Source organism: Macaca nemestrina, chromosome 1 (genome assembly GCF_043159975.1).
Source record: "Macaca nemestrina isolate mMacNem1 chromosome 1, mMacNem.hap1, whole genome shotgun sequence".
Lineage (NCBI taxonomy): Eukaryota > Metazoa > Chordata > Mammalia > Primates > Cercopithecidae > Macaca > Macaca nemestrina.
Genome location: NC_092125.1, coordinates 149,768,937 through 149,841,025, shown reverse-complemented (window position 1 = coordinate 149,841,025; position 72,089 = coordinate 149,768,937). Strand labels below are relative to the sequence as shown.

General features: G+C 38.7%; 1 long non-coding RNA gene across 1 annotated transcript; it reads left to right on the top strand.

The window, feature by feature from the left end:
* Positions 1–25,615: 25,615 nt before the first annotated feature.
* Positions 25,616–47,356, top strand: LOC105482737 (uncharacterized). Its single transcript, XR_987831.3, has 4 exons — positions 25,616–25,712; positions 42,684–42,713; positions 46,714–46,806; positions 47,065–47,356. It is a non-coding gene; the product is annotated as an uncharacterized lncRNA (long non-coding RNA).
* The last annotated feature ends 24,733 nt before the right edge of the window (positions 47,357–72,089 follow it).

The window sequence follows — 72,089 nt, the reverse complement described above, 5'->3', positions numbered from 1 at the left end:
GGAAGTACTGAGTGCCATGATGAAGAATTTCTCAGAGGAAGTAGTATCCAAGCTGCAACCTGAAGAATAGGAATGATCCTACGGCTACCAATGCCTGTACATACCTGAGGAAATCAGCTACTTTGTTTTCCGTGTAACTTGACTCAAACTTTCTGCTCTTGTCATAGTCTCTCTCTTCTCTTATTTTTATGCTGAGTATAATCTTAACTTTAGTCCACAACCAGTTTGTTTGCTTTCCCAATGTTTCTCAGATACATATAAAATTAGTTACTAACAGCTATTTAGTTGAATTCCCTAGAAGTCATTGGATCCTGAATCAGTTGCACATTCATGTAAGTGTAGGCTGTAGAAATTGCTCTTATAGTAAAGTAATGTCATGCTAACAAAACATGTACTAGTTTTTTTTTAATACTGTGTTCAAAGTTCATATTTGATAATACCCAGTTCAATGGATTCAGATGAGAGGTTTCAAAATGCAATTTTAAAATGGTTAAAAATATATACACCTTTATCTTGTAAATCTCATATAATTTGTACTTGTGCACATAAACTGGGAACATGTTTGTTTACCTGGAGTCTTTTTTGATGTCACTTACAGAAACCTAACTCAAATTAGCTTAAACTGAATCAAAGAGAATTTATCAAATTATCAGATATTGGTGGGTCCAGGTCTTCAAACACTGCATTGGTGCTCCTCCTCTCTCTCTCCCTTCCTCCCTCCCTTCCTTCATTTATCTCTTGATTCTGCTTTCTCTTTGCACATTATGGCAAAAATAATCCCCAACAACTCAACTCAAAACGTATGTTAGAGTTAGTTATGACAGAGAAGTCAGGGCTTCTTTACTAACAAATTCTGCAAAACTCCTGAAGATGCCTCTAATGGGCTAAATTTGAGTCATGTGACCATCTATGAACTATCACAAGAGCAGAGAGGGGGTGCCCTAGTTGTCCAGATTGAGTCACATGCCCAGCATCATGGCAGGGGCGACATCTGTTTATAGCCAACATCTTCAACGGGTTGGAAAGGACAATTGCTGAAAGAAAAAGATATTGGGAAGACAACATAGCAGCTCTTCATTATAACGTAAAATGATCAACTGTGATACATTTTTTTAGATAGGCCAGAACATTTCAGTGTGTGAGGCCTTATTGCTAGTTCACCTTGCAATAGTGCCACCTCTGCTAAAGAATGAGTGAGAATTATCTGCAGACCCTGCACATATTTACAATCATATTCCAGCTCAAAGGGAATAAGCCTCTCAAAAGTTAAACTTCAGCCCCAGGCTCAGACTGAAATAGGAGTTTTTAACAGGAAAATCAGAGAAATTTCACCTGAGACAAAATATCTATGAAACACATATGAACATCCAAAGGAGGTAAGAGGCAAGTTACATCTTCATACTTCACACTGAATATGTCAAATATGGGAACTTCTTAACTGGTCATAAAAACATCTAGATAACAAGGACTAGAAGGGGACATTTCATTTTAAGGGAATTGTAGGTCAATTAAAAAGTTCCAAACTGTGCGATAGAGATTTATGAAATATAAATACAGTGAAAAGTTAGGAAACTATGGATTATTTAGTGGACAGAAAAAGAAAAAGTGATTTCTTAATGTTCTCTTTGATTCCCCCAGAACCATGTAACAGTTTAATTGCAAAGAGATGCTTTAAGCAACCATCAAAAAACATTAAACTTCTCTGTGATAGGAATTGTGCTAGGGGCTGAAGACAGGACAATAAATGAGGCATGGTCTTGGCCTCAAGAAAGTCACAGTTTTATGGGGAAAAAAGGCCCTTCAGCAGACAATTAAAATATAATATTCCACAATAAATGTGTATAGAAGATTCTATTGGAACATATAATAACACCTGCAACTCTGCCAATAGATATATTCCTCTATATTGCCTGAAATTCCACCATTAGAAGTTGATCTATCTGAGTTGGAAGATATCTTTTTAAAATGTCAAATAGCTCTGATGTGAATATCATCTTAATCAGAATTGTTAGTTTTTCTTACTTGGTGTGAATTGATCAATCTGATCATTTCCCCTCTGAAGCACCTCCAATCAGTAAACTCAGGAAATGGTAGTGTCTTGGGGATTGAGGAGCAAGGGTAATAGAAGAGGACTTTGGATCTGTGGGATTGGGGAACCCCCCAAAGCCAGACTTCCTCTAAGAGACCAATTAAGACTCAGGCCAGCCCAGCATAGCTGCTTCTTCCTTCAATGCACTGATGCACTGTGTATCAGGACATTAAAGAACACTCGATCTTATAGAATGGACAAATGAGTCACTGATTTGAATACTTGGCTGGTGATGCACTCGTCAGGAAGAACTGAATAAACTCTCCACCTGCACATCTTCTGTCTCCCCTGCCAAGGTGACCAGGCATTTGGGTTTTCAAGATCTGGAGGGAAGTTGCCAGGTAGAAACAAACCCAAGCAGACAATCACTAATCAGGCCTATGCACACCCACTGAGACAATGAAGCTGAATTTATCTGGATTTGTATAGAAAGGTCAGGATCTATACTGGGAAGAACTTGAATCCCCAGGGCCTGTGAATGGGATGAGATGTGCAGATTCTGAGAGGGTCGTGGGAATCTTAAATCACATCTGAGAAGACTTTATAGGGCTGGGCAAGGACAACAGGTCAGGATCTATACTGGGAAGAACTTGAATCCCCAGGGCCTGTGAATGGGATGAGATGTACAGATTCTGAGAGGGTTGTGGGATCTTAAATCACATCTGAGAAGACTTTATAGGCCTGGGCAAGGACAACAAGAGTGAGGTGCAGTGGACTGGGATCAGGTCCTATTCATATCTTCTGATCTGTATAAACACCAGGATTTCCATCCAACAGCAGGAAGAAACAGAAGGGAGTCATGAACAGTGAGTGTACAAGACATCCCCCCAATCTTCATGGATACGCCTACATTGATAGGGAAGTGTAGCAGTACTTGTACACTGGATAGTATGGAAGAGTCCATTGCCTATTACAGAACTAGCTAGAAGTTATCTTTTCAGTGGGAGCAAATGCAAGATCAAAAGAGAAGATATTTAGAGGAAGGCAGAACACACATGGTAGTTAACCTCCCAAAGTTTGTTGTAAAATAATATCAAGTGTTTAGAAATGGTCATTTGGCCTAATATGGCCAATGATAGGAGGCATGCTGAAAATTTCTGGGAAAGGATCCCTCACTCCTAAGAAAGAGATAAAAAAAAAAAAGAAAAGAAAAGAAAAGAAAAAGATGGTCCTTCTTCCTCTGGACATTGTATGTCTAGATGGGACTGCCAGAACTGCTACAGCCATATCGCTATCAGTCAGAGGAGGCAGCCAACACATGAAGAGGCATAGCTAAGAGATTGGCTGACAAGTGGAGCTGGAACCTTGGCATAGCCCACACAAAGCCATCACTTCTTGTTACATAAGTTTCAATATTGCTTAAGCCAGTGTTCTGTGACTTGCTGCCAAGAGCATTTGCTATACAATGTATGACTGTCTTGGTGTGTTCTCTCCACACTAACCACATTTGGTGCATTAAGCTTCAACTGGAACAGTGGATCAATTTGTGTAATGGCCCCTCTTTTCCGCAGTCCTACCTATTTTCTATTGTATACCAAAGTGCTGTCACCCCCAAACAACCCTGCCAGACTGTATCTTTTCTTAAACACCTCTACAGGCTTCCCATTTCCCATAGGGGCAACTCTCTTCCACGGCAGACAAGGCCCTTATGCACTGGGCTTCACCTGCAATCCTGTCATCTCCCACCACTCCATGCCCTATACCCGGAACATGAGTCATTCTGGCCTTCCCTCTGTTTCCCAACACAGTAGCTCTTTGTGTCTCTTGGACAATTTGTGGAAGGATTGTGCTGTCTAAAATGCCCTTTCTCATCTATTCTATCTGCATAGAAAAGCAGACTTTTCCATCTATACTTGTCTCTGGGAAGCTGTTTCGTGACATCTCTTCTCTGTGTGTTTCTTAGCACTTGCGTCATATCATCTGGGACCTTTTTAAAATATCTGTTTATATGCACCAGTCCTCCCCATTAGCCTGTGTACCTATGATGGTTAATTTTATGTGTCAACTTGACTGGGCTAAGGAATGCCCAGGGGGCTGGTAAAAACATCATTTCTGGGTATCTCTGTGAGGGTGTTTCTGGGATAGATGAGCATTTGAATCAGTAGATTGAATAAAGAAGATCTGCCCTCACCAATGTGGTCAGGCATCATCTAGACCACTGAGGGCCCTGACAGAACGAAAAGGCAGAGGAAGGACAAATTTGTTTCCCATATGGGCTCAGACATCCCTCTTCTACCTCAGCATCTATGCCCCTGGTTCTTGGGCCTCTGGACTTGGACCAGGACTTACACCATCTGTTTACCTGGTTCTCCAGCTTGCAGATGGCAGATAGTGGGAATTCTTGGCCTCCATGATTAAGTGAGCCAATTCCATAAGTCAAACAAATGGATCACTTTTGATGGATGATAGATGATAGATAGATAGATAGATAGACAGACAGATGATAGATAGACAGACAGACAGAGAGTGATAGCTATATCCCATTGGTTCTGTTTCTCTGGAGGACATTTACTAATACAGTGTCTCTTGAGACCACCTCTGTAACCTCAGTTCTGAACTCATCCATAATAGGAACTTAGTGTTCCTGGAACAAATAAACAAATGAATGAATAAATGAGTGCAATCCAGAATTTCAGAAAGTCAGAAACAAATTCTATAACATCTGGAGTCCTTCTGCGAAGTGAGCAACTACTTCCCACACCTCTTGAGGGTATCACAGCTAACCAGTCCACTAACACTTTCAACCCACACAGTGATTTATTCTGCCACCTTAACCTGTATTCCTGATAGCTGCTAATCTAAAGAGCAGGATCACTCTGGTGGGCATGACATTTTTCTACTATGTTTTAAGTGTGAATGCTGACTTCCGGCCACAACAGGGTTATTTGCAATGTTTGCTTAACACATGTGTGACATTGTGTTAAGAAGTCTAAATTAGAAGCATGTTATGTAGTGATGCAGAAACCAAAACAATTGTATATTTTTAATTAACTGGCTCCTACATATATTTATTTATTTATCAGACACAAAGCACATATATGTATTTTTAATACAAAGCATTTCCAAAGAAGAAAAAAGTTGGTAGGAATTAAAATTTGATCCTATTTTTACATAAAATGGTATAAATAGGAACAGCATCAATGTATGTTAAAAGAGAGAAAATAAATCTGTATGAAAATATATAATAGGGAATAACATAGATTAATGTATCCAGGCATTATATTGATGAGATTTTTATCAAGGGGTTCGCATCAACTGCTTGCCAATAGGACACAAACTGTGGTATCCTGGGTCTGCAAAGCCACACTGGTTGCCAGCAGTTGGAAAAGTTGGCTGTAAATGAAGATTTTCTATCTTCTTTTGTGGCTGCTTATGATGCCATGTTGGTGGCATTAGTGCCTGGGAAATACGAAGAGCTAAATGTTTCCCCTATTTCATTTTCTAAATTTCATAGCCTGATGGCAGTAGGGCTGCAGGCATTGTACTCTGAAAGGATTATTACACTTCCTGAGAAGTTAAAGTCACTCAGCTTTTGCCCCCATGGCTTGGGACACCAACCGAGACATACTGCAATCACACAGCTGCAATAGACTGTCTCTCGTGGCTTACTGCTTAATGATATTCCAAACATCATATCTCCCTTCTATTATGTAGCTTCTTTGCCACCAACTCCCTTTTGCTTCTTTTAAGCCTTTTTTCATTTTTGTATTTACCTTATTTATCTTACCTTCACACTTCCCTGACCTGATTACCCTTAGACATAATCATCTCCGGTTTTCCTTTATGTATCAGTGGCTGCCGCTTGATATTATGATGTTATTTTAATATCATAATGGAAAATGATAAAGGCCAATCAATTACTTTGTATTATCCATTGTGTTCCATTGGGATTGATTTTCCTCTATGTAATCATGTTTGCAGCCATAAAAACAAAGATTAAAAAGGGTTTTCTCTCTATTTTTCATATTCAAAAGCGTCGTATTAGTAACTCTGCTTCATAATGTTGCTGCTAAGAGAGCTAAAGCTCATCCAGAGAAACGGAGTCCCTGGGAGGTGGCTTGAGTAATGGACAGGACCCAGGGCTAGTTCTAGGACACTGGCCCGTGCCTCAAGTATTTATCTTCCCTGCTGTTCTCTGGAAAACAATCTGGCATCACATTTATGATTTAATAAATGGCAATCCTGTGTCGGCTGCACATTTTTGCACATCAGAAGAGGTTCCCACATTGTCACTTTGCCTTCTCCTCACCACATAAACTGCTGAAACTCTCCCATGTCAAATAACCTAGAAATGTACCAATAATGAATCTTCCCCAGTGTGGCTGTGCCGTTCACCCACTTAATCTTCAGCTGCCTGCTGAGGCTCTCGGTCCTTGAGAATAAATATACATAAGATGCAAGCAGGGTACATACAAATGCCAAGAAATAATACAAAGCAGGGTGAACAGCTTCTAGGGGGAACCTGCGGAACACTCCAGTCTCTCTATAGCAGGGAGATTCTCTGAGTGGAGAATCAGCTTCAAAGAGATGAGCTACGAAGACTACGTCCTCTAATCACTAGCTTTACATGCACTGAGATTGACAAGCTGGTGGGCAGCCCCAAATGGCAGCCCTAGGCATGATAGAGAACTTAGCTTCTCCATAGGCCAGCTTGGCTGCCAGAACTGTGCTCCCTGCAATTCCCGTGGCCAAATGGGTAGACGAACTGTTTGTCTTTTGTTTGGTGTAAAAACCCATAGAGAAATACAGCTTATATGCAAGCTCTACAATGCTATGGTTTTATCTGACCTCACTTTTATGCTCAAATGCTCCGGACTCTCTTTCCCTTCCTCTCACTCCATGATTGACCGTTTTCTTTGAAATAAGCAAATAGCATACATTAAAAATCATTTCAGGCTATGGGGGCCTGGAACCAGGGATGAGGATCAGAGTGTGTGACATCAACATTCTCCTGCAGTATGCAGACACATAAGGATGCCGGTGGAATTTCAGAGATTGTCTCCTGGAGCTGCCGTGCCCCCTGTGCAGCAATCCAGAGGCTCCCTGGTGCCTGAGTTCAGCTGGGGAGCTCTGCTGCCACTGGCCCCTGGTTCTCCCCTCTAGAGGCTCATGAGATTCAGTTCTCAGGGCCCTTGGCTCTGGAAATCGCTCCTTCTGTCAGTTACCACAGCTGAGACTCAGTGTACGTTAGGGTGTCTTAGGACATGGCATGAATCTTATTTGCTCCTGTTCTTATGAAAATGTACATAACTGAAAGGAGTAACCTTTACCTGTGTGTTTGGAAGGTGCTTCACAAAATTGTTCTGCCCAGCTCCCTCCCTATAGATTCAGAGTTACACTTACCCCTTCCCAATTCTAGAGACTTTCTCTTTTGCAGCTGCCTTATCTAGGGGAGTCCCCCAGGGGCCACACTGTTGCCTGACAAGCAAATGAAGCCAGGAGGCAGCAAGAAAGGCCGCCACAAAGCCGTCCCCTCTCACAACAAAGCCCTAAGCTCCTGCTTGCTCATTTGATTAAAACAAAGTCTCCAACTGCCTCCCACAGCACCCTCCCTTGGAGAGTTCATGCTCAGAGCCACCGAGTAATTTTTATTGTATAACAAACAGTTGCTTAAATAGGTTGTCTGCACATGGTCATTTTATCCCCCTCCCCCTCCACCTGCCACAAATCTTCCAGGGTGGGGGGCAGACCCTGGCAGCTACCGCCCTGCCCACCCACCCCTCAACAGCCCTCATAAATAAGCTCCAGTATCAGCAGGACCGAGAGAGACCTGCAGTGGTAGGAGTGGCCGGACGACCTGGAACTTTGAAGGAAGCACTCCAAATGCTTTGTGGCACACTTAGCACTTTGAGAGGAGGGAGGCTGTGGGAATAGGGTCAGATTTCTTCTGCAGGGAAATTACTCAAATAGGTTTTAAAATTTATAGTCTGTGTTGTGATAATAAACAAAAATAAAACATACTCCCCCCAACTCAGAGTTTCTTTGGCTGCAGAAGTCCTCTGGGGTTGGCTCCCTCTACTGCTGTGCTGTTTAGTTTTCCCTGAAGCTGCTCCAAGGCTCCGGCTTCTATTCCCAGTTGAATTCGCATTCCATCGGCTTGCTTCCTCCTAAAAGGCACCCTCCTTTTCTGCTGACTACCGTTGACCACCCTGACCCCTCCACACCTCCTGTTCACTCCCACTTTGGTTCCTTCTTTCCTTTGGCTTCTGTCCTGCTTAGCCAGAGAAGCCTCTCCCAAATCACAAGCAGCTTCACTAAGCCATTGACAGCACACGCTGATGTCTAATAACAAAGCATTGCTCAACGATCCTCACCCTATCTACCCTGTTGGTCCCAACTCCAGTGCCGCTGCCCCCCATTCCGGCTCACATCTGTCTGCAGCGTAACTCAGAAAGGCGACATGCAGAATTAAATTTAAACATTTAAAATCTAGGGTTCCAATTGTGGGTGCCGTTACATAATTACAACACTTACCATATAACAGAATAACATTGTTTAGGGTAAGATTTTGGAGTTGCATTAATGGATGCTTTTTTCTGTTTGCTGTAAACAGTCTTGATATATTGAAGAGGGGACGTTGTCAGTAATCACAGTACTTCTCAATACATCTCGTGAATTGTGTCCAAATGTAAGAAAAGCAGACTCGTTTTGAAATATCAACATCTGCCTTAATTTACTCGCTTCTGCATTATGGTTCTAATTGTACTCAATATAACCTATTGCTGTTGGATCCCCTCGGGGTCTTGGAAAAACTAGCAAAAACAACGTGGAATGGATTCCATGTGTGAAATCTACAGGCATTTTTTTTCCTTCGCCTTTTATTAAGTTAGAATTTATAACACTCCATGGCCCATATGAAAAGCATTTCAACTGATATCAGTGAAATTATCTCCTAAAACTAATCTCTCACATAAAAATTGAACTGGATGAACTTTTCTTGTAAGCTGACAGGTGAAGAATCTTCAGTGAGGTAACTTCAGTTTTGGAATATTCTTACATTAAACATATCCTTTGGGCAAATAATTCAAGTCATTTATAAAAAGCATTTTAAAGGTGCATGTATCTGAAATCTTTTTTGTGCCTATATTAAATTTCATGTAATCTAAATCAGTGACCATTCTCAGGGCCCCTTTTCTAGGGCACAGCATTATACAGCATTATACATTATACATTATATATGTATAATGTATACATTATACATTCTGGGGGTATTTGCCACATCCTTATTATTTTATTCTTATGACAACACTCCAAACATCCTTATTATTTTATTCTTATGACAACACTCCAAACGTATTCTTTTTAGAATATTTTAGAATATTCTTGGAGTGTTGTCATAAGAATAAAATAATAAGGATATCTCTGTAGGAACAATAGCAGGTCTGTTTCTCAAAACATATTTATCATTGGAGGGAAAATGAGATACAATTATCTTCCTTAATAAGAATTAGTATCTGTAGTGCTTGAAATGTGCTAGGTGTATTAAGCACCTTATGCATTGTCCATTTTGACCTGAAAAACAACAGTTTAAGTCTCATGACCCCCATTTTACAGATAAGGAAACTGAAAAGGTTGAGAATCGTACTCAGCTGATACGTGGCAGAGGCAGAATTAAACAGAGGTTATCCACATGTCACAGAAGCGTTATTACAACAGGAAGACCTAAAATTGGCTTTTGTTGTTGAAGATGGTTTTTAATGCAGGCAGAATTTAGTGACTGTAGAAGAGCTGATGTTTGAATATTGTTAGAGAAGATCCCAGAGGAAAAAGTTGGGTCTGCAAGGAAAGCAAACTTTTATGGCCGTGTTGTTTCAGAAGACTTGGCAGCACTAGTTACTCTCACAACTGCATGCATTGCTCTGTTACTTAATCAGTATTATACAGTGCCACTTAATCCTTTTTATGGCTTAGCTTGTCTTGTAATGTTGTTGTACTGCTGATAAACCCATTCACAGGAATAATGTACCTTTAAAAAATCGACATCACGCTCTGTGTTTAAAGTAAGAACATGTCTATGTGGAAGTTTATTATGTCCCAGCATTTATGACAATACTGACATTAAAAACAGGGTTACCCGGTAAAGACTTAGGAAGCGTGAAACCATTTTTAAAACAAGTAGTTATTACACTGTCCTCTGAGATTCTGATTACAGGGCATGAATCCTCTTGAACCATGGATTAAAAGTACTCAGATTGAATTATCATAATATATGTATTAAGTAGGTAACAGCTAAAATCACAGTAAAAATTTAAAAAGTAAAAAAAAAAAAGCACCTCAGTCCTGATTTCTTTTTTTGACTCATAAAGACAATATTTATTATCACCTTTTCTGTAAAAGCTTTTTCAGTCAAATATCCATTCAGCTAGCAGTTTTAATTTTGCTAAAATAAGCATGCTTAAATGGAAGAATTTTCAACATCACATTATAGTGACAGTATCAGTCTGCTTCCTTTGAGAATCAATTAGCAGCCAAACAACTACGCAAACTCTGTAATGATACAAGTCTGTGGTATTTCCCCAAATTACCTGCAGCAAGGTAAATGGCATGAGAGCTTTGGTCACCAGGGAAAGCATGAAAGGATATACCACACAAGTATGAAGTTACTTAGGAAAAATCTGTAGAAAATAAAAAAAGTGAGGCTACACAGCAGCTGTTTCAAATAATAAAATATCATTAGCATCTTTGCTGAGGGTTTTAGTTTTGTCGGCTGGTCGTGTCCCACACATTTTTTCCTGAATTTGCTGCTCATTTTTTTGAGCTTAGCCAGTTACAATTAAACCATCAAGTAGGTACACTTGTTTGTTTCGGGTGTATGAGACAGTAAGGCTTCATTTCAAATAGAGATACCCAAGAGGAAAGGGTTAGAAAGTGCTATGCAAAGCTGTGAAACACTGACTAGCAATTTAAATTGGAATCAGACAATTCAGCGTGAATAGGGAAAAAAACACACAAAAAAACAAAAAAACGAGCTCTCACATATACAGTGTGTGTGGAGGGGGTGAGGATGGCAGAAAAGGTTTTATTTTTAGAAGTCTCTGCTAAATTCTTTATAAGCATCTCAATCTTTGTTGAAAAGAAACAACAGATACATACATTTCCTTAGGGGAGCATTTTTTTTTCCATATAAAATTTTAGTAGTTGGCTGCCTACAGTGAGGCCTTTTGTAACAGAATATACAAATTGTATTTTTTATGGTTCCTTATTTATAGTGAAACAACCATTTTAATAAAATGATTCACTTAGATTATTTTACTGCTTTTCATTACGGATCTTCATATTTCTTCATTTGTTCTCATCTTTCTCCTGGCTAAAATTAAAATGTTTGACTCTGCAATTAATCACAAATGAATTTGATTTTGGAGTATTTTATTCTTTCCAAAAGACTTGCTAAAATATCTTTCTGCAAATGTAGAAATCAAAATCGATACAAACCATTTGGCTGCTCGTAGAAGTCACTCCTGAGCTGAGTTCAACATTACTTAGAGCAAATATCTAGCATTTATTTATGGGGTAGGGGAAAAGGCGAAGTAAACTTAGTATGAAAGAGAACAAACTGTCATCTCTCTTTTCAAACTATATGCACAATATTGATACCTACCGAATGCATTTTTTTTTCCACAATGGTACGGTGTTTTGTTTTGTTTTGTTTTGCTAGAGGGACAGAGGTGGCTGTTGTTTTGTATTTAAAACTCATAATCTAAAGTCTATTCTATAAATGGCTTTTTCATATGGTATGTGCCATAGTTTATCTTAAATCGTAAGAAGAAATATTGTATTCAACAATGTGACTATTGTTAAAGAAAATTCTCAGGATTGTGCATCTGGATTCCAGTAAATCCAGTTTAAAGCAACAGGGCTTGCACTTGTGGAGATGAGCATGGTAAAATGTATCACATTATATGAATGCCTTTTACATGCCTCTTAGAAACCAAAGGGCATTTAGACAGCCAACTGGACATTTATGGTTCCCCACAAAAGATTGTATCAATACAAGGTAATGATTTCTCACCTTATTTCAATACGATCTAAATCAATGTTAAACAGAACTGATAGTATTAATGCAAAATTAATCTAAAATTTTAAATTAGGGATTTTATTTAAGCACTGGAAAATCCAAGAGCACAGTCTCTTTGTTTTGAATTTATCTTATTGCCAAAATGCTCCATACATTGCTTTGACAACATTCAGTGCACCTAGAGATTTATAGATAAAATGAGAGATTTCAATTGGAAAATATGTGTAAAGATAAATGCTGCTTTTATTATTCATTCTTATTCTCACAGAATGTGTTGCAGCTGAAAATATAAAAATATGCACACACACACACACACACACACACACACACACACACAGGTCTCTCCTCTACTTAATTTCCTGAGTTAATGTTCCTTCTCAGAAAATATATACTTTGAATAAGATGGATTAAATATGTTGATTAAATTTTAGAATGCAATAAAATGATTACATTAAAAATGACCATATTTAAGAGGAAAATAGCTAAGTTGGGCTAATTTATTATTATTACTCATTGCATTTAAAGAAACTTGGACTAGACATCAAAGTACATTTTGATTTGTTTGAAAATTGTAAATGACCCATTCCCAGTTTTCCAACCTCATAAAGTTAGAATGCAGTCTGTGAGTGCTCTCTGCTCTAATCAAGAAGGAAGGGGCTTCAGCTTCAAATGTCAATGCTGTAAACATGTTAAATCTGGAAAATATTTTCTAAGCAAGCAACCATGTGTAAAATTTACCGAACTTGTCATGAAAGGGCTGCAGCTGCAAACCTGCAAACTTCTCACTTCCATGAAGACTCCAGATGCTGAGACAGGGAAGAGAGGTTTCAGCTTGGCTCCCCAGCTGTTGCACCTTAGAGCTTTGCATGCCGCCATCTTCTCAGTGTTTCACCAGGTAAAGAAGCAGTGATCATTTAATACCAGGAAAGAAAATCTTGGGCTTACTTCAGAAGGTGCTCCATGTAATTTATTGTAACACCAACCCAAACATTCAATAGTAAATTAAGGTTTGTAATCTGTCCAGCTGCCTTGCTAAAACAAGTTAGTTTAACAAAAGCTTCCAAAATACAGAGTGAAAATATAGGATCATGATAAAAGTAAGCAATCGTCATATGCTACTGCCAAAGAGGATTCCCATTAAATTACACTTATGCATCATTTTATGAAAACGTTTTACAAACCATGTTTGCTGCTTATAGCTAAAAACATCTTGGGATAAATTTGAAACTTTGCTTTACTACAGAAATATAAAATCTACTAGATATCATCATAAAGACAATTTGATGAATTTTTAAAAATTACTAACACTGCTTTTAACACCACTAACATTATACATAATATTTACAATATGCAATCTTCTTTTATAATGTGAAGTGTTTTTAAAATGAAATCTGCACTTAAATGCCAATATCCTCTCCTTCTGCCTTCTCACTTTATGACACTAACATAGGATCTCATTCACCAAGCCAATTGAAATTTTAATAAAAGAAAGCAGGAGTTTCTAATAAACTCCTGCAGTGAGCTGATAATACTAAACATCTTTAGCAGCATGGTGTTTTTTTATTATTATTTTAGCTGTATATTAATATGCTAGTATTTGTAAACTCCCCAGTGCCACTAGATTTATTTCAGAAGCCATCACTACACTCTTCTGTTGTGAAAAGTTTATCTGACAAAGAAAAATTCTTTTTTGGTGGTTTTCCACCCAACAACTACTTGACAGGAAAATACACAACTGACAAATATATTGTGACTACACGTCCAGTCCTGAAAGGGCTCTAGCAACTGATTTCACTCATCATGGTGCCAGTTCTAGGCTAGCCAGGAAAACCAGCATAATCCAAACTGCAGTAGAGGCATGATTTGGGCTTTTGCTGGGGATTTAGCACGATATACTGACCTGTACCTCTCACCACTATACCTCCTTGCTAGCTTTACCTTCTATTCCATCCCCTCAACACCCCTCCCCTGCCCTCTAGATCCCCACCCCAACTTTCCAACTAGAGGACCACCACTCCTCTCTAAGCAATAGGGACTGTGGCTGCATAGCTTTCACTTAAAAATAATACACAAGGATCCATGTTCACAATGTAGTTTGGAGTGTGCCATTCAAATAAACCCATAGGGGATATTCTTCTATGGCCCTGGGTATGATGTGGACCTGCTACTGTCACTCGTCAATGAACTTCAACATACATTGTATATAACAAGCCTTAACATTTAGACAGTGTTTATTATGCAGCAGGTGCTGTTCTAGGCATTTACACATGTGAAACGACTTGATCCTTGCTACAGCTCTGTGTGGCAGATACTATTATTATCCCCACTTCACATGTACTGAAACTATGATGAAGGAAAGTAACTTGCCAATGTCATACAGCTAGGAATGGCTGTACCAGATGCAAACTCAAGTTGTCTAGCCAGAGTTGGGCTATTCATGACTCTGCCTCTGTAAACATTGTTAGATTAAGACTGAAACTGTCTGAGCAACTAGTCTTCACTGGGACTGCTCCTCTGTTGGACACCCATTCCACTGCTTCTTCACCACTTACACTCTGAGTAAGTAGGACACCTCTGGGTTTCTTAATGTTAACTTCAGCAAGCAAGGAAAACAAATTCTGTCATACTTCATCCATACTACACCTTCAATCTAATTCAGCAAAATAGTCAAGAAATATTTTTGTTGGTATTCTTGCCACAAAGTTGAAAGGAAGGCAGGAACAACTCAAGCTGTGCTGGCCCTTCCAAAACTTTGTGAGATGTAGGACAAAGTTCACAAGATGCTTGACTTGACAAGTAGGAGATTCTGACACACAACTTTTTAAAAGCACCCTTTCTGCCAGGCAGGCAGAGCCAGGATACAAGGCTTGGTGAAAACACTGCCATTTGCAGTAAGCATCCTACACGTATATCACTATAACCATGATGAACCCTGTGGTCAGACCTGGAGAGCCCTGATGGCAAGAGTGCACATTTTAGGAAAGGAGAACTTTACTTCTTCCAGAGCCCAGATATTGAATCAGTTCAACAAGCCAATGGCAGCAGCCGGGGTGGAAGTTGGGAGACAGTTTAAGCAGATGTACAAAAATGTATCAACACTGACCCAAAAAATCACAAGTTTACTTTATTCTCCAAATTTCCCATCTTCATCCTAAGTCCACATGTTGGTTTTGAGTAGGTGGCCATACAGGGCAGTACCATGCCGTATCTGGAATTGCAGCTTAGATGTGCTGACATTAGATTATTATCCAATATAGCTCACAATATTCAATCACATATTGTCCACTAGTGTTTGGGAACTGCTTTCGACAGGCAGACCACTAGAAGCTATAGGCACATTTGAAAAAAAAAAAAAAGTAGCATTTGGTGATAGAAATACCATACATCTTTGTTTAGAAGTAGTGGCTTCTATTAAATTTAATTACTTCCCCTGTGGCTTTAAATCAAGGGCAGCTTCTGTTAAATTTAATTACTTTCCCCTGCGGTTTACATGGCAAAGGTGTCATTGCTACTTTCGGAGTGCTTCTGGTCAAAGCGAAAGCTTGGATATGATTTGCTCCATTATACCGATGCCTTCCTTCATAATTTTACCTTTTCCCTCTATCCAATAGTACATTTATATGGACATTTTATTCATGAAACCTGCCATCAGTATCTTAAAAATTATTCAATTAGTAGCATGTGATTGACAGCTGAAATCTGAAGAAAAAAAATTTTGATCAATTTCAACACAAAGATACTCTGGATTTATTTCACAATTTTACTGTACAGATGTTTACTTTATGTAGCACACCAGCACTTTAAAAGTATTACTATGCATATTCTACATAAAGGTACACTTTCTTAAATTTTCTGAATGAGGTAGTTATTATCACTTTTATTTTATTAGTTCCACGCCAAGCTAACAATTTTTACTACTAATTATGTCGACACCAATTCCAATGGCTCTTCTGCCCCCTAACTGTCAAAGTTCACATTCAAGTGTAGCTACCTAACAACGTTGCCCTTTATTGATTTGTCATTGGAATATATTCACAGAAGTGAATTCCTAAAAGTTTGCTTCTCTCAAGATGAAATGGATCTTCATTAACATTCTGAAAATGAAATGCAGCTTCATAAAAAAATAAGGCAGCTTTCAGACCATTTTAGAATTTCAGAGAAATTTTGCATTATCTTTCCCATGATTCTACGCTGATGTCAGGCTGTATTTCAACTGAAATGACAATGAAATCATTTCAATTCCATGCAATGTGCAAAAAAACAGTCAATTTTTCACTTGGCAAGCTGAAGTCTAAAGTAATTAAGCACTGCTGTGTGGGAGGCAGCTTCCTGCTCTGAAGTCAGCCTGAGATAATTACCATATTAAAGTCAAAACATCATGTGCCGCACTGATAGATAGATGGATGGAGAGATTGGGCATCTATTAAATGATCCATTTTGTTATGCTTCCTGGGAAATGTGCCATTGATGCCAATTAAGAAATATATATTCCAAGTGAGTATTTCTAAGTGGAAAAACTTCTATCTGGTAAATTGAATTTATTATTTACTGATCATGAAGTACTTAAAGTCATAAAATCTAGATAGAGAGCAACCTATGAGGAGAATTACATGCTCTGACTCGGTTTACAAACCCCTCATTACCTAATTGCCATGTTAGCATAAGGTTCTTCATAACATTTCTAGCCAAGATACTAAGTTATTTCTGTCATGAAAACTCTAGTTGGAATAATGTGATATTGCAGAAAAAAATGTAAACATTCAGAAATTTCAAAGTCACAAACAGGTGAAGTGAAAAAAATTACTTTTTATGTTTAAAAGAAAGTTAAATAAAATATACTTCAAAGAATCTTTCTTAGATATGAAAAAGGAAATAATCCTCCAAATATCGAAGTTAGATAGGTAATTTAACAACACAGTTTGGTTGAATGCACTGCGGCAAGATGAAGTTACATTAAAAAAATTCCTAGCAACATCATTTATTAAAAGTTAATAATTGATTAATATTCTTTTTCTAGTCACCAAACATATGGTGTTATTTAGGCTTTTATAAAGATACCTGGTTAGGAATAAACTAATGAAACAATCTGGTCTGTGATTTAAGTAGAACAGTTTATTTTAGTGTAAATATTAGTGAAAAAAATAATATATTGGTTCCGTGAAAGAAGAGGGCATCTCCAAGTCAGGTTCTTTATTTTTTTGAGTGAAGAAGAATAGGCACCTCTATGTCTGCAGTGAAGGTTATGTTTGATCTTCTCTAACTATTTTCTATGGGATTTATTCACCACTATTTCCACTAAATTACTGATACCATAAAAGATGGGGAACTAAGCAATATCTCTAAAATCAGAGACAAGAACTTCTGTGGATCAAAACTAATATTTTTCTTGGTGACAAAAAAAGTAGATTTTAAAATACAAAAATCTTCACTTATAAAGATTAAATGATAATTAGTTTCTCAAGGAGGTAATCTAGAGAATCAATAGGCTGCCTTAATATCATATTCCATCCATGCCCTCTGGCACATCACTTGATCGGGGTCCCAGTGGGTCAGGCAGTCATTTGAGCCTGGCTGGCGTTGCTAAATTCCAGATTGTTCTGAAAGACAGTCTCAATCAGGCCTTTGGTTTTGTGTATGTTTCAAGAGAAATCACAAAATGAATGCAATTTTAAATTACCTTGTGTGGGAGAAAAGGAAAAATAGCACTTGTCTCTGTGACCTGGGATTCAACAGAGAAGTTCACTATCTGACTTACTGTGATCCCTTTTCCATTTCTAGCAATACCATTTTCTTGTAGATGGACAGAGAAATAGAGAAAAAGTAATCATAATGGAGTGTAGGAAGGAGGAAATACTTTCTTTGATATGCTGTATGATATAGTTACTGATACACACACACACACGCAGTAAAAGCTTTCCATTTTAAGCCCGGGGGAAAACCATCTAAATTAGTTAAAAATGGAAATTAATACTTTTGTTTTATTTTATTCTTCACAGGAGTTAATTCTTCCTAGTGGTGGACCATGAAATTTTATTTTGTTCCTACTTTGCTTAATATTTTCGAAAATGAAGATATACTGCTTTCATAGTTGGAAAAATAAACTCCAATTTTAAAGCATTTCTAAAAACTCAGTAAGAAATATGTAGTCATTTTATAATATATTCCCAAACAAAATGAAGATGAGAGGCCTTGGGGCGGGAAGACTGCTTTGTAATGGCTGGTCTTGATTAGAAAATAGAAGTAGGCATGCAAAAATGTCTCATCAGTGGCAGCCAGCCGTCCGGAGTGTGAAGCCAGCCCAGACCAACTGAAGAGGGCTAATAATCTCAACTCTGGGGTGTATTTGGTCACTTGTGTTCCATTCTGTAGACACAAATCAGCAACTGGATTTAGAATCGACTACAGGGTAGGAATTTGGTTTGATGACTAGAGCTCTGGTCTGGGAGCAAGAAGATCTAGTTTTCTGTTTCTGCCTGTGTCACTGACTCACTTCGTGAACTGATAGTTTAGAATTTCATTCTTTCCTTTTTCTCCATCTGTAAAATGGAGGCAGTAATATGCCCAGCAGGACCCTTTAGCAAAGCAGAAGAATTAGCAAATAGTCGGAGAAGACTACTGTACATTCAGAGCATGATTACTTTGGGGAGAATTTCAGTTCTTCATTGTGAATGTTAGCATCATTTTCAGCTGCCCAAATCCAGGTGCCATTTAGAGAATTCAGCTTCAAACACTGTATTTATTTTCTGCCCTTTAAATGTCCATGGTTTTGAGGTTTTTCTCACCATATTAACTGCAACAGTGAAATTAGATTATTCAGCTTCAGTTTGCAGTCCATTTCATTCTTTAATTTTTGTGTTCAGAGATGATGAGTTTTGGTTTGCACTCACAGTGTTTCAGAAAAATAACAAAATGAGCTTTCATTTGAAACATTTAAACTTCATAAAAAATCTGGCTTTACCTATTGTACTGGAATACTGTGGATATAAACAGCATAATAATATATGTGAAAACTGTTTAAGCTTTTCTAAGAGCCTCCCCAACTCTCATCCCCACCCCCAACACACTTTTGTATAACTAAAACTGACTTTAAGCTACCTGCCAACATCTATTTTGATATATTTTGATTATGTATTGGAGAGCACATTTTTAAGATAGTTCTCCAAACATGCCAAGAAATGAAATAGATTAATTCTATCTCAAACTCCTAAATCAAATAAACAAGACATCAATGCATGTAACCTTTCATTCACACTTCATCCACCACCTCATTCTTTACTCTCTTGTAATTCACCCATGGTAATCTTCCTTCTCTCAACAAATGTCATATTCAGTAACTCAATCATACATCTTAATCAAAAGCAATAAGTGTAGCACCCGACATGAAAGAACACCTACATAAACATAGTCTTTTGTGCCTTCAAGTCTCTCTCACACTGACACTGTTAACACAAGACAGCACTTCTCATCACTGGAAACACACCCCTGAATTTATTAAGTGCTCAACACTTTCTCTGGAAATGTTGGAACGACAGCTAGCAGCGGTGTCATCTGATTTTAAAGCAGACTGGCACTATGAAAGTTTAGATTTCAGAATTAAGAAGAGATAAGAGAGTGCTTCTTTTATTACTAAAATAGTTCCCCCAAGTTACTAAACCAATTACCTGACCCTTAAATATTATTTTTATGTGTAATTTGTATAATTACTCCTGGCAACTAAGGCAATAAAATGGACTCTCTTCTGTGTCCAAATTTCAAACTAAGGCAAAGAAACTAGATTTTCTGATGGGATGTGCTAACGGATTATTATCCAATGGAGTTTCCTGTCATTTTCATCAATGTCATCATCACCTTGGAGAGTTTTATCATTTTCACCATGTGCCTGGATAGAGTAAGAAATACAACCATTCTCTTCTCTCTCATGTTTTTACAATTTCATTTGCTTCCTAGTATTGTACTAATATTACCCTGGTTTCACCTTAATATTTAAGAAGGTACTGACAGAGGAATGAAGACTAATATTTCTTGAGCCCCGAGTGCAAAGCAGACACATTACTAGATGCCTTCACATAGTTTATGTCAATTAATTCTCACCACTCTGTTAGACCAGTATTATTTCTCTCCGTTTCTACAACGAAGAAAACTGAGACTCAGCGTTAAGCAAGCTACATCATGAACTAGAAAATGAGAGCACCAGACTGAATTACGTATAGTGGGCTCTCTGTAAATATTTGTTAGTGAACATATGAATCCATATCTAAATATGCTCTACTCGATGCCAGGCTGAGATTCTCTAAGTATAGGATTTAGAAAAACAGGATTTTAAACTCTAAGCTGCTCAGGACTATGTGTTTTAGTTTCAGCACATACTCTCACACCAAAGTATCTTCCATAAGCTAAAAGTTGGATACTATTTACCCCCATTGTACAGATGAGGAAATTCAAATTAAGAGAAATTATGTTCATATAGCTAGTAAATGTCAGTACCAGTGTCACACTTAGACTACCTCTTAGACTCATATTTGAAAACATATGAGCAAAAATAGAGTACCGTTAAACAATAACTGTACCATTGGAAAGAAAATTAATGTTTGAAATGACTTTGTATAATTTTTTCCAGTCTGTCTCTCATGGCGGTGACTATTGACTTGAGCATACACACTGAATGGAAGGCCAGACGATTGGGGTTCCAGTCCTGGATGTGCTACTTATTACCCCGACTCAGTTTTCTTCTATAAGAAATGCGGATTAAATGATTTACTTTCATTTTGGCTTAGCAATGAATTTCTTGCATCAGTACCTGGAATATAGCAAGTCCTCAACAAGTATTTGTTGAAGAAATAAATGAGATGGGTACCCACAGGCAGTTACATGAAAGTGCTTGATGTGTGTGAAGTTCTGAGTAGATTTGAGGAATGATAACTGTAATTAGGCTCTGGCTCCCCCACCTCTACTCCCATTTATAGAAAGAAGCTGCCTTTTCAAGTTGCTTAACGCTGTACATTTGTGTAATTTATCTATCAATAGTTCATTTGGGTTGATTTTACACTAGTCCTTGCTATACTTTCATCTAGTAATGATCTTCTTACTCTGGTCTATCACAAAGATTTAGGTCGGGGTCAACAAATTTTTCCTGTAAAGGGCCAGATAAATATTTTAGTCTTGTGGGTCATACAGCCTCTGTCAAAACTACCAAGTCTGCTGTTGTTACACAAAGTTATCCAAATAATATGTAAGTGAACGAGCGTAGCTGTGTGTCAACAAAACTTTATAAATGGCAGGCAGATGTGGCCCACAGTCTGCATAGTTTTCCAAGACCTGATCTAGTATGCAAATGACCACCAGAGACTGGCGTATCTTCATAGTCATTATTTCAAGTGCTTTGTACGTAGTAACTTCATGATGCTACTTCGCTGAACTAAAAGAACTTTAGTTGTGCTAGGTGCTATACTATGCATCCTAGAGAACAGAAAGCAAAAGAAGATGGTGGCCTCAATAGCATACCCATTTGAGAACAGTTTACCAAGCAACACACCCAGGAGGTCCACTGTAGTCTGTTCATAGTGCTAACACCCGGCAATAGAAAGTGTTATAACAGAATATTCCTTTTGGGTTTCAGGGCACATTCCTCAATGTACAACATATTTAAGTTTCTGCAATAATGAACTATGAGCTATAATATCACACCAATGACAAAAGGAAAAGAAGGATACATGAGTGATCCTTGTCAAGTCAATCATATCAAGAAAGCTTTTATCAGGAGCTGATTTTCAAGAGACAGCAAAACAGTAGAAGTGGAGAGAAAATAAAATGCATCCCAGGTGGGATTAAAAACACATACAAAGCCATAGAACAAAGCAAGTAAAAGACAAGTTGATTAGCTCACATGAAACAATCATGTTAGTGAATAACAAGAAACGATATCAAAGATTTGCACAAGACCTTGTTCACTCAGTCACTCCTTTTGTTGTACAAATTATTAACTTGAGAATAGAAACTGTAGTGTGACCAAAAGTTCTCAAAAAAGATTCCCATGGAAAGATATGATTTGAGGAAATGACTCTAACTACGTACCCCTGCCAGAAATGAATTTTATTATGCAACAGGTAGTAGATTAATAGCAATGAATGAGTTAAACTCATAAACATTCATGTTGTTAAACAATATCTTTAGCCAACAAATACTACTTAAGTAAAATTCTGTGTAAGGAGAGGAATAGCCCAAGTATAAGACCCAAGCACAACAAGGATTTCCTAGACCTGCCAGCAATGCTGAATTACTTGCATTCTATAGTCTACACTGGCCATTCACATGGCTGCCCCTAGTACAGTCTTGAACTGACAGTGCTTGCAACAGGCAACATCTATCAAAATGCAGTCAGCTTCAGTAGGCAGGTAAAGTTCAGTAGGCAAATCTCTTTTCTTATTTTTCCTTTTATTGAAAGAAAAGTTCGTTTTACAGCATATGGGAAAATAGCAAACCCACATGCTGCCTACTTGGAAAAGCCTCCTGTTTGCCCTGGGGTTAGAGTTTTGCCCTTTCCTCATGAAAAGCTATTCTCACTGCTGGGAATACTCAAATGTCTCTCAGTTCAAGGTAATACATAGAGCTCAGGGATGGGGACTCTCTTTACCATTCATCCCTGAAAAACCAGTGTTATTTAGGGTAGGAGATGGGAAGATACCTTGGTTCACAAATCCATTTAAGAATTTATTAGTTAAAAGAGAACTTTGGTTCCTGGGGACTGCCTTATGAAATACACCTTTCATTTTTCTGGCAACCCAAGTTGGCTGTATTTCTAGTTTTGTGGAGTCTCTGACTTTGGCTGATTCAAACGATAAAATGAAGAGAGGCTTTATCTGTTGAAATTAAAATCCAAAAACAAAGCAAAGAAACAAAAACAAATGGACAATAGCAAGCCATAGAATTTTATATGGCAATGAATTATCTCCAAGATTCTCTGTGCTCTCATAATCTACCACACATACCACAGCTTTAAAAACCAAAGTAACCCATTATCTAGAATGCTTGAACAAGTGGATTGAAAACACTTCTCAGACTGGCATTAATTACAATTAGCAAATTGCTGCATGTCTTCAAAAACACCACCCTTTTACTGGCCTTTTACTGGAAGTCTGTGATGGAATTTCTTTTTGATGGGAAACAGAGAAGCAAGTGCTTCAATTGGGCGAAGGCACCAAGAGGAAGCATCAAGCCTCTCATCTCTAGTACAAGATCTGCAGCGTGCATTCTTGAAGACAGAGTGACATCTAAAGGGATTTTGAAATAGCCAGGGCTGCTATATGGCAGCCAAACTGACAAAGTCAAGGGCATGTCATATTTTGGAAAACTGATGAGTTTTCAGGTTTCCTGTGCTTGATTGTCCCAAGTAACCATGAAAAGAGGATCAAATTCCGATTTTAATGACATGCCTCAGGGTGCCCTCAGGACAACTGCCATTTTTATCTTAGATTCTGCAGGTCCTCAGTGAACAAAAGGGGGGAAAATCAGCTTTGAATAGATTCCTTACGCTCTTGTCAAAAGTAATCCAACTCTGAATATCTATATCCCAAAATATCATCACGCGGGCAGCTTTTATTAACCTGAAGAATTAATACAGCAGAATATTTAAAATGGGGTTTCAGTTATTGATTCTCCAATTAGATCTTGTGTTCCCTAGGTGCTGTGTATAATAATGGTTTTTGCTCAGTCTCCTGCACCCGCTAGCTCACTCTTGCTCTCTCTCTTTCTCTCAGTGTCTCTCCGTTTCTCATAAGCATGCATGCTTTGAATACACATGTGGTGCATAATGACCAGATTTGGGAGGCAAGGCTGCATTTGTGGATTCTGATTATGCTTTTGAAAAATATCCTCGGTCCCCAAATTTAGTCTTTCCCAAGCTTATAATCCCCATTCTCTTTCATTCTGCACAAAATAATTTTTATTTTGGAGTTGACTATCATAATATGTGGCAGCTTAGCCAGAGAGCAGGGCCTGTGTGCTTGTTAACAGCACCCTGATGTTAACAATGAACTAATTACTTTTACTACTGATGTGCTCTGGGGCATTATTTTCTTTCTGTACGCTTTCCTACTGAACTATTGTCATTACTCAATCAGAGAGGACTGAGGAGAGCAAAAGCGAAAAAAGAAAAAGCGAACACATTTTCCTCCACAGGGCTGAAGCCAGATTCCCATATCCTAGGTCTTGTTTTTCTCTGTTTTCTTTAATTGTGCATTCCTTGGGAGGTGGGAATCCTTCTGATGCATTTTTACTTATTTATGAAAAATAGTATAAAATCATGCAAGGCTCCTGGGATACTCTATCACATTTATAACCATGATGTCCCAGTGAACTGCTTAAGCACGGATCAGCTGCAGACCGAGAAGTTAACTCTTTCTTCTTTACAGAAGCTGTGTCAAAGTGGTAAAACAGTTTGTGGTGTATTCCCTTTTTGGTAAAAGTGCCTCTGGAAAAGAGAAGTATGCACATTTCTCCATTTGCACAACAGTATTTCTAGTTTTATTAGAGTTGGGGGGCACGAAAGGGAGGGGAGCGATGAGAAAGGACCACATTAGCCCAGAGAAAGCTATGATAAGAGAACATTTACAGTGGGATATCATTTGCAGCAAAAGTGTTATTTTGCCTGAAGATAGAATTTGTTCACGCAACTGATTTTCTGTGATTGTTTTCATATAAAACACCCACCCTAGACCCATTCACACAGCTACCCAAACAACAATATTTCACTTTCATGTCAAAAGAAGTTGGCATAGAAAATTCAGAACAAAACACGGAACCTGAGGCATTGAAACGATAAATAATGACAGGACCTTTCAGCTAGTCCTAATAAAGGAGATTAAAGCAACATGTAACATAAGATGTATGTTAATAAAACAAGCGGTGAAAAATAATAAATTGACTCCCCTAATAATAGACACATATCTTTACATTTCCATTAGTCTTTTGCCTGTGCCATCTTTTTTTTTCCAACACTTACAAATATATCATAACCATAGAAAAATGTTGATTATCAAGCCAGAGTATTCTTGAAAATATGACTATCTGGGTTGCTGTTTTAAAATAAGTTATCTTTCTCATATAGCAACTTTTCATTGAAAACTGTCTCACCAGAGCAAGAATCAATCATTGTATGTTCAGATGCTGCTCAGTTTCCCAGAGCTGTCAGTGCCCACAATCTGCCTCAGCGGGTTGGAATTCTGATAAGAAATGAGAAATGTAAAGGCCAGAAATCATCATCATCATCATCATCATCATCTTTATTAGTTCACCAGTGTTTAGGACCACAAAGAAATCGGCTTCCTGTAATTAATGCAGTTTGAACTTCATTGCTAAAATATTTCTTTAAGTGTGAGTCAGATACTCATTTTGATTCTTTTGTTCTTCCAATAGTTGTTTTCACACCAAGATGTTGCGCGTTTAGCTGTTTTTCCTATAGAAGAGGAACTATGCTAATAGAATAGGTCTTTGTTCCTGGTGTTTCATTCCCCGAGTTGAGCAACAGCAACATGAAAAGAAACAGTAGAAGTGGGGAAGCAGAGGGATGGCATCCTTCGGCTAGTATGCTGTATTCTCTTCACCACACCATTTGTAAGTCTGGTTTAGTTCTTGTTCTGATGTAAAACTGTAATTTTATGTTGCAATATCAGAATTTTATGAAGTTGCTTCTTTTTTAAAAGGTAAACATCTTGAAGGTAGGACTTATAAATGAACACAACAGTAAGCGATGAAAATTGTATCAGAATAAATCTAACAAGGATTATGCTAAACTATAATATTTAGGCATGTTTCAGTAGCTTTAGCTAGAATCATAAAACTAAAATGTGGCCAGTGCATAGATGTAGTGAAAGAACAAAAACCCTAGACTATCTCAAAATTTAAAAGCAAACCATTACTAAAACTATGTTGACTTTGCATTTTCAAGAGGTAAAAAGCCTATGATTAGAAAGCAGACAATTTAAGGATTCTATAGTATATTTCAGCAAGAGAGGGAGTGGGAGAGAGGAGTGAGAGCGAGAGCATTTGGGAGGGTGAGGCTTTCAATTCTTCCCAAACTGCAATTTTATTATTTAGCCAGAGGTCTAAATTTTATTATTTAGACCTCTGTAGATTTTTGCCTCTGTTGAATAGATGATGGACTTGATTTAGACGTAAATTTTTTATCTTGGTAACAAGTAAATAAGGTTTGGTCAATGTAAAAATATTTGAATAATTTTTTTAAAGATTTTCTCAAGAGTTTCTTTACAAGTGTTTGTGAATTATTCAGCCTCAAGTCCGGACTTTCTATTTATGAAATAGAGGCTTTTGTTAATATTAGATTAATTACTAATCTAAAAGATTCTCATGTATCACATAAAATAATTTTTAAATTGTTTATGATTCAGGAAAAATTGGTGTAGAGACCAAAATTAAGAGAAGAGCTAAGTAATTATCTAAATAGACTTAGTTCTGTGAGCCTTACATGGCCAAGAGCAGTGTCCTGTGCACTATTTTCTCCTCAATAGGACAATGGTTGTTAATAATGAGTAAAAGATAGTATATAGAAAGGGTGTTTTTAACAATCTGAAATCAGTTTAAATTCTCACAAAAGGAATGATCCAGACATTGATGAATTCCATGCCAGCCATTCCCACATATTCATCTACATCCTGAAGAGAAATATGAGAGGTAATTACAATGTTGGCTGAGCTTAGCTGAAACTGTTGCTATTAGGAATAGCCAACAACTTTCACTCCTTATTGTACAAAACCCCCAACCCCTAAAAGGAGGGTGTCTTTTTCTAGTTCTAATTTTAACTTGAAAAATCACATCTCAGGAAACTTAATATTGCTTTTAAGTGTAAGAACAATTAAAATGATATATAATACATTCAGCTCATAACAAAGTTATCATTGAGACAACTTCCAAGATATGAAAATATATCTCATAAAGCTTGAACTTGGTTTTGTCAGAAAAACAGTATTAAAAATAGCAAGCAGATTATATAACTTCTGGGAGGGGAAAGTGAGGCATTTGCAAACAAATCAATTAAGGAAAAAAAATAAATCTAAATACCATTTTCCTGAATTTATAAAGAAATGAGTTACACCATAATAAGAGTCTAAGTTTCTAGCCAATGAGTAATCAATAAATAAATAAATAAAATAAAATAAAAAAGAAGCTTTTAAAAAAAGAATTAGTGAAGCATGCAAGTTATTGATAAATACTGTACTTGGAATTCCCTGGCACCTTCTCCTGAAGAATCACTCTGGACTACTTTATTTCTTGTCATGGTATTGAATTAAGAAGAACCATTTTCCTTGGCACAGTTTTATAGAATAATAAAGCTGAAGAATACATTTAATTATCCCAATTGTCTTAACATCAAGTCGGCCCTTGAATTCTCTTCTTTCTTTTTTAGACCTCAAAGCACCACTTAGCATGTAAAACACAGTAGGTGTTTTCTAAGTGCCTATTAAATAAGGAAACAGTTTAATAACTAACTGTGTAAGCAAAGGTGTGCTTACAAAAAGTTCTGGAAGCACATTTCAAACTTATGTTTTAGTTGTTATTTTAAATATAGACACCACTGGCTGTCAGAAAATGATCCTGGATTGGCCAATGTGTTTTTTTTCAATACTAACTGACCATTACCATGTGACAGGTATATAGATTCAAGGACAAATATAACACAGCTCTAGCCCTCAAGAAAGTCACAGTCTAGAGGAGTATGAGACAAAGTCTCGTATTAAATGGGTGATAAATGTAAAAATAGAAACAGCCCCAGGATAGTAGCTCCAAGGAAGAGTATCAGCAGGATGGGGTGGGAAGCAATTCAGAGGCAACTTCCAGGAATAGATCATCCAGGCAAAGAAGGAAGGGGAAGGATATAGAAAGTGATTCCAAGCAGAGGAGGATGTGTCGGGGACCCCCAAGGCTACCTCCAGATGTGATGTTTTACTACAAGGACTTACAGGACTTACCATATATTCACAGCTATGATTTGTTACAGTGCCAGGATACAAAGCAAAATCAGCAAAGGGAAGAGCCACATGAGGCAAAGTCCAGGAGAAATCACGACAAACTTCTAAGAGTCCACTCTCAACTAAGCCACACAGGACTTGCTTAATTAAAGTGGGTTGTGAAGACACATGAAATGTTGCCAACCGGGAAAGCTTATTAGATACTCCAGGATTTTTACTGGGGGGCTAGTCACATAGGCATCTTTTCCTAACATGTACCAAAATTCCCGACTCTCAGAAGGAGAACAAGTGTTTAGCATAAACCACATTTTAGCACAGTGTAGTCACTCTTAACCAGTTCTAGGAATGGTTGGAACTGAAAACCTTCTGAAATCCAAGTTTTCAGATCATAGCCAAGGGACAATCTTGTAAGCAGGTCTTTCAAAAGATAGCAGTTAGACATGTTATGTCAACTCTTTTCTGCATAAAGGCTAACATGAATAACCTCGAATAACGAAAACACAGCTAGAGGTATGATAACTGGCACTCTTAAGAGGGAAAGGAGGATCAATTAACTATTATGCCAGGATGAGGGGTGTAAACCAGAAATATCCAGGGTATGAACATATGTTGTGGTAAAATATGAGACAGTAGTTTGGTGCTGCTGGTGTTTGGTGTTGCATGAGTTGGCTAAGGCTCAGGATCTGGTTGAGGCTAGATGATGGAAGGCTTTGCATTTAAGAAATTTGGGCTTTATACATGGGTGGTGAAGAGCTCATGAACAGTTTTAAGTAGGAAAGGGACAAGGTCAAAAGTCATCTGGAAAATCTAATATTTTTCCATTGATGAGGATCTCAAAAAGGAAACTGCTTCTCCACTCCCATCATGTACCATGGCAATATAATGTTGTGATAAAGAGCATAGACCAAAACTCCTACATTCTCCTCCTAGCCCTGTCACCTACTAGCTATGTGACTTTGGAAAAGTTCATCTCCTGTGCTTCAATTTTCTAATTTCTAAACATGAGTAATAATAGCAGCTTCCTGGGATTTTATATAAGAATTAAATGTGCTACACATATTTTATTGAATCAAAGCACTATCAGCTATAAGATGTATCAGAAAAAAGAAAAAGACTACCAATAAAATTATGACTCAGTGCTTTCTCATAACTTAATGTTTTCATTTTGGCTGTGATTTAGACATGGCTTTTCTTCTGTATTACTATGATACACACATAAAAAGCAAAATATAAATGAAATTAATTGGTTATTGCTTTGAAATAAAATATTAAATTATGATCATTCTTCCTATAACATTTGCTTTACTAATGTTAAATGTTGCTGTCTTTTCTTGCTGTTCTTAATATACATTCTTTTACAGTTTCAGTGCTGAATCATAATGTAGTTATTTTACAATATCTTATTACTTAAATGATGACAATATAAACAGCCATAACCAGCTTTATGCATCCACAGGTAATGATGACTATGCCATGACTTCTGCCTGGCTGACAACAATTATAAGATGTCATATTTTATATGACATATTCCATTTTCAGAGATGTTAAAATATAAAAACAAATGCACATTTTCAAATAAATGAAATAGAACAGAATAAGAAGTAGATTTAATGTGAACCTAATGAAGAGAGAGCCTCATGGCCTCTCAATTGCATAGGCCCTTTCCAAAGCCCTGTGAGTAGTAATATACTCACATAGTCATGCAGTTGTGAAAATTTCTATTTTAAGAAACTAGGAAAATAAGAGCAAATTAAACTAAAAGTGAGAAGTAATAATACAATAAGAAAAAAAATCAGTGAATTAGAAAGTAGATAAACCATAGGGAGAAAACAACAAAGTCAGTCATTGGTTCTTTGAAAAGATTTACAAAAAGACTGATTTTAAAAATGAGAGAAAATGCAAATCACTAATATTGAACGTGAAAAATGGAATATCACTCAACAAATATTTTAGAAGATAATGAGGGAATACTATGAGTAACCTTATGCCACTATGGAAAAAGTCCTTGAAAGACACAACTTACCAAAACTGACATAGGAATAAATAGAAAGTATATGGAGCGCTATATCTACATGATAGATAACAATTCTATCCCCACCTCCCTCTATTCATCCCTTTATGAAATTCCCTCCCCTTGAGAGTAGTTGGGACCTGTGATTTTCTTTAATAATAATATAAGGCAAAGGTGATGGGATGTCACTCCCATGATTATGTTACACACGTTTGTAACTTCCTGCTTGCTAGCAGACCCTCTCTATAGACCCTCTCCTTTGCTGGCTCTGATGAAGTTGCCTTGTAGAGATGTTCACGTGTTCATATTCACATAAGTGGGGACTGAAGGCACCTCCAGCCAACAGTCAGCAGGGAAAAGAGTCCCATATTCCCAAAGGGTACTGGATCCCATCAATAACAGGGTGAGCTTGGAAACTAACGTTTCCCCAGGTGAGCCACAGATATGACTCCAGTCCTGACTAACACCCCACTTGCACCCTTGTGAGAGACCTTGAAGCAGAGGACTCAGCTAAGCCATACCTGGATTCCTGACTCACAGAAAGAGTAAGATAATAAATATGTGTTAAGTTGCTAAATTTGTGGTAATTAGTTACACTGCAGAAGGTAAATAATAAGACCTATTTTTTATTTAATTTGCAATACAAAATGTTCTCACAAATAAAATTTCAGGCCCAGAAGACTCCAATGCTTAATTCCATCAAACAATCAAGGAAAAAATAATACTAATCCCATGAAAAATGTATCTCAGAATGCAGAGGAGAAAGAACTACTTTCCAACTAATTTCATCAGGCAGCATAATGTTGAACTCAAGATCTGACAAAGATATTACAAGAGAAAAAAATACAGATCAATATCATTCCTGAAGAGGGATACAAATAATATATTTAAAATATTTTAGCAAATAGAATCCAGAAATATAAAAAAGAAAAATATATCATTACCAAGTGAGTTTATCCCAGGAATGGAAAGTTCAGTCAACATTAGAAAATCTATCCATGTAATTCGACACATTAACAGAGCAAATGGCAAAAAAGTCTCCATAGAAACAGAAAAAAAAAAAAAACTTGACAGTATCTGTCCACGATAAAAACTCTCATCAAGTTAGAAATAAAATGTAGTTCCCTCATCCTGATAAAGGCATCTGTATAAAATATATAGCTGATATCATATTTAATGCTTGAAAGCTAAAATTGGAAGCAAGTTACACATTACTGTTCTTGCTACTTTTCAACATTCTATTGAACATCTTAACAAGTAAAATAAAAACAGATAAATACATAAAAGACATAAGTATTGAAAAAATAGTAAAACTGAGATTATTCCCAGATGGTATGATTGTGAACATAGAGAACCCCATGGAATTTACAAAAAATAATAACCGATATGTGAACTTAGTTTACAAAATACAAAATCAATTTTATTTCTGTCCATTAGCAATGAACAATCAGAGCATGAAATTTTAAAATAAAATTTCCAGAAGTTTCAAAAACTGTCACATACTTTAAAAAATTTGATGAAAATATGCAAGAGCTCTACGAAAGTATTATAAAACACAGCTGAGAAAAATTAAAGACATAAATAAGTGAAAAGACATACCATATATATGAATCATAAAACTCAGTAGTGTTATAATGCTCCTTCTTTCCAAATTTGTCTATATCTTCAATACAATCTCTATCGAAATTTCAGCATGGATTTTTTAAACAATTGAAAGTTAAGTATAAATCTTATATAAAATGCAACAGACATAGAATAGCCTAAACAATTTGAAAAAGACTAAGTCAAAGGACTTCTACTACTTGATATTAAGACTTACTGTAAACTAAAATAATCAGAACAATATGGTACTGGCATAGGATGTCAAATCAGTGAAAAAAATGAGTCAATAAGTAGACCCTGATATATAAGGAAAATTGATATATATATTTTTTTTTAACCACAGCACTGAGTTAATGGAAAAAAGACTTTTTGTTTTAACAAACAGCGCTGGAACAACTAAATATCTGCATGGAAAAATAATAATAAACCTAAATGTTATTTCACTCCATATACAAATAATTCTAAATGTACCATAGACCTAAATAAAAAACTCAGAACTGTGAAGTTTCTAAAAGGAAACATAGCACACAAGAGACTGTCTTTGCAAGTTTGGGGTAGGCAAAAATTCTTTGGACAGGACAGAAAAAGCTTAACAATGATAAAAAGAAAAAAAGTGATGAATTGGGCTTCATCAAAAATAACACTTTCAGCCAGGCGCGGTGGCTCACGCCTGGAATCCCAGCACTTGGGAGGCCGAGGCGAGCAGATCACGAGGTAAGGAGATCCAGACCAGCCTGGCCAACATGGTGAAACCCCATCTCTACTAAAAATACAAAAATTAGCAGGGCGTGGTGGCACACGCCTGTGGTCCCAGCTACCCAGGAGGCTAAGGCAGGAGAATCGCTTGAACCCGGGAGGTGGAGTCTACAGTGAGCTGAGATCCCGCCACTGTACGCCAGCCTGGGCGACAGAGAGACTCTGTCTCAAAAAAAAAAAAAAAAAATTCTATTTATTAAAAGACACCATTTCATAGAAACGAATAGGCAAACCCCAGACTGGGAAAAATTTTGGAACATATATATATTTTAAAAAGGTATATAATTGGAATATATTTTTTAAATTCCTACAATTTGAGACTAAACATACAAACAACCAAATAAAAAGCAAAGACGTAACCACTTCAAAAAAAAGATAAACAGATGACCAATAAGGACATGTCAGTGCTCATGGTCAAACCCACAATATGGCACCAAGTTAAAACCATAATCTAGTACCAGTTAACACTCACTACGATGGATAAAATTTAGGAGAGTAAAAACTCAAAATGTTAATGAGGAGGTAGAGCAACTAGAACTATTCTCACACTGGTGGTAATGTAAAATCTCACAACTATTTGGAAGAACTTCATGGCAGTTTCTTGTAAAGTTAAATACACATTTGCCCTGCACACCTGGAATTCCATCCTGGGTATTTATCCAGAAAAAAATGAAAATGGTCCACAAAACACTGTATTGGGCTGTTAATAGGCCAAAACCTGGCAACAACTAAAATGTTCATCAACAAAACAATGGGTACATTGTATTATATTTATAAAACGGAATACTTCTTAGTAATAAACAACAGTGAAGCACACGTTCAAGTAACAACATAAATGAATTGCAAAAATATTAAGATGAGCAAAAGAAGCCTGGCCCAAAAATGCACTGCATGTTTTCATTCACATGGATTCAAATGACTGGTAAAGTTAATCTACGGAGACAAGAAGTGGTGACCGAATTCCAGCATGGGAGTAGGAATCAATTAAGATGCATGGGAGAATTTTCAGGGTGGTGGAAATTTTTTGCTTTTTAAGTGAGTGTTATGTTTATAAGGTTGAAAAATATTGTTAGAATGCATCAAATGAATATATAAGATGCATGTATTTCACTGTATCTTAATTATATGCCAATTAAAAATTTAATTTTAATTTAATTAAAAAATTGCAATCCAACAAACACATGTATTAAAAATCTACTATTTAGAAAGTACTGTGTTATACTGTGAAATGCCACATTGTTTAACTTGGGAGAAGGCCAGATAGATCCACATGTTTAGCCAGGTAGCCCCATATCTGCTAGCGTTGGTTAGTTATAGAGGTTTTAATAAAACTATTAAAGATATATTAACAACTAGTACACAATTAGTACACATTTTTGCTCTTAAAATTCAGTGGAAACACAACAGCAACGAGACTTATTCCTACAGAATAAGTGTAAACATCTGCCAAAACGTTAGGTCTTTGAAATGCAAAGCCAGTGCATTCAAGCAGGTAGAAAGTATCAGAAGGAAATACAAGGTGATTCAACAGGAGGAGGATAAGGTTAATCACAAAAAGGCCCTTTGTCTAGGATACCGGGTGACCCCTCCTAGCCATAAAGTGACTGACTTTATAATTGTTGTCACTCATTGCTCCCAGCAAGTGTTCCATCCCAAAGACCATGACCTTATCCAATTAGCACTCACTTTGCAAGTAAAATAGTGGGAGAACGTATTCAACATACTTTCAAAATACTGTGCTAGGTCATCTCATTTGATTTTCACTGATTCCGCTATTGCAATGTGGGAGAAAAAACTCTTTTTGGACTAATTTGGCATTTATTAAGTTATCCTCATCAGTTTTGATGTGTATTTTTGTAGATTTTTTTTTGCTATTTATAGATTTAAATATTTTGTTTTAAAATGGAATTAGTTAATTTAACTATTTTTTGAGATCAAACCTAGAATGATCATTATCAGACTATCTTTGCATTTGTTAAAGCGTCTTTGCCACCAGCGATTCATCCTTCTAGAGGCTTCCTTTGTTGAAGAAAATATTGTACACCATTTTATAACCCACCTGAGAAACCATGGAGATATATCACTTTGTGCACAGTAAGTAGGTGCTCAAAAAACACTTGTTGAATGAATGAATGAACAAATGTTATGGCCATAAAGAGCCAACATTTCATAATGTCCTGCTCCAAATGGTTCAAAATAGCATTATGACAGCACGGCTCAAAACATTGTTACAATTATATAGGATCATAGACATTGAGGTCAGTCTCTAAAGTCTAAGTGTTGGATTCTATCATTATTATTTTTGAGTTTTGGGGCAAATTTCTTAATTTTTCTAAGCCTCAGTCTTGTCATTTATAAAACAGGGATAAAACTATTTGCACCTGGTATAATTATAGGAAAAATAATGTGCACAAAGCATTTTGCAGCTGACCTGTAAAAATCTCTCAAGTACTTGTTGCTATTAAGTTTTTTTCATAATTTTAAAATTGTATTATTATCGTATAATAGCTAAGAACACAAACTCTGGAGCTAGACCTCTGCTCTTCAGTTTTCACATAAAGATGACAATGATGATAGTATCTGTTGCATAGGGTTGTTATGAGAATCAGATAAGTTAACAGGTGATGTGCCTAGAATAACAAATACAGCATGAGGCTTAATTGTTCATGTTGGTGGTGGTAATGTTAAAAGATATCCAACTGGGTCAATGTGATTTTAGTGTTACATGGGTTTGAATCTCAGCTCTGTCCCTTACTTAGTATGTGATCTTGTATAAGTTAATTAACCATTCTGTGCCTCAGTTTCCTCATCTCCAAAGAGGAAATAATAGCACTCATAACATAAAGTTATAGTTAGGATCCAATGAAAGAATACATGTATAGCACTTAGATTAGCACCCAGGACACAGTAGGTGTGTAATGAATGTTAACTATTATTGTTGCCATGGTGTGGTTATCATCATCTCTGCCAAAGGAATTCATATTTATAGCCTGAAAATATTGACAGATAAAAGTGCTGTTTATAATGAACACATAGGGAAGATTCTCAAATTGCATTCCTTTAGTTCAAAAACTTAATGCTTCACTGTTTCAAGGTCCTAATTTTCTGAACTTCTCTTTCATTTTCCTATCCATCTAGATAGTTCAAAATCTCCCACCATCAAAGGCAACCCTTCCTCATTAGCTTTGGAGGCCATTTTCTCACCAATTTAGTTATTCCTTTAAAACTAAAATATAATAATTGCAAATCCTGTCCCATGAAGATCAAAATACGTGAGTTCTGTTCCTGAAATTGTCAATAAATTGGGTTCCTTGGTGAAATCATCATTTCTCTGAGTTGTACACATTCTTCCTCAATAAATATGTCCACAAGCTAACTTGCAAACTTATACACAGCTGATATACAGAAACCAACTCAGGGTACTGAACAAATATTCTACGTTGGTTGTAATTGCCACCACTCAAATTCCAGGAAACTGCATCAAAGATATAGCTGTAGGTGATCCTCAGCATTACTGGCCAAAGCTGGTTATTGCAAACCCATGCCCCCTTAACCCTCTGCCCAGTGTGTAAGTGTTGTTCAATAGCCACAGGAAAAAAATATAATTAAAAGATGCCAAAACTGAGCTAGAAGAGATATTAGAGGTCATCTGGATTAATTCCTTATAAGAACAGAAAATAAGGATAAGAAATGCTAAATAACTTTGCCAAGGCCATAAATTTGTTTGGGCAAATTTAGCAGTCAAATAATAGAAGTAATAAGAGTACCTTACATGCAAAAGCCTTTTAGAGTTTAGAGAGCACTTTCAGACATATTATCTTATTTGATTCTCATGGCAACTTAATAAGGTAGAAAGAGAGTAAGCATCATCTACATTTTACCGGTAAGGAAATAGGCTTAGATAGGTGAAATGATTTGACCACGGTAACACAGTGTGTATGTAGCAGAGTAGAAATCAGAAACCACTTCCCTCCAGATTCTCATGCCCTACTTTTCTTCTGCAATTATATTATCAAGTCATCTAACAGTATAAAAGTTATTTTTCAAGTGTGTGACTTTATTACTTGTTTGTGGTAAGAAGAATGTAGACTATTTCCTGTGCATTTTTCTAGTATTGTAGAGACATAAGGATCTGTGAGAGCCTTTATCTATTCCATCCTCCTGCATCAAAGCGGGATTTCACATAAATCATCTAGGACAGACCAGGCATCTATTTGAAGATAAGATATTTTTCAAAATTCCAAGAAATGTGGGTTTTAGCCAACCTCATCCACAATGTACTTTTAACATTAACCAGATAGGCAAGTCTTTTGTATTTTACCTAGTCCTTCATGAAATTAATAGGAAACTAAGATTTCTTTTATTAATTCACAATAATTCTAGTATTCTAAAAGTGACGATTATGTTTGAGTATCACTATGTACTTTATCTAAAATATCAAAAATAATTTAGTGGCTTAAATACCTATAAAAGGCGCTGATTAACATAATCCCATTTGTGAAACTGATCTCCCAGACTACCATGACTGTTTAACAACAGGCACATAATCCAGTTTGGGCTAATGAGTCAACAGGAGATGGTGTCTAGGGATTCTGGAAAAGGAGAGACATTTTCACTTCCTGATAGATAGGAATGAAAAAGCGTATTGCCTCAGGAGATGTTCAAAGCCATTTCAAGTTTGCCAGCTTTGGGCTAAAGTCAATATTGGAAGTTAAGGGGATAAACAAAATGAAATAGGTGTTTGGTGAAATGGTTGATCCACTGTATACACTTTGTTTAGTACATTCTACTTATTCCCTTTTAACTTACAGGAGCCAATAAATGCCTTTAAGTTTTTACCCATTTTGATACTAAGTTCCAGGTATGCAGTGCATGCCATTTGTGTGTGTGTATGCGTGGGTGTATTCAGCGAGCAGTGAGTTCTGGCCCTTTCATGAAGCAGAGAAGAGAATGAGGCCTTTTCTCTGGCCACAGAGACCATGGACATGTGGCAATGCTAAGCAATATATCCTGTGACCTGCCTAGAAAGAGATAACCAATGATACATTGGCGGGACCTGGGGGAAATGGGACTGTTACCCGCCTCTCTAAGGTGTAGTCTCCCTTCACTTGCCCCATAGTCCTGTAACATAAAACACATAGAAAACCCCAGCTTTGATCCCAAGGCCTTTAGGAGCTGGTAGACTAGGCTACCAAAACCTTACCTAAAGCCAGAAAAACCTCTGCTGCACACGCTCATCAGCCATTGCTGTCTATGGATGAGATGTACCCGCAGGTTGAATATTCCTTTACAGCAATGGGTAAGCCGCTATCATGCAGAGGTGAGCCCTCCCTGGCAATGCCACTCACCCAAATATCTGCTGACTCTGGCTCCAGCCGCGCTCCAGTCCTTAACCACAAGAAGGGAAATCATGATGCCCAGCGTGACCAGCTGACTGGTCCTGGGTCAGAGCTTTAGGATCATAGTCTCAGGGGCTACAGACAGCGATAAAAAGCAAATCTGGGCCATTTAGCTAGCTTCTTACCCTATTCTAAGCCCCTTTCTTCTTTCCTTAGCTATCAGTAATCCAAGAAACCTCTGTCATCAAGTTGGACATGGCAAGAGACGTGCTTTTCATTATCTGTTGCCCACATTTACTTTTATTTCCAGGTCTTTATTAGTCAGACTCCTATGACCCACGTTCAGGAAAACCTAGGCTTTGCCTTGATCCTAGCCAGCTGTTGCCAGTATTATTTACCTTGCCTCATGAGTCCTGGACTCTTCCTGTCCCAATGCCAACTTATGGAAGTTCTGTTCAGCAATAAATCTGAAGAGTTGGCCCCATACTGCAAATATGATTATACGAAAAATACAGAATCTCCGTTTTATGTTCTCATCTCTCTCCAAACCCAAGGTCAGGTGCTCCACCAGTATATGGACACCAGCTGAACGCAGGAGGTCATCAAGCTTTGCATTCACCCCAAAGGGACCACAGTGCGCATCCTAAAGAGTGGATTGTTCTGCTTCTGCCATGAAAACCCCAGTTATCAATGTGACCATTATCTGTCTGAGCATGTCACCAGCTTCTGATGACCCACCCGCTCTAAGGGGATATATAATGTCTACAAAATGAGATACCAAGGGCAACTACAAATTCATCTGTATCTAGTGATGGATACATGGTGACCTTTCTAGTTTACCGACATACAGCTCTCACTGAACATCTCATCTAGTCACTCAACCCAAGGAGACATGGCTTAATTTGATGCAATGCCAACATGCTATGTCTAGCTGGTATCCCATGAGCCAGGGCCTTTATCAACTACCTGAGGCCACCACCTCTATGTTAATTCTAAGATATGGGCACAGTCATATACCACATAATGACATTCAGTCAATGGTAGACCACATATAGGATAGTGATCCCATAACATAACGGAGCTGAAAATTTTCTATTGCCTGGTGATGGAATGTCACAGCACAATGTATTTCCTCTTCTATGTTTGAATATGTATAGATAAACAAGTATCATTGTGTCACTATTGTCTACAGTATGCTGTACAGGTTTGTAGCCTAAGAGCAACTGGCCTGGGGGCAATAGGCTATACCGTTAGCCTCATTGTGTAGCAGGCTATACCATCTACGTTTGTGTACACTACATATAGGGTACATCACAAGTACACTACATCTCTGATGGGCACGCCATAATGAAATCCCGTAACCATGCATTTCTCAGAATATATCTCCATCTTTTAGTGACACGTGACTGGATTTGAAAACCCTGAGGTGGAGAACTGTAACATAAACTGTCCACCAAAAAGTCTGGGGAGGGGGTTTTGCCTAAGGTATCATCAGCTTTAGTGAAAGTGACCTCAGGGCAATAAAGAAAACATCCCATCACTGCAGAGTTCACAGGTCACTGTCTTCCATCCACTTATTCTCCAGTGTTTTGTACATTTTTCTCCAATAATTTTATGTTTGCTGGTTGGGACCATAAACCATTGCTTCTTCCTAGGGGAGAAAGATCATATTTGTCTTTATCCCTCCAAATCCCATGTTGCTTCTTAGTTTGTCCAATTGTAGGCTATTAGACACAGAAGGTGAGATTGTCCTGGAATTCGAGGAGATTGGGGGAGGTCTTTTTCTTTTTTTTTTTTAAATCACTTTTCCATTTCACAAGTATCAAGTACTCCAAAAGAATAAATAAAGGCCATAAATGATGAGTTAATGGATGCAGCACACCAACATGGCACATGTAAATATATGTAACAAACCTGCACGTTGTGCACATGTACCCTAGAAATTGAAGTATAAAAAAAAAAAAAAGAATAAAGGCCCTATTTTGGAAACCAAAATATGAGAGGAACTTCATCTACTTCATCTTCACACACCTGCCCAGCCACCCTTGTTTAACAAAGATTTTCTGCTTTCATGGACTGTCATGCTACAGAATATTCAACTGCAGCTCCTAGAATGTTTCCAACCTTATATTAGGTTGGTGCAAAAGTAATTGTGGTTTTTCCCATTAAAAGTAATGGCATTAAACAAAAACTGGTTAAAATTCTCCAAGTTTTGATATACCTGTATATTGCTCACCATCCTCCAACAGTCAACTAATTAACCAGAGAGCTGAAGAATAACTCCATTTCCAAACTCCTGCAGACAGCAAATCTGGGCCGCATCCTTGGTTTGTATAACTTACTGCACTTCTCATATCACAACATTCCCTGTAACAGCAACTATGGCTTACAGCCATATGACCTTCTCTCTCTTGTATTACATACGATAGGAAAAAACATGCCCTCAGAATGACCTCTAGGAAACTCAGGGGTAAGCTGAGGAATAAAATTATCCTTTAACAGAAATTTCTGAGTAGGAGGTTTCATGAAAGATAGTCTGGCTTTCCTCTAAGCCCATACATAGCCCCTGAGCCTTGAAAGAAGCTGGAGAAGGATATGCATAGTTTTCCATCAATGCTTTTGGTCTTCCAAGTACAGTGTTCTTTTTCCCCCAAAACATCTCCCTCATAATCTGCTTACCCAGAAAGCTGGATTACTAAGGAAAGGAAATGCTAGATTCATGCAGATTTTATGACCAGCTTTAATACTTGGTCTGTTAGAAAGAGCATAGCCCAGAGAGCTAGACCTAGAAATTTGACTTGTATTTTCACATACTTTATCAGGTCTTATTTCGAGTAAACCAGGGAAACCCCAGCCCACTGATACTTGAAAGCTAGTTCAGTACCTTTAATAATGACACTATTTTGCCTCTTATTTGCCTTAAACATATTATATCTTATTTCTATAACATATGAAAGATAGTCACAACTGTTATTCAGTGCGTTTCCTAAAATTGAAAACCTAGTTGCAGTGTAATTTTTAAGTGTTTTCACCAGGGTTACGGATTTTGTAACTGATGGTGTCCAGTTAGAAAGGTAGATTTCTCTTTAGGGAAAACTTCCTCGATTTGGGGTTTGAACCAACTTTCTGCTTACCAGTTCATAAGATCCATGGCTATTTTTCCAATAGAAACTACATGGATGCTTAGAGGAGCAGAACAGATATCAAATGTGGATAGGTTTATGGTTTAAGGCATTGGCAATGAAAGATATATAAATAACTGTATTATTATACATTTATTTTGAATGAATCATAAATTCTCACCATCACTTTGAGCCCAGAGCAGGCTGGCAGTAAGCAATAAATAAATAAATAAATACATAAATAAATACATAAATCAGAGACTCTTCTTTCCCTTCTTCCTATAAGTTTCTAGCAAATAACATACTTGCTGATGCTTTGGAGAGCTCAGTTATTAGGAAGAATTCTTAGGAGGAGATGTGGGCTGTAATACCAAAATATTTATTGATAGTTCCCATAATATTTCCATCAAGAAATAATATCACATGTTCAAAAATAAAACTGGAATGTCCTGTTATTTCAGTTGACCGGACTCAAATAGTTATGGGACATTTACTGTATGGCATTTTGTAGGCCGCAGAAAGAAGGACCATACTATTTCTACTTTGAAGAGAATTTCAAATCCGATCAGGAAAACAGTAAATGTCTATGAGATAGAATATGGTAAATGTTTAAAAAGAGGGAGTCACATCCATTTGGGAATCAACATAAAAGGTGTTAGGCTTTATGGAGATAGAGATTTCAAATCAGAACTTGAGAAATTAGGTAAGAATTCCAAAAGAAGTGCTCTGGGAAGGGTTTAAACAAATCAGCGAGGAATAAGTACATTCATTGACTAATTTATTAACAACTGAACTAACACATTCCTGAATGAGAGGATAATTCACTGTTGTTCAATACGTGCTGTTTAGTTTCTACGGCTGTTGCCCTCAATAAGAATACTTGATGTTAACCTCTGACAAAATACCACTGTAACTCTGAAGGCATGTAGTAGTGGTTTAAATTAAGAAACGCTGTGATATTAAAATTAACACACTTTTGAATAAAGCAACAAGCCATATCATAGACTTCCCAGAAACAGAGGCATTTCACATAGTTCAGCAAATACAGGAGTAGAATTCTATATATTTATTAATTTGATATGCATTCAATAGATATCAACTGTTTACTTAATGCTATATTAATTAATATGAACATATAAAATAAAGTAAGGAAACAGTTCCTTCCTGATGGGTTGCCCAATATTTAATAGGTGAAATAAGGTACATGAAAATAAAATAGGAGAACATTTCTGGACAAAATAGGACAAACTGAGAAATGCAAAGGCTACCTATGGTTTTTCTCTCCCAGGGGTCTCGAAGTGTATCGTAACTATCTGGCAGAGTATTATTCTATAAACCAAGAGTACTTGAGATGAGTCTCAATTAATTTAGAATGTTTATTTTACCAAGGTTAAGAACACATCTGTGACACAGCCTCAGGAGGCCCTGATGACATGTGCCCAAGGTGGTCAGGGCATGACTTGGTTTTATGCATTTTAGGGAGACATGAGACATTAATCAATATATATAAGATGTACACTGACTTGGTCCAGAAAGGTGGGACAACTTGAAGAGGGGAGGGGGCTTCCAGGTCACAGACAGATAAAAGATAAACGGTTGCATTCTTCTGAGTTTCTGATTAGCCTTTCACTGAATACACGGTTTACAGGAATAGCCACTTATGCCTTTGTCTGGTTTAGTGAAACAATAGGGCAAAAGAAGCAATCAGATAGGCATTTGTCATGTGAGCAGAGGGATGACTTTGAGTTCCATCTGTTCTTTGTCCACAGGAATTTCATTTTGGTCAAACTGCAAAAAAGGTATGTAGCTTTTTTTTAATTATTATTTTGTAGCTTTTTCTTTTCTTTTTTTTTTTTTTTGAGACAGAGTCTCACTCTGTTGCCAGACTGGAATCCAGTGGTGCAATCTTGGCTCAGTATAACCTCTGCCTCCTGGGTTCAAGCGATTCTCCTGCTTCAGCCTCCCAAGTGGGTGGAACTACAAGTGCGTGCCACCACACCCAGCTAATTTTTGCATTTTTAGTAGAGACAGGGTTTCACCATGTTAGCCAGGATGGTCTCGATCTCTTGACCTCGTGATCTGCCCACCTCAGCCTCCCAAAGTGTTGGGATTACAGGCACGAACCACCATGCCCAGTCTGGTAGCTATCTCTAGGACTAGAATGGAAGGCAGACTTGCCCTAAGCAGTTCCCAGCTTGACTTTTCCCTTTGGCTTAGTGATTTGGGGGTCCCGAGAATTATTTTCCTCTCATAATTCTTATAAGCCTTTTACATGTGGATGCAAAGACACTAAGTGATCCACATAAAACTATGTGAGTTGAGTTTTCTCTATGGTATATTGCTGGCAATATCAGTAGGCCCAGAGTTTGAAGGTCTCAAGATTATAAGTACTTGGTAAAATATTATTACTAACTTATTTATTTATTATTAGCAGATACAAAGTTTAGATTAAAGTGAAGGAGATGTTGTATAAAGAGACTGAAGATACAGAGAAATCTGTGTTTCATTTGAGTACAGTGCAAAATTTGGGGTGGTAGAAGAAGAAGAAAAGCTGAAAAGTATATTAGAAACTTCAGGTGCCCAGACACAAATGCTGGAGAATAATAGCTGTGGCTGTGTGTGGGTTACGGAGGATCTGGGCAGCCCTGCTGCAGCTCTCTTGGCCACAAAGAACAGTCAAGTCTTTCTGTATCCCCCAAGATGGGCTCATAAATCAACTAAAAAGGAAAGAAAGTTAGCCCAAAGGTTGTCACAAAGATATGCCAGAAGAGAAAGCAGCAAACATGGTAAACTCAGAGACCATATGGAAACATGGGGGTCTGGCCACTTGGTGAACATCAGCGTGGAGTGATGACAGTGCCTGAAGACCTGCTCCAACATGGACAGACACCAGCAAATGGCCAATGAACTTCCAGATGATGCCAGGAAACTGTAGAGATCCCTAGGATTTTTGATGTCACTATGGGGTGAAAAGTAAAGAACAGCAAATCATGATCAACTAAGTTTAAATGTGAAATGGCTGAGCTAACATGAAATAACTGTGGTCATCTAGAATTTATAGGAAATTCTCCAACATCATACAGTATAGAAAACCTGACACAGAAGTTATGTTCCATATAGAAAAACAAAGCTATGCTTATGGCTACCTGATATTGAAAATATCATAGCTGCTATAGATTATGGAATGCTATGGGAAGTTTGTTGTTATTGTTGTTGTTGTTATTGTTGCTTTTTGAGACGGAGTTTCAGTCTGTCGACCAGGCTGGAGTGCAATAGCATGATCTCGGCTCACCGCAACCTCCGCCTCCAGGGTTCAAGCAATTCTCCTGCCTCAGCCTCCCAAGTAGCTGGGATTACAGGCATGTGCCACCACACCTGGCTAATTTTTTGTATTTTTAGTAGAGACAGCATTTCTCCATGTTGGTCAGGCTGATCTCAAACTCCCTACCTCAGGTGATCTGCCCGCCTCAGCCTCCCAAAGTGCTGAGATTACAAGTGTGAGCTACTGCACCTGTCCAGGAAGTTTTTAAGGAGAAGAATATCATAATCAGATCTGTGGACCATGAGGAGGCGTATGAGAGGCAGAGAGGAAATTGACGGCAGAAGCAAGCAAGATGGCAGCCTATGCTGGTTCTCCTCAAATTTCAATGGACAGATGAATCATGTGCGGGTCTTGTTAAAAGGCGAAGTCTGATTTGTCCTGAGGGTGACAGAGTCATTGAAATTCTAGCCAACACCTAAGTGAGGCTTATGCTCTAGTCCATAGAGCAAGGGTCTAGGTGGCAGGTGACTTAGCCTAAACTTGGCAGTAACAATGGAAAAGCAGGGAAAACACGGCTGAAAAGCATCAGGAAGTAAAAATGACAAGACTTAGTGACTGCTTGGAATAAGAGAAAATATTCACGATGACTCCAAGATTTTTAGGCTTGGACAACTAAGAGTATCAAGGTGCTATTAACCGAGTCCTCAGAAATAAAGATTATGCAGAAATACCACAAAAGCCCTTACACATATTTATTTCTACCAGGTTGTAGAAAAACACCCCTACTGTGTAAGGTTGCCTTTTTCTTTTCCCTCTCTTTGCCCACTCAAGCAGAGTTCTTGGTAGAACACTGACTGCCTATTTTTCAGCCCTTTGGTATTACTGCTTAGCACACGGGCTCCTGCAGCACAGGAAGCAATTTGAGATTAGGATCCATTCCTCCTTACATAGTAGGTTTTGGCTGCTTTGTTTTCATTGCACATTGTTAATGATTTGTCCCTGAACAAACTGAAAATATGCCATTAGAGAGATTAACAGATATGGAACTCCAAAGAACCTAAAAGTACTTCAGTGCAGCTTGAGAATTATAAAGTGAGTTGTTCCCAAAGTGAAAAGAAAACTATGTCAAACAGGTGTTTTAAGATTCCCCAAGTAACAGTCCAGAGAGGGCCCTGGGACCCAGCAACAGTCTTCACTTGCTGTGTGAATTTGGCTCCCAGTCAGACAGAGAGAGTGATAAAGAGATCAGGAGAGGCCTCTGCTTCTGCTGATGTCCAAGAGTCATCATTACAGGTGAAGCAGCAAGTCAAGAAAGGTCCACGCAGTTGCCAAAAACCATTTATGGAGATGAACTATGGGAAATGGCCATGCAATTTCATTTCTCATTTCAGATTCTTGTTGAAGTGAGACCAGATTAGACTGACCAGATTAGACCTGTCTGTACTGCCTGTGTGTATTTCGGGACAGGGAGGTGTGATGGGAGAAGGAAGGGGGAATGCCTGGTATTGTGCTTCTGTGAACTGGTTTCCTTAATGCATGAAGGTAACACTTAGAACAGTTCATAGCTTCCCCAGGAAACCATTCTAAGTGGGCCACGTGCCCAGTGGTTTCTATCCCAGTTAAGTAAATAAATGAAATATGCTAATTAGCACCCTATTAGCTCACAGCAGGGAGTAATCCATGGCATTTTGATTGGAAAGAATTCTGTCATCCAAAAGGCTGGTCTGTAACAGAATGCAAACTGGCCCAATTTCCTCCCTCCCTTCCTCGTGGCAGTTGTCCAAATGTCTGAGAAGCAGACCTCACAAATGTGTGCAATTCCGAGGGTGTCACTTCACTCCATGAAAGCATCTCCTGGCCTCCAGTGAATCTGGCACCATGCTGCCCTCTAAACATGGATTTATACAATTTAGAAATATGGACCTGAGCTCAAAAACCCCGAGCAGGTTAGGGAGGATCTTTGATGAGGGAGGGGCAGTTCTTATTTCTTTCATTATGAGAATATCCCTACTTTTATTCTCTTGCCCTCCCAGACTCCAATCTGGAACGTATTTCTTTAACTCAGGTATGCAGGCATGCTGCCATGGAGTGGTTCAGTTGAAGCAGTCTTCTTGTTAAATGGTAGAGCTTTGGGGTTTTAGTTGGGGAAAGGCCAGCTCATTTAGGTTCACCTCTTTCTATTTTTATTGTTTCAGCTGCAGGGAAATCCCATTTAGCTCCTGTTTCCCTAGTACTATTTCAATGCTAGATTTACATCTTGCCTCTCCTGTAGTACTCTGCAGAAGGAAGGGATTGTGGGGCAGTACAGATACTGAAGGAAAAAGCTCAAGACAAGAACAGCATGTTTTCCAATCTGCTCTTTTAAAACATCCACTTTCTAAGAGCTTTGGGGTTTAAAAGGGATTAGACATTATGACACATCTGTCAGGTTGCCACAGAATTTGTTGAAAATCCCCATAAGATTGGGACTTATGCAATGAAGCTTAGTTATATTGTGGATAGGCTTGTAACACATTTTCTGTTCTTTATACCTAAAGTTACAGGGATCACCTGTGTATTTGCTGGTGGCTGTCTAATAAAAGATGTGGGTGTGGAGGAAATAGATTTTTAATCATCTGAATGTTATAGAGGTAAGTTTCCAGTGAGTTTTCTTTCTCATGTTTGGTTTTCCCTTGGCATGATGACCTACTAAAACCAAATAGATTATCAATGCCTATGGCAATGCCTCGTGAAAGCACTGGTTCTCTACATGCTCTCTTGTTTCCTCTCCAATAAAAAATCAATTAATGTTAAAGTTAAAATATATCAATAGAATGTATTGGTTGTAAGTACATTACTTTTTTTGCATCCTAGTTTTGCTTTTTTTTTTTTTTTTTTTTTTTTTTTAGTTTTTGCTTAGGTGTGAAGAGAATCTATTATCTTGATTAGATATAAATTAAAAACAAATGTTGAATACCAGCTGTTGTATTCTCAACGTTTTAGAATGCAACTTTACATGAAATCTTCAAAAAAGCAAGTCCAAGAAAAACCTCATCGTAATATTTGTGTCTCATTCACTACCATCACCAAATGATATTGATTGCAGTACCTGAAGAAATCATTAGGCACCATATGACACTGATGTCTATTTAGAGTGTTTTTTATTCTGTATTGGAAAATAAAGCACATTACCTAAATGATTCAAATGGCAAGAAAAAAATTTATCCCTGAAAGCCATCTGTGAATTAGCATATGGGCTTCTGGAACCCAACATCTTGATTCTATATGTGAGTCAGGGGGAAAAAAACAAAAAACAAAAAAAGAAAGAATGAAAGGAAGAAAATAGGATCCTGTCTCTAAATATAAAACAAGAAATGATTTTATTCAATCAAGGAGATTTTGAAGTATTTATGAGAATGAAGTAGTCAGCTGGACCTCACAGAGGCTTCACCCGGGGCCGATCCCAAGAACAGTCACAAAACTTTAAGTTAGCCAAGACGCAGACTCTGCTGATGGAGAAATCCGTTCCTGCACCCTTGCTCTCTAAATCTAGGCACGTTCTATATGCAATATAGGCTTTGTAGTTTTGGCAGATCTACCTATCTTGAACTGGAAAACAGTTCAGTGAAGCATGAAGAAAGAAAGAAAGAATATGAATCAAAGGCAAGAAACCTAGCCGTAGTGGCAGCCGCTGCCATTACTAGGTAACTGTCAGTGAGCCTTAAAAGACTCCTGTCTTTGTCCCTTCAGCCCAGCTCCCAGTCCAGTTGGCAAAGTATAACTTTGCGGCTTAGGAAAAGGCATCATGTCCCTCTTGCATTTATCAGATACTGTGTATCTGCCTTGAATATATAAATTAATATAAACTGATAAAGTCAGGTGGACAGAGGAATGAGGCCTAAATGCTTTTATGTACTTTGGGTTGCTGGGGAATATTTTTCCTGTATATTCACATGTTCCAAATATCTGTCTTACTTTGAGCCTTGATTTCTGAAGTGAACACGTACAACCTAGCAGTGGGAACAAAAGACAGAAATAACTCTCTGTTGACACTTTTAATTAGATGTGGTTGCAGGGCCACTCAAAATGACAATTAGCCCCACTGCAACTACTATTGACGGATTACAAGCAAACACTGCCTGCTACCTGGTAATTCTACCTGCTAATTACTTGGAGAGATTCAGTTACTCAACCACTGATCTGAATGTTTTTGTGAATTTGGAGGACCTGTTAGAGAAGGGTGAGGGATGACTTTAAAAAAAAAAACCACATGGTGAAGTTGACAGTCAGAAGCTGCTGAAATTTTATCAAAAATATTCTTGCAGCATAATGAAGCTTTTCAGGCAGTCCATCTCCCCAGACATTTGCCTTTGCCAACAGTTACAACAATGAGGAAAACTTTAATAGGGGTGTAGCAATTATTTTTTTAATGCTGACTATGAAAACACCCACTGAACTGTTTGCAGTCTCTGCCAAGTGGCAAGTGCACCGTGAATTTCAGCTAAGAGAAGACTTTGGACTTTAGCCCTAGAGTGATACTTAGAAGGGGCATGTGTGTCTTTCTGGATGGAAGAGAAGACAAGGAGGTCTGGGACCTGCAGAAGCAGGGAAGCAAGGAAGATGCCAAGAAACAGACGAGGAAACACTTAGACAAGCCCACGCTTTTCTTGATTTTCTCCTACTTCTTCTCAGTCATCCCAGTGGGATAGCATCCACTGAAGTCCCGGGGCCTCTCCAGTGATAATAGCAGACATCAGTGCTGGTGCTGGCTCTGGCTGGGAAACAACTGACGGCTGCAGAATGCCTGTTGATGGAGGAGCAGCATTAGGGGAGGTATCAAGCTGAGGGATTCAGACGGCGAACTGTTCGCCAGAAGTCACACAAGTCACTGCTAAAGGTAAGAGTAATTAGTTTGTTCATTCAGTTGTCATTTGCTGAGTGTCCATTGTGTGCTAGATGCTGAAAATGCATGGCTCCCATCGGTAATTCAACCACAATCAAAGCTGCAATGGGATTCATTCACAAGAAGGAGAAAAAAAGCACAGTTTCTTGTCTCCATAAAGCTCACAGTCCTAGAAATAATAACAGTCTTTATATTCTTACTTTGTACTTGGACAAAAGCTACTTTGTTGTATCCCCATTCCACCCCTTATAGGATAAGACTTACTCTCCTATACATTTACAGATGAGGAAAATAAGCCTTGACCTTGCTGAAAGTCATACAGCTAGTAAGCAGCAGCACCAAAACTCAAGTATCTTGATCCCCAGCTATGTAAAACTGTGGTCCCTAATATCTGGGTTTTAGCACACTTCTGAGTTTTGATGTCGCAAAACTCAACGGAAGTCAGTGCCTGAGATCTCTGAGCCTCTGTTTAAGAGCTGTTCCCACACAGACTACATGCAGACCTCTACCACAAAGGTTCATGAAGAGACATGTAATATTAAATACACTGAAAGCTGCAAAGTCATTCATTAACAGAAGTGTAGATTGTGTAGTTGACAATCTGAACTACAAACTTTTTAAAGCATAGTCTTGCCACTTTCAAGAGCAACTTTGAGCTAGTTTCGATGTTTACATATTGAGATTCTATCTGATGAAATTGTATTTTGTCCAACATGTTTATCATGTCATTATTTATAGTGGCAAAAAATTTCAAGATAACCTAATGTATTAATATTAGAGAAATGATGAGGAAAACATGGTGCCTCCCTAGAGATAGTATTATGTAGTCATTAAAAGTAATTATCAATAGTTATATGGCCAGGTTCCATGGCTCATGCCTATAATCCCAACACTTTGGTGGGAGGCCAAGGCAGGAGGATCACTTCAGGTCAGTTGAAGACCAGCCTGGACAATATAGCAAGACTCTGTCTCTAAAATATATATATATATATAAAATTAACCTGGCATGGTGGCATGCACCTGTAGTCCTGACTATATGGGAAGCTGAGGTGGAGGTATTGCTTGAGCCCAGGATTTGAACGCTGCAGTGAGCTCTGATGGCGCCACTGCACTCCAGCCTGAATGACAGAGTGAGACCCTGTCTTCAAGAAAAAAAATTTTTTTTTAAATTATGCAGTATAGAAATCCCTCACTCCTCTAGACTGCTTACTATGCACCAGATACTCTTCTAAACAGGTTACATATATAAACTTATTCATCCTCACAATAACCCAATGTACTATTATCATTTCCAGTTTAAACAGAAAAATTAAGCACAAAGAAAGTGACATACCAAAAATCACACAGAAAGAGAAGAGGCAGAATTCAAATCCAAATAAGCTAACTGCAATGCTTGCATTTTCCATCATTCCACTATATCCACTATACTGCATCTCCACCATTCAGTGAAAAAGATAGGAGACAAGTTTATGTACACTTTGATTGGACAAGCATCTCTATGAAGCACAAGCATCTCTACAGCAGAGGGCGAAAATGGAAGTAAATAAACAGAAGGGTATTAATGCTGATTATACTTGCTGCTTGTTGCTGGGTGACTAAGTTACCCCCAACACTTGGCAGTTTGAAACAACAAGCATTTATTATCTCACTGTTTCTCCATGCTAAGAATTTGGGAGTAGCTTAGCTGGGTAGTTCTGGCTTAAGGTCTTCCATGAAGATTGCATTCATGCTATTGGGTAGGGCTGCAGGCATGTGAGAGCTGGACTGGGGGCTCTTGGATCTGCTTCTAAGAAGGCTCATGCATATGGCTGGTGGCAGTGAGGGCTCAGTTTCTTGTTGTCTATTGCCAGGAAGCACAATTCCTTGCCAAATGGGCCCCTACATAGGCTTCTTAGGTGTCCCCACAAAGTGGCAGCTGACTTCCTCCAGAGTGAGTGAACCAAGAACAAGGAGGAAGCCACAAGGTTTGCTGTGACCCAGGCTAGAAAGTCACATCCATTCTCACTTCTGCCACATTCTATATGTTGCAATCAAGTCACTCAGTATAGCTCTTACTCAAAGGGAGGAGAATTAGCTTTCTTCTTTTGAAAGAAAGATTATCAAGTAATTTATGGATGTTTTTAAATCACCATAGTAGCTGGGGGATGTGGCTCATGCCTGTAATCCCAGCAATTTGGAAGGCCGAGGTGGGAGGATTGCTTGAGGTCAGGAGTTCAAAACCAGTCTGGGCAACATAGCAAGATCCCATCTCTGAAAGATGAGCCAAGCATGGTGTTGCATGCCTGTAGTCCCAGTTACTTGGGAGGCTGAGGTGGGAGGATTTGTTGAGCACAGGAGGTTGAGGTTGCTGTGAGCCATGACCACACCACTGCACTCCAGCCTGCGTGACAGAGTGAGACCCTGTGTCTGCAAAATTTTAAAAAATTTTGAAAATTGTCTCAACTACCCTGATAAAAAAATAAAAACAAAAATTTAAAAAACGTTTTTAAACTACCAGAGTAATTATATTAAGATTATGAGAGTGAAGGTGATTTTTTCTTTATTAGTCAAATTTCTGTATTTTTATGACTAAAAACTTGAAAAAACAAACTTGTATTTAAATACAATTACATTCTGCAATTACATTCAATGCACTCAGCAATACATACATATATACATACATACAATTTCTCCAAAGCTCAAATTCAACCTAGCAAATATTCCTCCAGTCTTTATCACATCTTCTGAAAATGACAGTTCATCCTCAAATGTCTGAGAGGAAGGAATATTTTAAAAAGCAAGCCTAAAAAGTACATGCCTCTCTTCTGCTCCCCAAGGTATTCTGATGTCTGCCTATCAGTGCAGGCAGACCTCCTCATAAGCCTAGATGCCCTTAGAATTGTATGAAGTTGCACTAACACCCCGTGCCTCTAGCTTTTTCAAGGACACTGCCTATTATGTCTCTCAATGTCTTCTATAGGATGCACTGCCATTAAAAATTTGCTCCCTTAAAGAATTGATGTGCCTGTTCATCCCCGAGTTAAAAAGCTTGCTGAATTTCCTTTCTTTGTCCTTGCTGCAAGGAAGCTCACAGTAATATACTGCCTTTTGCAGTGAACATAGGCCTTGTTTTTTCACATGATACTGTTTTTATAATATTGTAACCTTATTTTACATAAATCCCTTACTCAAAGCCACAAAAAGTCCTTTTTGGAAAGAAACAGGTAGGAACAATAGATACTGTTTTAGTGCTTATTATGTGCTAAACACTAGCAAGTTGGTTCCCCAGTGAAAAAGAATTTTTATCTTCTTTTTAAGCATTTGGAGTGCCATTTGGGAGTGGTTGAGAGTTTTCAGTTTCTCTGGATGGAGACCTTTGGGACATTCTTTTGGAAGCAGGGAGTTGATATTATCATCAAGAAAGTTTACTATTACTACTGTAAAGCTAAAAGCTAGTTCTTATCCATAGTTTTCTAGGGAAAGAAAAAAACATGTGAAGTCACTCCATGTCCTAATGATGATGCTATAGATCAAGATATTGTTTTATTTATTACAATATTAAACTAGAGCTAGCTTTAACTATGCTATATCCTTGCTTATGTAAAGAAATTTTTTTTTTGAAAATACAGATTTAGCCTGAAATTTGGAGCCCACATATGGAATTACTTAAGTTGGAGAAAACCTACCTTTTAAGCAATATACTCTCAACTTTCATGATTGTCTTGTCAGGACAATAGAGTTCAGACTATACCTCTGGGTGGGTTAGGAGCATTCTCTGAAGAAAATAAGTTTCCACTGTCACTCATGCCCAGACAGGAAACACCATGGTCTTGGACAGTGGCAAGGGAGAATTCCCACTCCAATCTCACACACTGTGGACTGAGACACTCGGGGTGTCTGATGTGGGAAGCACCGTGGGAGCCAGAGATTCCCACAAGAAGTGGGACCTCTGCTGCTTGGGAGCCCACAGAGAGCAAAGCAAGGACTTTCAAATGGGGATCAGAGCCTATAAACCCTAAAAAGAATCACTGTTGACAGTCGTATATATAATCATTTTTACTTGTTCACTGAACACTTACAGAGGACTTTCTCTCAAGTAGTATGATCTTTATATACACCTCTCGCCTGTTTAATATCTGCCACAGCACTGACACGTAATATTTCTATTTTTCTGTAAAATATTTTTCTCAAAATAAAAAAAAAATTAAGAAGATAAGTATTTCTATATGACCATCCCATATAGTCTATACACTCCCGCTTGGATAAATACAGGAGAGCTGGCAGGGCAGACCAGACCGCTGATTTGTGGCTAATGAGCATCAGAGTTAGATGCTGGAAACACTCTCAAAGAGTTGAGTGCATTCTGTAGTCTTTACCCCTCTGTGTATTCTCTTTCTGACATTTATTTCTGGCAAATAGTTTTAATGCATAATGGCTGACAAGGGTAAGCAAATGAAGTTTTCAACTTGCCACAAAGAATGAGAATTATGCTAACTCTTCAAATGCAAGTTTTCTGACTGTTCAAGGATACAATAAAGCAAGCCAAGGGTGAAGATCAGCAGTCACTTAGGTAATGATTGGTCTTTCATAAATATCACTTCATAAATATCACTGCAGAGTGGAAGGATAAACCAATATTCTTGTAAGTGGGATCTATAAGAAACCATGGCCAGAGATATATCGTTGCCTGTCTGCGCTTGAATCCTTTAGAGTGCTAATTTGTAGGAATACAGCCACTCTGCACTAAATGGACTACATGTGTATTATTTCATTTAATACTCATAACAATGCTATTATGTTGCAGATTGGGAAACCAGAAGCCCAGAAAGGTTAGCGGAAAATGCTGTCCATAGTCTCACAGCTAAGAAATTATCACAGAGCCAGTGTTTGACCCAGACAATCTGACTCTAGAACGAATGTGCTTAACCATTATGCAATATTGCCTTCAGCTCTCTGCAGTGTTATTTTCTTATCATCCTCTGCATTCAATTAAATTTTATTAAATTAGACTCTTAGCTGTTTTGAGTCAGAGGAGGGAGTGGTTATGGTAAGGGAGTGCTCTAGCTCCCTGCGTAAAGTACAGCTGCAAATGAGAAAAGCCTTATGAGAAATTGCCAACAGCCCACCCCTAATATCCATTTTCCCCACCTCCTCAATGATAGAAGCACCTATAACCATGTGCCCAGCTAATACATATCTCAGTTTCCTTTGCAGACAGGTGTGATCATATGATGAAGTTTTGGTCAACAAGATTTATGCAAAAGAATCCTTATGTGCACGAGGGCACACTCGTCTTCAATCCTTCCTCCTTCCTACCATTTAGAGCATGGATAAGATGGCATGAGCTCTAAGGTTATCATGGACCATTAAACGACCTTAACACTGGAAGCCACATACGTAGGATGGTGGAGCAGAAAAACAGAAACCAGAACTCTGATGATAGCATGAAACGGTCGTATCAACTCTGGAAGTCCTACCTCCTTTCACACGAGCGGGAAATACACTTCTATTTTGTTTAAGTCAGTGTTGTTTTGGAGTTTTGTGTTACATGCAGCCAAGGACTACCCAGGGCTGTTGCTCAAGGTTGTATTGGTTTTTTAATTGTGCAAAAGCATCTGGCTAAGGAGAGGAATGAGGACTGAAATGCAGCCTGCGTTCTCTTCAACAAACCGTGGACCCTGACATGAGGCTGAGTCTACCCGGAAAGAGAGGACATCATTTTCTAATGCATTTAAAGTCCCAGTCTGTTCATGAAGTCATGGCCCTATGTGGAAGGATCACCTTTGCTGATTGACACAAAGGCACTATATGGGCTAGCTGGAGCTTCATTTTAATTCAAGTCCAGAGAAGTGAGCTATACAATAGCAAGAGGTTACACAAAACATTTGGAGCAGCAGAAATTGTTCAGTGGAATAATGACCACCAGGTTAACATGTAGAACTACTTTCTCTGGGCCAGGCATGGTGGCTCACGCCTGTTATCCCAGCACTTTGGGAGGCTGAGGCAGGTAGATCACTTGAGGTCAGGTGTTCGAGACCCCTGCCCAACATGGTGAAACCCCATCCCTACTAAAAATACAAAAATTAGCCAGGTGTGGTGGCATATGCCTGGAATCCCAGCTACTTGGGAGGCTGAGGCAGGAGAATTGCTTGAACCAGGAGGCAGAGGTTGCAGTGAGCTGAGATGGCACCACTGCACTCCAGCCTGGTGACAGAACGAGACTCCATCTTAAAAAACTAAAAAATGAACAATTAAAAAAAAAAACTGCTTTCTCTTTCTCTGATGTTCCCCAAAATAGCTTGGAGACTAGTGGCTATCTACTCAAAGGAAAAGAAGTCATTGTATGAAAAAGACATTTGCACATGCGTGTTTATAGCAGCACAATTCGCAATTGCAAATATGTGAAACCAACCTAAATGCCCATCAAGCAACAAAAGGATAAAGCAAACGTGGTATATATACACCATGGACTACTGCTTAGCCATATAAAGAATGAAATAATGGCATTTGCAGCATCCTGGATGGAGCTGGAGACCATTATTCTAAGAGACTCAGGAATGGAAAAACCAAATATTGTATGTCCTCACTTACAAGTGGGAGCTAAGCTATGAGGATGCAAAGGCATATGAATGATATAATAGATTTGGGAGATTTGGGGGAAGGAGGAGAGGGGGGTGAGGGATAAAAGACTACATACTGGGTACAGTGTACACTGTTCAGGTGACAAGTACATCAAAATCTTAGAAATCACCACTAAAGAACTTACCCATGTAACCAAAACTCACCTGTTCCCCCAATACTACTGAAATAATATTCAGTAGTTTTTTATTTATTACAAGCTCTGAGAGAAAGGGGATCCAATAGAAAGTTGGACTTCCTATAATGAGTAGGATAAGGGCTTAGAATAATGTAATATTGATATGAAAAAAGTGACTATTTTTTAATCATAAACTGTTGTGCATTCATTCCTTATTTAATCCTCAAAACTACATTATAATTAGGTATTATTGTTTCAGTTCTACAGAAGAGAAAGCAGTCTGAGAGCAAATACATAAATCGTTCAAGTTCACAGTGAGTAAGTGGCAAAGCCAGGATTCTCACCAGGTCTGACTCCTAAAGTTGTGCACTGAACCACTATTCTGTATTTCGGTCTAGCGCCTCCTATAAGTGATCACATGTCCAAATTAGTGAAGTCCTAAATTTGGCTGAGCTTATGGAAATTTGAAAACACCCCATAATGGGTCCAGATGATGTGTCGGAATCCCTTTAGAAGAGGGAATTTGCCTTACTTCCTCAGTTATTTCTGTTTCAGAGGAGAGGCATGCTCCACAGATGTGTGAAGTGGCCATGATTCTCACTCAGTGTGACACAAGCCCTCCCAGCTTCAAGAAGTCAGACCTAGACCTCTCTGTGGAAAGGGCAAGTCCTCTTTAATGAAATTTCTCCTCTGGAGGTACAGCTTCCCTCTGGTGCTCAACTCAAGTTCATCTTGGGATCACCCTACCCCAAGTTATTTTAAGGCAGTATTAATGTTTTATGACTTATTTCTTAGTTTCCTGCTGGGAAAAAAAAAAAAAAAAAAAAACTACAGCCCAGGCACTCTGCCTCAGACACTGCAAACAGCTGATGTATAATTTGGAAAAGTATATTTTATTGTGAGTGGGAGGATATGCAAGAAATAGGAAATTATTTCTGTTAGAGTAATATCTGTTTCTTGTTCTCCCCCTTACCCCAGTGCCCACACCCCCATCTCCGCACATACACGCCTTCGCTCTGGTAGCAGAGCTCTGCACTGACATTTCCTATGTAAGATTTACCCTAGAGAGACAAAGTTGTTTTTGAGCAATTTTTTGCCTCTAAAAGTTGACTCAAGATCATGTCAGGGATATGCCCTTGGATTCTCTTCTTTTTGGAGGTCTCTGTGGATCCTCCCCAGCCTCAGATGTGCATGTGCATGTGTGCAACCATATTTTATATATATATATATTTCTACCTCCACATAAAAGCTGATGCTTAATAAAAGGAATACTAATAAAATTGCCCTAGTACCCTGCTGAGGTCAATAATGCCTGCTTTTGCTAAGAAGAAAAATGGAAAAAAAAAAGAGAAAGGGAAAGAGCCAAGTTATAGAGTGGCTGTGGTGTAAGGGAGGGACAGGAGCTCTTAACATCTCCCCCTGCGTGACTCCTGAATCCATCCACCCCTGATAGAGCTCTATGCCCATCTGACCCCACACAGCAAACCAGACATATCCTAGGCCTATTCCTGAAACCACTTCTCTCACAACATTTAGGAGAGAGTAAAACATTCTCTGTAAAGCAATTGCTGCGACTTGTCCTAAAACTAAAAACAGATAGGCAATTTTTAAAAAATGAAAATAGTCTAACAAAACAAATCCTGAAGACTTACCTACTCCACCCACGGGTCGAGACTTGCAGCTGCTGAGTAGAGTAGCTGACCACAGTGAAAACTGAGAGGACAATTACACCTTATATTCAAAAGGTGTTTATACAGCAGAAATATGACACCATTTCAAATTGCATATTGGCAAATTTGTACACATGTCCACAGACTAATTTTAAATATATATTCTAAAGAAAATTATTTGTCCCATGTTAGAAGAAGACACTTTGGGGAGGCAAGGACAGCCTCTCCTAAGTCCCAAATGCTTACGTTAATAATTGTTCAGTGATAGCTTTATGCTAATACTAATCACATTATGTCTTTTTTTTTTTTTTTTTTTTTTTCCCCTGAGACAGTCTCACTCTGTCACCCAGGCTGGAGTGCAGTGGTGCCATCTTGGCTCACTGCAGCCTCCGCCTCCTGGGTTCAGTCAATTCTCAGGCCTCAGCCTCCCAAGTAATTGGGATGACAGGCACGTACCACCACGCCATGCTAATTTTTGTATTTTTAGTAGAGACAGGGTTTCACCATGTTGTCCAGTTTGGTCTCGAACTCCTGACTTCAAATGATCCACCCACCTCAGCCTCCCAAAGTGCTGGGATTACAGGCGTGAACCACCACACCCAGCCAATGCTAATCACATTATGTGTTATTTCATTTACTCAGTGTATATCTATAATGTAGGTGCTATCATTATTCCCATTTAAGGGATGAAGTAACTCAGACATAGAAACTTTAAGTAACTCATTCAAGGCCACATAGATTTAAAACAGACCTCTCTGGAACTAGTGCTCATGTTTTGAAATCCCAACTATATGCTCCAGGAGGCTTTGTCTGTATTTGTTTGCCAGGAGATGGTAAGGGGAATGTAGAGTGTGGGGAAATGTGTCAGAGAAAGGACTAAAATTGTAAGAGGGCCTCTTGTGACACCATGTTCTGTGTACATCAACAGTGGAGAGCATAATTTTCATGGTGCATTTAGTAGTTTAAAAACTGCACATTTCCTTTGTAATAACCTTATAATAAACTACAGCACATTTTTCCCACAGACCAAAGTGATAAAATTATAAGCTTATGAATGATCACAAACAACTTGTAGATTCCTACAGAGCAAAGCATCATAATGTTCAATAAATGGAAGCTATTACTTTGCTGTTCCTGTTCATATTATGGAGACATAGCATCACAATGTCTTCGAGCAAAAGTGGCTTCACAGCCCTTTTCTTACCAAACTACATAATAACCTCAGGGCTATTCCTAAATTAATATATTACTTCATTCAGTCACTGAGTGCCTTTGCTGGACCAAACACTACAGTGGTTCCCCCCTATCAACAGGGGATACATTCCAAGACCCCCAGTGGCTGCTAAAACTGCAGACAGTGCCAGATCCTACCTATACAGTATGTTTTTTCCTATGCGTACACACCTAAGAGAAAGTTTAATGTGTAAATTAGGCACAGTACTCTTACATTTTGGGGCCATTAGTAAGTGAAATAATGGTTCCTTGACCATAAGCACTATGTTGCCGCTACAGTTGATCTGACAGTCTAGATGGCTGCTAAGTGACTGGTAGGCAGGCAGTATATACAGCTTGGATATGCTGGGCTAAGGGATACACTCCAGGGGGCACAAAATGGAATGGTACGAGATTTCCGCACACTACTCAGAAAGACACACAATTTAAAACTAACAAATTCCTTATTTCTGGAAATTTCTACTTAATACTTTTGGACACCAGTTAACCATGGGTAACTGAAACCACAGAAAGCAAAACCTGGAATAAGGGGGCACTACTGTATTCTATTCACTGGAAATACCACCAGTGAAGGAAACAAAGTCCTACATTCTAGAAGAAGAAATAGGCTTTAAATAAATAACAAGTGTGTGTTTTTGTGTGTAGAAAAATAACACTGATTAGGGGCTAGAGAGTGATGATTGCTGGTGCTAATTTAGATAGGATAGTCCACGAAGACCTCCCTGAGGAGGTGACGTTTGAGCAGAACCTTATAGTATAGCTATATGGGGAGATCAATATTCTGGCATGAGGAACAACAGGTACAAAAGTCCTGAGGTGGGGTCTTGAGTTCTTTGACATGGGAAACAGCAAAGAGGCCTGTGGCACTGGAACACAGTCAATAAGATAGAGAATGAGAGGAGACTGGAGAGCAGGCAGGGTCACATCGCATAGGGTCACGCAGGCCCTGGGATCTCAGGGCCTGAGATGGGAAGCCACTGGAGGGCACTGAACAGGAGAGTGTCATTTATTATCTGGCATGTTTTAAAGAATCACTCTGTCTGCTGTGCCAAAAACACACCATAATACCTAATGATCCTAATGATAGGTGACAGCCACTCAGGGGTTTGGAGGTAACTGCAGTACTAAATGCTAACTGCAGTAATTGCTGGTGTCTCCACCTTCAATACCCACAGAAACTGAGGCAAGGTAATTTGAACCTATCCCTAAGGGAAATATCTTAAGATGGGGCTGCATACATTGAGGAGAAATATGAACTTAAATCAGGAACATGAGCTTAAAAATTATACATGCATCTATTGATGCCATGATGGAATAAAGTAAGACAATTCTGTTCTGGAAGAAGGCAACTAGGGCACCTCTAGGAATCCCAAACACTCACCTTCCCTACACAATGGACAAGGAGATGCTGACCAAGTAACAGCATTACAGGAGTGTCCCAGCTGCAGGGTGAGTGTTCCAACTGCAGGGTGAGTGTCCCAACTGCAGGGTGAGTGTCCCAACTGCAGGGTGAGTGTCCCAACTGCAGGGTGAGTGTCCCAACTGCAGGGTGAGTGTCCCAACTGCAGGGTGAGTGTCCCAACTGCAGGGTGAGTGTCCCAACTGCAGGGTGAGCTAGTGTTTATTGATTTGCCTTAGATTAGAGTCAAGAGAGAAGAGGGAACTAGGAAGGGCTCATAGAAAACAAGAAAGCTGAGGTGATAGAAAGCAAAATGGGTCCACAGGAAATTAACTAACAGAGAACTAAATTGCAGGCCTACTAGGTGCCAGGCACTGTATAAATGTGGTCTTGTTTAACTGGAACAACAACCCTGTGAGGAAAATGAAGCTCAAATATAACCAATAACCAGCCCAAGGTCAGGCAATTGATGAGTGGCAGAGCAGACATTTAAGCCCAGACCTTTTTCTTTTTCTCCAAAGCTTGTGCTTTTTTATGCAACACTGAGTTGTGCTGATAGTGTTGGCACAGTGACAGAGAGAAAATTGTCCTAAATAAATGTGAAAATAAATCTTGGGCTATTCATTACCCAAGCTTTATAAGCAAGCCATCATCCCTGTGGCAGGGTTGAGCAGCACTAGAGAAATCTCAGCGCACACATAGGAAGCATCATTCCAGTTTATGGTGCTCTTACCTGCCAGATTAAAGAGGTGGGGTCTGGAGGAGAAAGTCTCCCCGCAAACAGTCTTACCTGGAACTGAAAAAATAATAAGGGAAACAGAATTCTAACAAACAGGAAAAGGCCTTTCAGACTGAGTGAGCTATTTTATTCAGGAAACATTATGCATTAATTTTAACCAATTCTCATTTAATCTCCATCTGGTTTGAAATTTTAAGAGAACCTAAATTGCACAATATTTTAAAAATATAGTTAGTTGCCTGATTCCACTGCCTGTGACAATGTGCATCATCGTCACAGGTGAATATATTTTTATGCCTTCATCCAAATATTTATTGAGTATCAATTATGTGCCAGGCACTTCAGTAACTGGACAAAGAAACTTCTAAATCCTGTTGGTGTTCTTTCTGAAACAATCAAGTCCTCCTGATACAGCTCTGATTCTTAATAACAAATACCTGATGGAACATTTCCCAATTAAATTATATACAAAACCAATTGCCTTTGGAATTTGGATATTTATATTACAGGAAAAAATATGATATGCAGATGATCGCCCTTCATTTTTCAGTAGTCTTGCATCTTGTTCTCATTCTATTAAGTCTAGTTATTATTAAGGAAAGAGAATTCTCAGCACACTATAGCATATTAATTTCAATTGCCCCAATGTCAACTAGAATGCCTATTTCTTATGTGTGGTTGGCATGTGCATGTGTGGAGGTTGTTAAAGTTCCCTGATGTGCTCAGAAACTCAGATGGGCCTGGGTGTGGACAGATGAGAACCCCATCATGAGCCAGGGCTTCCCATCTGATTGGTCACCTTCTTGTTGCACCATCATCTCCGGAATTAACATTTGGAGGCCCTCCAAGGGAACATTCTCTGTGTCAAGTTCCCAACTGAGCTTCAAGCTACACTTCTGGAGTTATGCAGGACAGAAGAGAGCGTTATCTCAAAGGCCGTCCCTGTGCTGTTAGGCCAGGACATGCTTCCTTCCTGGAGTTCTGCACATCAGACACTAATCCTGCCTCCCAGATGAAGATTAATCCAGGCAGAGGTGGCCAAACTGACAACCTAGGTGACACTATATGAGCTAGGGATCTCCCTGGGGCAGATGGATATGGAAAACTTTGCAACAAAAAGCACCACAGAGCTGGTGGTAAGCTATAATATATAAAAGACGAAATCACAGTGTTGAATTTTAGAACTGGAAGGACGCTATGTCCACCGTTCATTTTCCAGAGGAGAAAATAGCCATCTAGAAAAAGTAGGTGCTGTAGCTAAAGATATTTCACTGCTAACTTAGAATCCCAGCCCCAGCTGCACACGGAGAGCCACAGTAGGCACCCCCCTGTTGCTGTGTTTTTCTAGAGCTGTATTCTCAATGGGCTAAAAAGAAGCTCCCTCTAAAGTGTTAACTCATAACATATCCAGGCTTCCCCATAGGAGATTCTCTCTCCCCACCTTTTTTAAAATAAGTAATCTCAAACTTATAGAAAAGTTGCACCTATAGTAGCAAGACCTGTTTTCCCTAAACCATTTATGAGTAAGTTGCTAGCATGACATCCTAAACCCCTAAATGCTTTGGTGTATATGTATCATAAACAATGATAATTCTCCCATATTATAAAAAATATATTTCTCTTATGTTATCTACTATCAAAATTAGGAAATTAACACTTGTACATTACTACCATCTAATCCACAGATCGCATTCAGGTTTCCTCATTTTCCCAAAAATGTTCCAGTCCAGAATCAATAACTATGCTTTTAGTTGTCATAGTCTCAGAATGGTTTCTCCATGTTCTCTTGACTTTCATGACCTTGACATTTTTGAAGATTACAGGACAGCTTTTGGAGAATGTACCTGAGTTTATCTTTGTTTGATGTTTCCCCATGATTAGAGTTAGCTTTTGGTACTTTTGGCAACAATATTACAGAAGTGATGCTATGTGTGCCTCATTGCATCCTACTGGCAGCACATGCTTTGGATTTTTTCCACTTCTAATACTAACATTGATCATTTAACTAAGGTGGTTTCTGCCAGGTTTCTTCACTGCATAGTTACTTTTTTTTTCCTTTTGCAATTAACATATATTTTGTGGGTAATACTTTCAGCCTATGCAGTCATCCCATTCTTCATCAAATTTTAAATGTATTTATTCAATTATGTATATGAATATGAGTACATTGATTCTTATTTTATTCAAAAGGTTCTAATCTGTTACCATTGTTGTCTTTTTTATGTTCATGGGGAAACACCTTCCTGCAGGATTCTGTGTCCTTTTGGAATGTTCTCGTCATTCTTTGAGCACTTCATTGCTTTCCAGAAGATTGTGCAGTCTCACCCTGTAACTGCCCTGGCCCATCTGCGGAACCAACCAAAGATGTGGATGTTGGTTGTACTCATGCTAGGAGTTTGTCACTGATCTCAGACACTCTAAGCCTACAAAGTTAGAAAATACACATACATACACACACACACACACACACACACACACACACACCCCAAATTCATATCTATGTATTGAAAATCATGAATTCAAACTGCTAACTCCACTTCTAATACAACACTAAAGAGTTGTTCCTTTTTTCTCATTTCCATACATGGAAATACCTTCTCCAACAGTGAAAAATCTGACCCACATTATTCCTAATATATTTCCTTACTTGGACCATCTCTATGGCTGTCCCACTGTCTCCTCGCCCAGACACTTTCCTGGGGGGCAGCCCTTCTTGCCTCACTTAGGCTCCAACACTCTATGCTGGGCCCTGACTCACCTGCATAGACACTTTCCTCCCCCTGTTGGAGGGACCATGGAGGCTCCCCTCACTGTACCTGGAAGACATCACTCTGCTTGGTCCCTGCTAAAATCTTTGTGAAGAATTGTTCAGGAAGTAGAGAAAAGGAGAAAGATGAAGAAAAAAAGGATAAACTCTCTTCTCTCTTTTGTTTATGTGGCCAACTCCTAGACCCCTTAAGCTTCACCATTACTCTCAGGGCCTCCATGGTCTGCCATCACTTTCTTCTCACCTGTGAAATGGCTTGAATCACACGGCATAATGGTCATCGGTACATGCAGTGTCACTAGCCCTAAGCTACTTTAGGCAGCTGTTACAGCCTCTTAACCTTTCATAGCCAGGATCCAGCATAGTGCTTACCATGGAGTAGGGACTCAATATATATTTGCTGAATAGAGATTACATAAATGAATGGATGATCATTTAAGTTATAACCACCTCTTCATCCCACAGATGCATTTCCTTTTGACTAGCGTCTCTTTTTTTTTTTTTTTTTTTTTTTGAGACAGAGTCTGGCTCTGTCGCCCAGGCTGGAGTGCAGTGGCCGGATCTCAGCTCACTGCAAGCTCTGCCTCCTGGGTTTGTGCCATTCTCCTGCCTCAGCCTCCCGAGTAGCTGGGACTACAGGCACCTGCCACCTCGCCCGGCTAGTTTTTTGTATTTTTTAGTAGAGACGGGGTTTCACCGTGTCAGCCAGGATGGTCTCAATCTCCTGACCTGGTGATCCGCCCGTCTTGGCCTCCCAAAGTGCTGGGATTACAGGCTTGAGCCACCGCACCCGGCTGACTAGCGTCTCTTAATGATTAAATGTTTTCTAGAGCTAAATGGATAAATAATGCTGTAATTTGGATGTTTGTGCCCCCAAATTTTATGTTGAGATATGATCCCCAGCATTGGAGGTGGGGCCTAAAGGGGGCTGTTTGAGTCCTAGAGCTGGATCCCTCATGAATGGCTTGGTGCTGTCCTCCTGGTAATGAGTGAGTTCTTGCTCTATTAGTTCCCGAGAGAGCTGGTTGTTAAAAAGAGCCTGGTACCTCCCATCTCTCTCTTGTTTCCTCTCTCACCATGTGATCTCTGCACATGCCAGCTCCCCTTCCCCTTCCACCATGAATGGAAGCATCCTGAGTCCCTCACCAGAAGCAAATGCCAGTGCCATGCTTCTTGTACAGTCTGCCAAACCATGAGCCAAATGTATTAGTCCTCTCTCACTGCTATAAAGAACATCCCTGAGACTAGGTAATTTATAAACAAATGAGGTTTAATTGACTCACAGTTTTGCATGGCTGGAGAGGCCTCAGGAAACTTACAATCATGGCAGAAGGCAAAGGGGAAGCAGACACCTTCTTCACAAGGCGACAGTAGAGAGAAGAGCCAAGGAGGAACATCCGAACACTTATAAAGCCATCATATCTCATGGAAACTCACTCACTATTAAGAGAACAGCATGGGGAAACCGATCCAATCACCCCCTTCCCTCGACATATGGGGATTACAGGTCCCTCCCTTCACTCATGGGGATTACAAATTGAGATGAGATTTGGGTAAGTACACAGAGCCAAACCGTATCACCAAATAAGCCCCCTTTCTTTATAATTGAACCAGCCTCAGGTATTCCTATATAGCAACACAAATAGACTGACAGAAAATTAGTACCAAGGAGTGGGGCACTGCTATAAAGATAGCTGAAAATGTGGAATCAGCTTCAGAACTGGATAATAGGCAGAGGTTGGAAGAGTTTGGAGGGCACAAAAGAAGAAAAATAAACAAGGAAAAGTCTGGGACTTCTTAGAAATTGGTTGTGTGGTTGTGACCAAAATGCTGATAGAAATATAGACAGCAAAGTCCAAACTGATGAAATCTCAAATGGAAATGTGGAACTTACTCGGAACTGGAGCAAAGGTCACCCTTGTTGCCATAGCAAAGGACTTAGCTGCATTGTGTTCATGTCCTTGGGCCAAACTTAAGAGTGATGACCTGGGGTATCTAAGGGGAGAAATCTCTAAGCATCAAACCTTCAAGAAGGAGCATGGCTGCTTTTAACAACTTATGGTCATATACAACAGCAAACAAAGGACCGAAAGTGGAACTTATAATTAAAAGCAAGCAGAGCATAAATATTTGGAAAATATGTAGCCTGGCCATGTAGTAGAGAAGGAAGGAGCATTTCCAGAAGAATTCAAGGGCACTACAGAGCAACCACTCGCTAGAGGCAACTGTAGCACTAAAAGGGAGCCAGGTGTTAATAGTCAAGACAATGAGAAAGAGGCCCCAAAGATATTTCAGAAATTTTCAAACCTACTCCTCCCATCACAGGCCCAGAGGCCTAGGAAAACAGAATGATTTCCTAGGGTGCAGCTGTTCTGCTCCATCTCAGGGGGCTGCTCCCTGCATCCCTCCCTCAGTCTGCAGCTGTGGGTCAAAGGGCCACACGTATGATCTGGCCACTGCTGTGAGGGCACTAGCCATAAGCCTTGGTGGCTTCCACATAGTGTTAAGTGTGTAGGTGCACAGAGTGCAAGAATGGTGGAGGCTTGGCAGCTTGCATCTAGATTTCAGAGAATGCATCAGAAAGCCTGGGCACCCAGGCAGAAGCCTGCCACAGGGGTGAAGCCACTGCAGAGAGCCTTGACTAGGGTAGTATTGAGGGGAAATGTAGAGTTGGATCCCCCTGCACAGAGTCCCCACCAGAGCACTGCCTAGCGGAGCTGTGAAAATAGGGCCACAACCCTCCAGACACCAGAATTATAGAGCCATTTAGCAGTGTGCAACTTCAATCTGGAAAAGCCACAGACACTGGACTCCAACACATAAGAGCAGCCATGTAGGTTACACTCAGCAAAGTCATGGAGGTAGGGCTGCTAGAGCCCTTGGGGGCACGCTCTTCACACCAGTGCACTCAGGATACAGACATGGAGTCAAAGATTATTTCAGGGCTTTAAGATTTAATATCCACCCTGCTGGATTTCAAACTTACATGGAACCTCTTACCCCTTTCTCTTGGCCAATTTTTCCCTTTTGGAATGAGAATGTTTACCCAATGCTTATACAACAACTGTATCTTGGAAGTAAATAATTTGTTTTTGATTTTACAGTCTCCCAGCTGTAAGGAATTTATCTTGACTCTCAGATAAGATTTGGGACATTGGACTTTTGAGTTGGTGCTGGAACAAGTTAAGACTTTTGGAGACTATTGGGATGAAACGATTGTATTTTGCAATATAAGAAGAACATGAAGTTTGAGGGGTAAATGGTGGAATGCTATGGTTTGGATATTTATCCCCCCAAACCTCAATCTGAAAGTTGATCCTCAACATTGGATATGGGACCTAATGGGAGGTGTTTAGGCCATGAGGGTGGATCCCTCAATAATGTCTTGGTGCTGTCCTAATGGGAATGAGTTCTCACTCTATTAGTTCCCACAAGAGCTGGTTGTTAAAGCGAGTCTGGCACCCCTTTCCCTATGCTCTTGTTTTCCTCTCTCACTATGTGACCTTTGCACATGCTGACTGCCTTTCACCTTCCTCCATGAGTGGAAGCAACCTGAGACCTTCACCAGAAGAAAATGTTGATGCTGTGCTTCTTGTACAGCCTGCAACACCTTAAGCCAAATGAACTCCTTCTCTTTATCAATTACTCAGCCTCAGGTATTCATTTATAGCAACACAAATGGACTAAGACAAATATCTACTGTGGTATTGTAGAAGCAGATAGATGGTAGGAGTGATATCTTTATACAGGGATTGTGATCAAATCAATCAGTCAGAAGGGATCTGTCTGCTTTTCCTTCTTGAGGGGCTACCCATGTAATAAAAATATTAAGTGTTTATAATGCTTGAGGCACATGCATTGTAAACACCTACAAGGTGCTCTGGCACATTACATGTATTCCTTTCCTTTCCACTTGTACATCGGTTATCTGACCTTCCAAGCCTAGATCAGCCCTCATGTCATACATGAATCTTTGCTCAACAATTCTAGTCCACACAAACTCCTCTGGAGTTCTCTGAACTCTTCTGGAGCTCTCTGAATATCAATTGCACTTATAGTTAGTACCACAAAGTCAGCCCTAAATTGTATTTAAATGATCTCAAAATAAACTATAAATCTACTGAAAACAGTAGCAGGCCTTTTACCTCCTTTTACCACTGTTATCTCCAACAGTGTCTAGAAAAATATTAAGTGTCTAATAAGTATTTGATTGATTCAATGACTGGTTAATATCTGGTAAGTAGCAATAGAAGTTTTAGTAGTCAGTATCCCTGAATCTACTGTTTTAATAAATACTCAGAAAAAATATTCCCTTATAGAAACAAAAATGGCTATAGAGAATCATCTATTACAAGAGTAAACCTGTGAATTCTCAGGGAACCAGATAACACTCTAAAAAGAATGTACGTGTAAAAGACATATCTGACTGTCTGACTGTTATCCAAATAGACAAATAACTCTTAAAACTCAACAATAAGGAAATGAACAATCTAATTAAAATATCTGGATGTACATCCCACCAAAGATGATATACAGATGGCTGGCATTGAAAAGATACTCAACATTGTCTGTTATTAGGGAATTTCAAATTAAAACAAGGAAGTATCACCACACACTTACTAGAATGGCTAACATCCAAAACACTGACAATACCAAATGCTGGTAAAGATGTGGAAAAACAAGAACTCTCTTTCATTGATAGTGGAAATGAAAGATGGTACAGACATTTTAGAAAATAGTTTGGCAGTTTCTTACAAAACCAAACATACTCTCAGCATAAGATCCAGCAATCTCACTCCTTGGTATTTACCCAAAAGATCTGAAAATTTATGTCTACACCAAAACCTGGACCATGAGTGTTTATAGCAGCTTTATTCATAATAGCTGAAACTTGGAAGTAAGATGTCTTTCAATAAGTAAATATATAAATAAACTGTGGTATCGTCACAAAATATGTTTTACCCATACTACCTTGAGTGAGGTATGGTGAGTCCAGACACAGACCAAGAGGGAGGAACTGGAAAGAATTTTATAGTGTGTTACACTCACAGTTCCCTGGGGAGAATACAGCATGCTATCCAGGGCCATTCGGGGAAGCACTAGGGCCACTCACAAGCCAGAAGGAGAGAGGGAACTATGAGCAAGCGCCTTGACCATGGTTTCAGCAGGAAAGAATGGGCAAGTCATGGTAAGCAAGTTTAGGATTGAGCAGTTCAAATAATTTCCATAAGTTCTTGGGCATAGAGGCTGCGCCTGGTTGTCTATAGTCTGGCCTGGGAGGGGTCTGAGTGGCTCAATGCATGAGAACCTAAAAAGGGAGACAGTTGGGAGGGTGTACTTAACGGGCCACTCAAGAATGGAAACTGACTGCCTCTAGCTAGAGCTCAAAACTGGGTCAATTCAATTTTTTTTAAACTATATTACACAACAAAATTTTATTCAGTGTGAAAAAGAAATGAGCTATCAAGCTACATAAAGACAAGTAGGAATCTTAAATGCATATTGTTTAGTGAAAGAAGCCAATCTGAAAAGGCTGCATACCATATGATTTCAACTACATGACATTCTAGGAAAGGCAAAGTGATGGAGACAGGAAAATGTTCAGTGGTTACCAGAGGACCAGGGGGAAGGAAGTATAAATACACGAAGCACAGGGGATCTTCAGGGCAGTGAACCCATTCTACGTGATACTATAATGGTGGATACATGTGATCATACATTTGTCAAAAGTCATAAAATGTATGACACCCTTAGAATGTACAAAGGATGCACAATCCATAGAATGTGCAAATCCAATGTAAACTATGGATTTTTGTTTATAATGATGTGTCAATGTTGGTTCATCAATTATAACAAAAGTTATAATTGATATAGGACGTTGATTGAGGGGGAGGCTGTGTGTGGGGTGGGAATCAGGTATGTAGGAATTCTGCACTTTCTTCTCAATTTTGCTGTGAACCTAAAACTGCTCTAAAAAATAAAATCTATTAATTTAAAAATAAAATAACACAATGTTAGTCATTTAGAAACAAAGCTAAAGGAGAGCTTTCCTCTGGAAATCAAGAAAGATTGGTGACAATCATGAAGCCATTATGCAATAAAAAGGAATAACGAAGGATGATGGAACCCTGTTATTATTAAAAGACAATCTAGAGAAAGGAGTCGTATTCATAGAACAATTACTGAAGGGATACTACATACTAGCCACCACAAGAAGCATTTAAATAATGAGACATTATCTCACTTAATCACATGTAATCCTTATCTATTATTCATAAAAATGTATAATTAACCCATTTGAAGATGAAGAAGCTGAGGTTCAAAGACGATAGGTGGCTTGCCCAGTTTGATTAATTCAAGTAAGCAGAGTTGTCTCTGTAGAAGATTGTTCTTATTTATCATGGAATCTTCTCAGAGTTTAGTATACTGCTTGCTCAGAATCTTCTCTCAGAAGACTCTATGATAAATAAGAATCATCTTCTATAGAGAAAGAATTGACAGCTTCAAGAGAATGTGGTCATCTACGTCACATCATTCAGGACACAGGGAATGGAGAGGTGCATGAAAAAATTAACTTTACTTGGAAGGATCCAAAAAGGAAGCAGCATTAGAGCTAGGCCTTGAAAGATGAGTACAATTTCCAATCAACGTTAAATGTAGGAAAGGATGGGTAGGAACAATGGCAAAAGTAAAGAGTTGTAGAGAGCAGGGAGACCAGAATGGGTGAAGTATGGCTCCCAAAGAGGGATGTGGCAGAAAAGAGGACAGAGGAGCATCCCAGGACCATGGAGGTCGTGCCAAGGTATGTGGACTTGACTCAGAAAGCAATGGAGAGCCACTGGATCTTTTGAGGAAGAATGTTACCCAATTCGGTCTGTATTTTTGGAATATCATTTTGTGTCATTGTGGGAATGCCAATTACAGAGAACCAGGGCTGGAGACAAAGAGATCCTAGGTAGGCAATAGTAATACAGTGAACCAAATAAAGCAGAAACAGGGCAGGGTTTGTGGAAGGATCTTTATGTTCTATGAAGTAACTAGCTGGAAGTATTAAGGGTTTATTGAGTTAAGAAGAAATGTAGTATATTCTTCTAATTGCTTCAGAGTAAAGTAGCTTTTATCTAAAATGTTTGTCTAAATGTCACCTTCTCCATAAGGTCACTCCTAACCGTGCTATTTAAAATTGCAATTTCACTCCAGACTCCTGATCCCCTTAGCCTTCCTTTTTCTTTTCTTTTTAATTCACAAAATCTATCAACATAACTAGTAACATTGTGTATAATTTACTTTATCATTTTTTATTGTCTGTCTACCCCCACTGGAATATAAGCTTCATAAAGAAAGACATCTTTGGTATGTTCACTGAGTATCCCAAACACCTTGAGTACTGCCTAACACATAGTAGATGCACAAGAAATATTGTTGTGTGAGTTAATGAACACAGGCATACACTGGCATAATCCTAGCAGTGCTTCAAGCTAGGCAAAAGATATGGCATAAACTAGAGACAATCTCAAGGGTACTTAAAATCTATTTTCTTTAAAAACGTTTGTATATGTTCCTAAGGATAAATAATCATGAAAGGGTTTACAGGATTAGTAAATAGTATAGAATTCTGTCCAGGAGACTATATTTTTTTATATGTACTAAAATCTTCTATTAAACTCAGTACACTTGTAGATTGGGCAAAAGACTGGTAATGAGAGGGATGCTTTAGGTGTGATAATTGAGTCACAGTAAAGCCTATGTCATGATTTGATGCACCACAACGGATTTTTGTTTGTTTATCTGTTTGTTTGTTTTAAGACGGAGTCTCGCCCTGCTGCCCAGCCTGCAGTGCAGTGGTGCAATCTTGGTTCACTGTAACCTCCACCTCCTGGGTTCAAGTGATTCTCCTGCCTCAGCCTCCCAAATAGCTAGGATTCCAGGCACCTGCCACTATACCCAGCTAATTTTTGTATTTTCAGTAGATACAGGGTTTTACCATGTTGGCCAGGCTGCTCTCGAACTCCTTACCTCAAATGATCCACCTGCCTCTACCTCCCAAAGTGCTGGGATTACAGGCATGAGCCACTGTGCCCGAACCACCATGACAGATTTTTAAAAATGCATTTTATCTTAATTAGTCTTTGTAATAGTTTGTCAGCACTGTAATATGTTGTTATTTTCATTCAGCAAATCAGGAAACTAAGACCAAGAAAGGCAACTGGCTTCTCCAGGGACACAGTTTGAACAAGTCCACCTGATTTCAGTGCCTTATGTTTCTCATGGCAGCCAAGGAAATTCTAACAGTAACAAGGAAAGAAAGAAGACTTTATTAAGCATTTACTCTGGACAAGACACTGTGCTACTCACTTTACAACAACCCTATAAGATGGTTAATATCAGTTTACCCATTTTACAGATAAAGAACTGGACAAGACACTGTGCTACTCACTTTACAACAACCCTATAAGATGGTTAATATCAGTTTACCCATTTTACAGA